Raw genomic sequence first — 72061 nt, forward strand, 5'->3', positions numbered from 1 at the left:
TTTTGGCTGCAGAACTAGGTTTTTCCAGATTTGCTGAGTTCTAGATCGTAGCGAGGCAGCGCTTCTACTGCTTGAGTACGACGCTCCTGTCGAAGAACGTGACTACAACGGACAGACGCCAATAATTTGGATGGTCAATAAAATGCCTAAAATTGTACTTTTTGGATTATTTTATTGTTTCCTAGGCAATTGAAGCATTGGAAAAACTCCATAAAAGGGATAAAAGAAAACGCCGACAGGAATATCGTTTAGACTGCCTTGAAAATATTAAGAGTTAATTTAATATTGACAAAATCTAGACTCCCCAGACGACTTCTCACCACCCAATCTGGTTTGACATTCTTCTCGGAATAAAACTAGCAGAACATAGATCAAGACAATTGTAAATAACGACATTTATGAATTATTTGAATGTCCAATAGTCAGGAAACTTATTCGGGTCAAGTGGCAGAAGTACGGACGGTCAGATTCCATTGTTTCTGTACTCCTATAGTATGATTGCGTGGATGAACATGATCATTACATTATTACTCAATATATTATGGACTGTACTGTTCTTTCTACTGCCTGGAGGAAATGTTTATAAGTATACATATCCAAAAGACTACGGAATTATCTTCATTTGGGTTTGTTCCAATTCAACATCAACAGGTTTTGGGATTGGCTTTTTTGTTTTGGACGTGGTTTAATGAGATACAGGAATACCTCGTTTCCAATAACTACAACAAGGTTTTGTGGCCACCTAAAGTTCTCAGAAATGGGAGGCGTGGCGGGAAAATGAAATAATGAAGGACAGAGAGTTCTGCCACCCACAATACCCAGAAGAGTCAACGTACTGGGACATTGAACTAGAAATTACAAAAGCAGAAAATCCGTCTTACTTTTCTGACAACAAGTTGACAAAAATTGTTAATAATTTAAGAAATATAATCGATTGGATTGTCTTTTTATTACTTTTATCCTGTTTTATTATTCACCTTATTGCCTTGGGTCAAAATGACGCAAATTTGGGATACAATCTGAAAAGAGTGTTTTCATTTGCTTTGATCTGTCTTTGGATGCGATTTCTACTCACTGTTAAATTCTTCCATAGTCTTGGTAATTTAAACAATTTAAAGCATTCAAGGACCTTTTATTGTGATCATGACTCTCACTATCAAAGATATCGTTCGCTTCCTCTTTATATATTTAATCCTCTTTATTCCATTTTGTAAGCATTTTTAAATATCATAATTAGATTGCGGTTTTTGGGTTTTTTTTGGAGGCTCTTCTGGTTATCCTACACACGTGAATAGGTTTTCGACTGGGAACGTCTCGCTTCTCTCCGTCAGTGGTTTTGACAGTGTGAGACAGGGAATATTCACAATGTTCAGAATATCGATGGTGGACGATTATGATTATACTGTATTTGTACATTTTTTACGATATAGAACATGTATGCTATAGATCCGATCATGTCTGACATTCTATTGGGCTGTTGGATTTTTTCTACGAGCATTATTTGCATTAATCTTCTTATCGCGTTGTTATCTGATACTTTCCAACGGTTTAAAAATATGAAACATTGTTTAGAGTTTATGATAATGCAAATTCCAACTCGATCATGCAAAGAGCCAAGTTAATTCTTGCCGCAGAAGAAAGCCGACTTTTCGCAGTTCCAGTCTACAAGTGTTACAAGTATCTAACAGAATACTGTAACCCTGCTGTTGAATTTTTTGACGACGACGATTCAAGTCAAACTAAAGATTTGCAGAAAGTGACGCTTATTATCAGAGTTTGGTTTTCATGTATTCTCTTCTAGGACAAATTGGACGAAATGTATGACTATATGACAAATAACAACAAAACAGAACAGTCGAATGTGAGCTCAGAAACTCTTGAAGAAATTCTTAAAACTGTTAAAAGGTATGCAAATGTGATTATAAATAGAATGGATAACGACATTCAACGGATCAAGAGACATCTACGAGCTTCTCGTTTGGAGAGGCAATCTTAAGTGATTTAAAACTTGTTAACCCTGAATTGTTCAAACTAATAAAATTACATTGAAGTCTGATTTAAATTTTTTGTAATTAGAAAAGGATTTATTCTCAATATATTCCATTGTTTATTTTGTATTAGCACTTCTCATTTGGTTATTAAAAACAAAATTCGGCGTTATTGTCCCTCAAAGGAAACTTTAAATTCATCGGAAATAAAAATTCAAGAAATTCAAGTTTCTCTGAAAAATTATAATTTAAAAATTCTGAACAAACATAGAATTTGAGACTATATAAAAAACAACAACATAATTTATATTTAAATAAACTTTCCAAGTTCGTGAATGTTTAAAAAATGTAAAATTGTTACTATTGCAATTCCATGGTTACCTCAATCTATGAAATAGAAATTCGCGGATTAATTAACTCCGAAAAGTATGCTAAAGTAAAATATACAGCTATGGTACGAGCATTATATAAAATGATAAGGATCTGCATAAATATTTCAGTAAAAATGTGAGGAAACTAGTGACCAGAGATTACTTTGAATTTCAATGGACCGAATTTGTTCAAAAAACAAAATTGGCATTAAATATAAAAAAAATAACCTAATAGGCCCTGGGCGGTGAGGTTTGGGGTTTCAATAGTTCTGTTATGTGCTTTTGTAATGAGAAATACATCGGGGATGAAGTCGATTTTAATTTCTGGGTCGAAAATAACTTTGATTTCAGTGATCCTCGAAATGAACTGGTTTACGAAGCTCTGGCTGACCACGACTATAAACAGGCTATTCAAAGAAATAGCGTTCGTCCCCTAATCAAAGTTTAGAACGAATTTGTTTATCTCGATATTGCAATAGACGAAGAATACGTCGGAAAATTAGTGATTGAGGTTGCAGAACTTTCTACAAATATAGTTGTACGTTAAAAAAGTGCCAAAAACATGCAAAAATTTTAAAAGAATTTGTGTCGGAGAAGAAGAAATGTCGAAAAACGACTTTAAAATAACATACAAAAATTCCCTCATCCACAGAGTGGTTAGGAAGGGTTGGATTCAGGGAGGAGGTTTGGAATGATTGATTTGTTTAAGACTTTTGGTTTCAACAAGGCGATGGCGGAGAGTCCGTTTTTGGGACTACTTTCGAAGATGAAAATTATACTGTCAAACATGACCGACGGGGAGTGCTGGGAATGTGCAACAAAGGGCGACACTCCAACGGATCTCAGTTTTATTTTACTCTCGAACCATGTCCTTGGCTGAATAAAAGACATGTCGCCTTCGGGTGATCACCATTTTTGTTATTTCAGGAATTTGATTGAAGGTTCGGGAGTGTTAGAAATGATTGAAAATCTTGAACTTGAGAACCAAAGACCAATCAAATCTGTGCAGATTATAGATTGTGGAATTTATGTTCCTTAACAAACATAATTTTTCTAACATTTTTAATTTTAAATCAAATTTTTCTATTAATTATTAAGTACGAGTTTGTTTGAAGAATGTTTGTTCACCACACCCCATGCTTTTTTAAAAATTTTAAACTTTGACTTGGGCTTTTGGAATGGAGAAATTATGGAGAAAAATTTTCCTTACCGATAAATTCTAAGATTGGTATTTGAAGGAATAAAGTATTCGACTATAAAAGCACTGATATTGAATATTTTGGTGGTAAGGGACAGAGTAACATAAGAATGGTGAATTTTAAGATTTCCTGGTTATCTCCAAATAATTTATTTAAAGCCAACATAGTCAATAATGTGGACATTGCTCGGGGTCGTTAAAACAGATATTATTTTTAATTCTTATAATAAGGAAGTCATTTGTGTGAATTTCATAGAAACTATCATAAAACATTTCCTATTTAACAAATCATTCCGAAAAATAACATTTTAAACAGTATGAGTTATTAAATCTAAAAGCATTATCAGCAAAAATACTATTGACTGGACTCGGACGTTTCTTCCTTTTAAATTTTATTTAAAATAATTAACTTGGTTGTTGTTTTGCTCTTGTTCGGGTCTATAAATATTAGCTAGAAGAGACTCGTTTTGTTTTTCTTCGTTTGTTGCTTCTTCTTCGATTGATTTCCTAATTTTTGTATTGCCTAAATATATTTCTTTACATTTAACCCATCGATTTTGAACGACGAAATTTAAGCATTGTTAATTTTAACGAAAATTAATTTTTAACTAGTTCTTTACGTTATATTCCAAGAAAATCCGTTTAGATATTAGGAAAATATATAATCACAGGATTTTCCCACAATAATAGACATCAATAAATTTTGCAAGTCATTATTTTCAATAATAAAAATATTATTCTTAAATTCGTCAAATACTCTGATTCCTAAGATGCTTTAGTTTTCAGTTCTGCAGAATGTCAAATCCTGTATCCTGAGTTCCCAATTGCTTAAAAACTGAAAAAGATGGTCGAAAAATTAATTAAAAACACAACTGAGACTCACATTTTTACCATGTTTATCTTCCTGACTGAAAGAATAAGTTGGCTGAAGGTCTTAACTAATACTAAATAAGAACTCTCTGCCCTAGTTTGGAATATCAAAAAAATTATAACAAAAATCCATAAAAATGTAAAAACCAAATAATATCCCAACAAAAACCTTCAAGAACAAGTTTCCTGAGCCATTCTTTTTAGTCTTTTGGCATTCCGTTTCCGCATAGAATTCTTGACATAAATACTGATCCAGGACTTGACAATTTCAGGAAAAAACATATTCTACAAGTAATAATCCACCAAAACATATAAAGCATGACTCCAATAGCCATCCACACTACTCGCACGTCCCACCATCGCCAAGTGGCTCTCAACAAAGGACTCTACGGAAGGCACGTACATCGACGGCTTCATCCTGGTCATAGAAGTAGCCACAAAGGATGGACACACACTTTGAATAATGACTCCACTATTCGCATATTCTTGACAGAGCGCTTCAGAAAAGAACGAAACAAACGCCTTGGAGGCCGAGTAGAGTGCCAAATATGCAGAAGCAGGTTTATTTCCCGACTGAGAACTCATATTGAGGATCACCCCCCTCCTGTTAGCCAGCATGAGCGGGAGCACAATATCAGTCATCTACAGTCTAAAACATTACTTATTGCCATTAGAAGAGAAATATCATTGACAGCAATCATATTCTGACTTATATCGTTATGATAGTGCAACAGTTCGTGGTAGGACAACACAAACGGGTAGGAAATCCCCACGTTATTTACTAAAAGTGTTTAAAAATAGACAAACCGAGGACTCCGATGTCCAGGGAACTCAGGGACTCCTTCAAATGATTTCGGAGGTTGTATCCTTCTGAGAAATCAGCAACCACAGTCATGGTTTGGACGCCAAATGTTTTTTCTGGAATTATTTTTTTAACTACCAATGTGATCGGCCACGTTTTCTAGTTTTTCTTTATTTCGTGCAATAAGGACAATTTTCATTCCGATTTTTGCAAAAAAATTGGCGTATCCGAGACCAAGACCGTCAGTCCCCCCAGTTATCACTTTTGTAGGTTTTATTGAGTTTTTAAACCTGCCCATTCTCCGTGTTTATTAAAATCGACACTCTTCAAACGTGGAGCCATCACATACAGATAAATGAACTGCCAAATACGCCATAAAAGTTGGCAAATCCCACTGAGTGCACACACATAAAACACAAAGGATAATAACATATAAATCATTCCCACAAGACCGTAGACCGAATTATTTATTGTCATAATTAAATTAGAGAAATCGTTTGGCATTAATTAATTTAATTCTATTTTTTTGAAAATTTTTCCCAGAAAAGGATGATGCCAAAATTCGATGCCTTTTTCAAAGCCGCTGATTTAAAAAAATGAATTTGTGGAGATACAAACATGAGATGGTTGGTAGTAAAACTTCCTCCGTCATATTCAAAAAATACTTGTTTAAATTGAGCACTAAGGACTCTATTCAACGGTTCTAAGCAGTGGACGAATAGAAATGGAGATATGCTGTAATATGGCCCTCTTTTGCTTAATTACCCTTATTTTGCATTTGCTGGAGTGCAGATTCCACTTCCAAAAAATTTGAGCGATTCAAAGTATTATATTTGAAATAAACTCTTATCGTCAACTCTGCATAAAATTCGATACATTTTAAAAAAAGAAACTACAAACCTAAACGTCTCAAACTGGTGAAAATTTGCGTGATATAAAGTTAACATTTCCAACTAAGCTGTAATCACTAATTCTAATTTTTATCTTGAAATATTGATGTAATCAACAGATTCCAAAAATTAAGAATGATGTTTATATTAACATGATTCATGAGTCAGATAGGGGAATCTAACAGGGGATCTGAGAATTACAATTCCCATGCTCTGCCGATTGAGGTGAACAAGCTTTTCTCAATTTATCTACAATATTAATGATCTCTAATTTGAAAACAAATTCATTGTATTAGAAATTGGAAATTATGAATTTCTTATATTTATTTTATTAAATTTTTAACTGATTAATAAGTACTTGATTTCACAGAAATGTTCTACATAAATAATAAAATTGTACTTTCTGCGAGTTTTGTGATCAAAAAGCACGATTTGTAAATATTTAGTAGATGGAATGGAAATCCTTTTTGTAATTTCGCTGTTATTAGATCCCTACCAATAATAATAAACCGTCAAAGCCTTTGGATCTGTACATATTAACTTTCTGTCTTTTTTATTCTTAAAAAACAGACCACTGGGGTTATCTGTTATCACATTATAATTGGGAGAAGAATTCGAATAAGAAGCCTGTGTCTCCCAATTATAGAAACTGACATTAGATTTCTAAAAACCTAAGATCAGTCGGCTTGGGAAGTAATTTCTTTTTTCCAGAAAAAATTGGCTCAAAATCTTCATTGGCCAGTCTGTCCTGATAGTCAATGTATCCGCTGATTTCTTGTTTTTTGTTTTTATCCCGAATATATATGATGGTCTGCGTGTCTTAGGGTTACGTAATACGCTGAGTTTCCCACTTCTGTTGGCCTCTTCTCTTGCTGCCAGTTCCTTGAGAAACACGTCGCTTATTTCTTTATTCAAACTCGCAATTTTCCTGAGAAAATGAAAGAAATTGTCAGACTTTGAGTTGAATTTGCTTGTTAGTTTTGCTGCTTCGTTCTCAGCTTTTCGCTGGTCAAATTCTTCTCTTTTGAGCACTTCCCCACTTCCTCGGTACCCCAATTCTACTAGCTGTCTGGCCAACTCGTCGTCCTGGATTAGAGGAGATGGTACTTCTAGGTAATATAGGTCGAGAGGGGTTATTTGGGAGTCGAGGAAGTCCTCGAATGTCTGAAATTGGGCGATTATTGTGTCGTCAATTCGGTTTTGATCTTCCGAGGCCATTTATATGGAAACTATATTTATTTTAGATAATAATGCCAAAATAATCAAAAAATAATAAATTAATTTTTTTGTTCAAAAAATCATTATTATGTTTACGATATATATGTAACCTGGCGGATTGCCAAACTGTTTCCCCGGATAATGGCGATCGAGAACCGTTGCATTAGCCAGTCCACCTCCCGAGGATCGTGAGTGTGCAATAATAAATTACTTTGATAATTTAGCTACTAGATTTTGTTTTCTGTGACTAGTCAAAAATTATAATTCAATAATTTTTATAGCGTTTATAACGAACATGAAACCCCTTATGCTCTTATATGGAGGAAGATATAATAGATATAATGGAATCATGGAGACCAGGGTTTCACGTCCAAGACGGACTTGCATGGATTCACATGAGGATAATTTGGCAAATATGAGCGTGATTTTATTTGTTCCGTTTTTTGTGTTTCATTTGGGGAACAATAAAATAATTAAAAATCGCGTGTTTCAGTTGTCAACCTCTTTTTGGATCTGTTGAATTTGGATTCGACACGATCATGATTTCTAAAATTTTTTAAATAGCTATTTTCTCTCAACAATATTCAATTGTTTCAGGCATTCTACTAATTTAAATCATAGGCCTATCCCATGTGATCACAATTTTGATGATATAGTAATTCCAATGATTTAGGTGGAAAATCATTTTTCCTAGTTTTTTTAATATAGGCTTGTCGTGGTTTTTTGTTAAGTTATTCCTATTTTAATCAATATTTTAATTTTTCTTTTTGTGCTTGAATCTGCACGTATCTATCTCGATATTGAATCGTGATATAGTTTGCTTTTCACATTATCTCCATAGATTATTTTTTTACATTTTATAGTACTTTGGTCCATTGTTTTTATTTCTTAAAGTAAAAGACATTTAGTCTTTTTTCCAAAAAATAGATTCTTTTTTTCCTACCGAGGATTATTATTTTTGACTATCAAATGACAATAATTACTGTCCAGCGCTTTGAAACAAAAACATACACCACAAGAGCACACATGAGGTCGACGTCGAAGGCCTTCTAAATGTCTGGGCTTATCCCGGTCCTGTATTTCCTATTTTAATGGCCTCTTTATCGACAAAGACAGTCTGCACACAACTACCTTCTCTGAAACCTTATTGTACCAATAATCTAGAAAGAATTTGATACGACTAGATTTTTTCAATGATTGACCTTGTGGATATGAAACACCATAAAATCGGATCTCCGCGAAAACCTGTTGGCTTTTAAAAAGCTCCACGAGAGTTCTTTGGCTAATTGCGAATATTGTTTGGCAGCAGTGGCCTCATTGGTTTGCTAATTGCTAATTCTGTTGCTTGTTAATAAACCTTGATTTATCTTATCTGATCGTGAATGCTAAAACAAATTATTCTCAATACGACATGTCAGATGTAATTGTTTTAGTACAACCAAGGTTTATTGGAATTCTTCATTACAAGAAGATTCCTATGCACAATTATGAACTCTCTGTACTATCCAATACGAGTATAGGACTAATAGAAGGTGTTACTGATGTGACGGAGAAAATATTAGACTGTGTTGAATGAGTTTCTGAATAGTCGGTTAATATGAAATTTTTCATGGAAACTGATGTTTGACACCAAAAAATATTCATGGTTTATGGTGCTCTTCGTGTAACATATTTGATTGCAATCTAACTTCCTTTTTTACACCTTTTATATATTGATTATATTGTCCTTGCTGTCAATGACTACTAACCAATCAAAGGGTATGTTTTGTCATCGATATTAACTTCTGACTTTACAAATACCGAGCATAAAACTACAGATTGACTTTACCGATAATTAAAAATCTTCATTCAATTTTTTTCTCCCATAGTTTCAGATGGTCACACAAACATTGGTTGAAATTAAGATGCCTGTTAAGGAATTAAAGAATTAGTAAAAAAATCTGTCTATAGACTCCATTAGTCAGATAAAAATTCATTGAATAAAATTTATTCTAAATAAAAATGTGTTCTATTAACAAATATATGGGTCAATATCAAGGTCATTCATTAAATTAAGTTACTTATGTGGGAAGTTTTGGATTTTCTCATTTATTGTATTGGATAGAGATGATATTTTTACTTAAAATATCAAACGAGAAAGAGTTGCCGAAGGTCAAAGATTCAAGGCCAATATGCCGCTTTTTGTGGAGTATAAATTCGTATTAGCGATGCCTGTACATCTCAGAGATGGTTAAGCCTCCCTGGGACTTTGAGGTAAAACTCAAAATGTATTTTAGTCAAATAACACTCGAAATAACAACACGCACGACAATGCCAGGATAAATTCAACAAATAACACTGACCAGGTTTATTTCTTACTTTAATGTTCAGTTTTCAACTCAGCAAAATGACGAGTTTTTTGGATTTAGTAATTACTTAGGTTTATTCGAATCTGTCTAGTTGATCCACTTGTTTTGTATGACTTAATTTTGTATTTCAGAGCCGAAGCGTTTTGTCCGATTAACATCTCCCCAGATGATCTTCCCCCTCTGTAAGTTATTAATTCGTCCATCTGGCAGACATGAAAATCCTCGTTTTGCGGAATTTATTGCTCGTTCACAAATGAATCGCCATCCTTAGTCATTCTTGCCTTTAATATTCTCATTATAACAACCTGTGTTTTTAGCATTCACTTAATGATTAGTTCCTCCGCAAAACCAAAAAGTTTTAAGGTCATTTCTGCTTTATCTTTTGTACTATTTTTATCAAGGTTGTGGTTTCTCTAATATCTAATTCGGCATTCATATTTAATCGAAGCAATCGTAGCCTAGGAACAGGTTTATAATAAAAATTAAGTTATTTTTGGTTTTTGTTTTAAAAATTTGATGTAGTCTGTTTTAGAAATTTGACCAACCTCATTTTTTTAGTGCCTACGTTCACTGCACGGGTGGCCAGATCCGTGTCGACTCGCAGTTGATTTAGCCCCCCCCCCCCCCCATCAACAGGTATCGATAATCCGTGCCTTCTCTCGGATTACATCCTCTGTAGTCTAGGAATAATGGAATTTATTCTTATTTTTTGCATGAACTTGAATTATTGACGTTATTAAATTTGAAAAATAGGCCAAGGACAGAGTTTAATAAGCTTTTATTTTATTATTGGAAGAAAAATAATGAGTATTCATTTACTGTTAATAAAAATTCAGCAGGGGTTTTTTAAGTAAGTCGAATTTGAGGAACATCGAAATATTATTAAAAAACCCAAATATTTTTTTTAATTAAAAATAACGAAAACAAAAAAAAAACTAGCTATTATGAACTGGCTCGCAGGACCCAAATATTGTAATTAAAATTTTTTTATTAAAAAAATTGATAACTGATTTTGTAATTCATTAAAATATCGGTTAATGAAAGTCTTAAGATTGCAAGAACGCCGACAAAAATTATATCGAATTGCGGCGCATAAGATGGCCTGGCTGTGCCCAGGGACGAAATTTAACTACTTTGGTAATTTCGAAAATAAATTCAATTTAAATTAGTTAGTCCGCGACTCCATTAACGATCATAATTAAATTAAGAACACGATATTTCTCATTTTTATATTGGCAGCTTATTACAATCCAAAACTTGAAATGGTAAAAAATATCCCAAAATATTTACGGTTCTACTATTAAAGACTGACGCCACATTGTCCCAAAATAAATTTTTAATATTCTTTATTTAATTAAATGTGCACAAGAATATAAAACTGGAACAGACTACTGAAATCAGAAGACCACGCGAGAAAGCAACACAGTAAGGTAAATCCAAAATTAGTTATACTTTTTTTGTTCGTATAATTTAAGCAAATTTAAGACAAAAATACACTATTTTAATATCTATAATTATTTAATTAAATATAATTTAATTAATAATAACATTTTAAAAATATTATTCTCACGCGTAGGATTGTTGCCTTGTGGTTAACTTGTGCTAGTTTAATTTTCTTAGTATAAATGAAAAGAAACCCACTAGTAAGCTCTTCAAGAAGAAAATCAAGGAGACGTCACTTTCAAGCGCCAAATCATATTAGACAGAAAATGATGAGCTCCTCCCTTTCTCCAGAAATGCGCCAAAAATTCAAAAGAAGATCCCTCCCCATTCGCAGAGAAGACGAAGTTTCAGTATTTGACCATTTTGTTATAATTAAAAGATTGTCCGTGGCCGTCATCGTGGCACTCAAAACGCCAAGGTGACTCGAGTCTGTCGGAAAAAGTTTGTGGTCTATATCGAGAGGATTCAGCGGAATAAAGTGAATGGAGCCACAGCCAATATTGGAATACACCCCTCCAATGTTGATAATTCTGTGATTAATTGCAGCTTGTGATTACCAGGGCCAAGGTGGATAACTACAGAAAGGCTCTCATTTCTAAGAGGGAGGAAATTCCATCGGATAAGTACACGGCTGCTACTGTCACTGTTTAGTTCATTCTCTATTAATTTTCTGGTTATTTCAGTATTTTAAATCTTTTTTGATTGTTTATTATTTCTCATTCATATTTCTATGAACTTAAGTTAATAGAGAAGCTGCGGGACTTTTGTAGATATTAAATGTAGAGTTTTGATGATACTTTTTATTGATATAAGATTGTCCTAATTTTGGTAAGGTTGAGATAAATATTCAATTCAAAGCTTTTTGCTTGTCAATGACGATCGAGAAAACTTTAGAGAATGTGTTGGTTTAACTCAGCTATGGCCTTATATCAAGTTGACGGAGAAACAACAACGATGCCATTACTTCTCTCAAACTAGGAATGTCCGACAATTATGGCTGACGAGGAAAATAAAACATTTTGTCGAAGCGTGTAGCATTTGTCGATTCGGGTCGGTTCCAATTTTGACGGGAAACCAGCAGAAAACCCTTTTGAACGACGTGGTTAAAAGAATAGTGTCGAGAGATTCTGACAGTATATATATGGTATGAGACACCGTAGATTATTTTGTAAACCAAAACTGGCAAATCAGAACGTTAGCGACGAGGGTGGCAGATATTTATTCCCAACAAACACCAATTTGATCAGGCCGAGAAGATTTTGGAAGATTTAATAAGAATGGCAGAACAATTGGAGTACATTTATGTGCATCGTTTGTACTATAATTGGGGCTTCCTACTTTTCTCATCTAAAACATCTTAGAACATCTGATCGTTAAAAATGGCATGAAAATTGATAATTTTAGTTATAAAAATGTCAGGGAAACAAATCTTCTCATCGCTAGAGGAAATAAACTGCGAGTATCAGTTGACTTGTTAGATGAGTCAGCTTCCTTAATGGAATACGACGCGATAAGATGTCGAGACACGACGGTGTAGTTGCCTCAAAAAAGATATTAATAATGGACGTGGTACTTTGACCACCAAAACAATTCTGTCCAATGAGGACTTTGATGAATTTATGAAAGAATGCGAGCCAAAGATTACCCGCGAAGACATGAGCACAAATTATGTGTAGTCTGTCCTGAATTGCTCGATTACTTTTCCCGATTAAAGAATAAGGAACTGTATGAGGCATATCTCAGACTGAAGAAATTCAAAGGAGTGGTTGAGGAGGATGGTTGTTGTGTGATATGGTTGATGCCAATTGCTGGAAGGAGGCGTTGGAAAAAGTGGGGTCCCTTTCAGAGACGGAGATTGGGTTTAATCCTGACCTCTACCAGGAGTGAGGTGTAAAGGTTGATTGTTGTGTGAGTTCTCAGAGCGAGGCATTGAAGAGCGAAAAAAACTAAACGGAAAATTGTGTGAGTTCATAGTGCTGACTCAAGTCATTCGAAGGTGGACTTATTAGTGAATGAGTGTGAGTTGAGTTCTGTGTAAGTGAATTGGTCAAGAATCAACGTCCGCTATTTGGGGGAGTCCACGTTGTGATTGACCAACTACACGTCAATCGAGTTGTGTTGTTGAGGCAGTTCTGCACTGTCCTGGGAGTGAGGATATTGACTCATATTTATGGTCCCCTCCACATGATGGTGGTGTCTGCAGTGACATTGCTGGGTCGAGTGAACTACATCGTCGGAGAATTTGTGAATGCCTTTGCTTTGGCAATTCAAAATATTGCAAACCAGTCAAATAGAGCAATGTCCAGTCAAATAAAATAAATATTTAATAAAATAACAGTGTTGAGAAATTAAAAAAATATATATAAACAGATTATAGGAATAAACTCAAAAAATACCACATGATGAATTTTCAGATAATGTAGGCATTACAAAAATTACATCACAGATTATTCCTTTTATTAAATCCATTTACATAAAAAATAAAGTGCGAATTAAAAATGAACATGATCAATTCCAACAAATAATTTATAAAAGGATTATTCAAATAAAGGATTATTCAAACTACTCACAAAGATTAGTTCTTTTGGACGGATATCGTTCTCGATATTGCTTGGGAATTGCTTGTGGTTGTTCGAACTTGATCCGTCCATTCTATTTATATTAAAATACTATTACATAATCGTTATTGCCTAATACTGATTACACCTTTTATTATTTCAAAAAACTTTGTCTATTTAGAAAAACCAAGCAAATTTGCCGTCTAATGGACACATCCAGTAACTACCACTGAGGGGTCTTAACTAAGCAATAGAAAGTGTGAGCAAATCCAAATAATGAAATTAGTGATTAATCAAATGTTAATAGTTCAGAGCACATATCATGGCCACTCTCCGCTTTATCCAGTAATCTGACTTTTCCCAACTAATAGATCTATCGAAAAAACAAAGTTAATGGAATGTCCCGTGGTGAACAGAGTTCCTATATATTTCTCCACCACATGACTCACCAGCTCTCGTCAGTGTCTTATAAACTGGACACACGTACAAGGAGTTGTCATAGTTTTTATTTTTTGTCGGAATCAGCCAGATTGGAGGCATTTCCACATACAGTTCCTTCGGTCTCGACTTCACCAGACGTCCCTCGTCCCATCGACCCTCCTCCATAAACAAGCCCATAATGTAACACCCACTCGAATGAGGACTGGATATATCCTCTCCTTCCAACACCTACACTGTGCTTCCGGCCATACTTTAAAGGAGAAACTTATTTTGTCAATTGAAATCACGTGCTTTTGGGCATAGTTTTGGAGAGTTCTCGTCAAGAAAGCCTGCGGAAAAAGAAACCCGAAATCAAAAATAATAAGCATATATCTTTTATGAGACCTTAGGAATCCCGCCATTTATCCAATCGCAGATGAACTTCGTCCGGTCCACCAAGTCCGTCATTCAGGCAAAGAGTGGTTTGAGTGAGGAATATCCTTAAAAACTAAAAAACAAAGAATACATATTTTTCCCACATCAAAGGAACTCTATTGGTGTACAAACTCTGTGCCATGTCCTCCAACTCCTGGGACATGACGACCAGTCCTTTGACGGGCTTGAGTAAGTCCTCCAAACACCTTCTAATGACACCAAGAAGACGAATGTAACTAACATATAATATTCTCCACTATATCTTCTTGGACGAAGACAGTGTTCATTGACTCTTCGTAAAGGACGGGCTACTTTGAGGATATTTCCACTATGTTGAATTCGAGAGGGAGAATGGCGAGGATATCCCTGGCAAGTTTGTCCACAACTTCAATCATAAACTAATAAACAGACATTTTCAGACGAATATCCTTAGAACCAAATTATGGTCATATTTTATAAACAACTAAAAAATTTTTAAAGGGTGAGACCGGCTACATTTGTAATCAAAAGAAGACAGAAACAATTTGATGTTTCTAACCACATATCGTGGTACTAAAATTTCAAGGAATGCCAACATAATCTTGGTAAATAAATTACATCGAAAAAAGACAATGTTTAAAATTAAACAAGGTATTTTATAAGTTTAGTTTCTTTAGCAAAAATGTAGACGAGTAGTCCACTTGTGATAGATAGAGCAAGATACAATAACTATGATCAAAGCAAATTAATTTTACCCAACAGGCGTGGATCATTTTTTGCTTTATAATTGGAGTCAATAAAAACAGAATTATCAAAGTGATTATGTTGGTGATCCACAAAATAAAAAGCACTGCTGTTTTCTGTGATAATTAAATATAAATATAAACAGCATAATCAACAAATTTCTGTACTCTTTCATGAAATATAACGGGCAAAGTAATGTGTAGTATGATTACTACGATCAACTCAATGATGGTATATTATTATGAAATAATTTGGACTTTCTCGCTCCTTGAACAGTATGACAATACAGGGCACAGAACAAATCAGGAAAATCTATGAAAATAGAAAGCGTTTATAGTACATTTTCAACCAACATTATAACACTGATCTTTGATTTCAATTCAGAAAAATCAAACAGCATATGAAACTGGGTTATCTCGGTCAATATATTCTATTTTCACAATAGTTAAAAAAGATATTATTCAAGTAATTAATTAAATGTATATTTATTGGCACTACTATATAGAGTTACATAAATGATCCCAAAAATGATATTTTGGATTTTTGCCGTTATTTGAGACCTTTTAAGCGTATTTCAAACCTTTAAGAACTGGCCACAAAATGTATAAACAGAATGATGTCTGACCACATCACAAGGATAGAACACCAAAGTAGCAAAAGTTAGTAAAACAGAACGTGTATCGAATCGCATGTAGGAAGCCCAAAAACACGCCTAGATCTCCCCTGATTCAATTCACCTATTCGCCAATGAGTCTGCATTTTTCACAACCTTTATATTTTATATAGTTATCATTTCCACTGGAAAAAATATACAAAAAGTACCTGAAACGGATTCAGGCGAGGGAACATAAACTAAAATAATGAATTTAAACATAAAACCGGAAGATCACCAAATCTAGACCATATTTCAATTGAACGAATAAAGTATGCTTCTGAGAACTTGGCATTAATTATTACCAAAATTGTTAATAAAATATTTGAAAGGTTAAATTGTACATAAACTTCCTTTATACATACTAGCAACAGAACTGAGAACTACCTCAAACTTTTTCTTTGGATTACGTGAAATACTATTTGGTTTTTAATCTTTGATATATTCTATTCAGTACATTTAGCACAAAATGACAGAGAATAATTGTTATCAAAATTAAAAAACAAGATAAAAAATAGACTGAGTTTCTATTAGATCATAAAAAGTTCTCTACATAAACTGTAAATGAAGGAAACATACAGAAATGACATTTTCTCACCGTATAATTAAGATATTTGAATATGCTGATATAGTCTAAATCTTTATTGGTATCAAGAGACAGTGTTTGAATAAAGCTCTCGTCAACAATTGTATGAACAGGTCGTATATAAATAAACTTATGAAAAGATAGTCATAATTTTTTTCTGAAATATTGCAAAAATCAGAATATCCTAAATGGATCACAAAGTTTATGATGTTAGGGATTCCAAAATAAAGTCTCGCTTAAACTGGGGGAACTCAATATTAAACAGAAAATATTATACTAAGAATTTTTGTTTTTAAATTGTCTTGAATCAAATAATAACAGGATTATGAAGAATTATGAGAAATTCTCGTGGAATAAAAATATAGGTTTAAATTTAAAATAACTAGCAGAAATATAGGTATCTGAAACAAATTGCGGGGACAGAAATTAGTTTAAATTAAAAAATAATTTTGAATGCCTAGTTTTAGAAGTTAGATTGCTCCCTCGTGGATTACTTGTATTAATTTTTCTGGGATGAATAAAACAAAACCCACTATTCAGATTTTCGAAAAATCAAAGAGACGCCACTGGCCACCAGGTCTAGGCGGTGAGGCTCAGGAGTATTGGAATTGAATTCCATACTTTTAAAAATAGTCGCCCAAAGTGTAGTTGAATCCAAAGAAACGGAAAAATTTTATTATCGAACAGCCAAAAGTAATCAAAATAATTTATCACGTTTAGAGCCGTCAGAGATCAAATAAATGATACCACCGATGATACCGACAATGATAAGGATGACGATCAAAGCAATTGAAAATCCCCGAGTTACTTTATCCTTGGATTTCGTCTCTATCTCACCTACTGTTGACTATACCAGTAATACCTACAAACTCGACATGTGGAACAATCCCATTCCATTCAGATTCAAACTCCCGAGAATCCTTAAATCTATAAAATCACAAAAACTTGTTCAGAATCCAAGTTGAGAATGCGAATTGAAAGCACATCATGATAATCTAAATCATCCCAAACAAATAAGCTACCAGTCAAGTCACCTGTGGCTGCAGTGACTCCAAAGTGAAGATCAGAAGGAAGAAAGACATCCGACACGGAAAAACACTCCACCATCCCTTTATGCGAATAAATACTAGCCTTCGGGTCTCGAATATAAACCTAATCCCAATAAAAAGACAAACTAATACAGAAAGTTTATTATCATCGTATATAACCAAGACTTGGGACATTGATTTCGGATTCCTGAAGTTATTACCACATCCTCCGATGGAAGTCTTACTCCCATCAGTAAGGTGGTCATACGGGTTGGTAGAGTCGTCCACGGAGGCGGACACATACGGATATTCGATCTAATCATTACGAATTGACATACATTGTCCTGTCGGTTGTTGAAAGTATCAAAAAACACGCCCAGACCATAAAAGAGTTCTCCGTTCCCGAAGGCTTTCCCAGTCTGGTTAATGTCCCTGACGTACCAAAAAGCCAATCCATCTCCAAATAAATCAGAGCCTTCGTTATGAACTTTAAATTCAAGTTGTACAGCCCAATAATGAGCTTTATTAGACTAAGATTGTTTTTAGGGTGGTTTACCATTACTGACCAGATTCCGCCACTCTGAGACTTTTCGTTTGTAGTGAGAGATATTTTGTTGCTCAGAAACATTGCATCGCCCGTCAATCTCCACATCCGAAATATTTTCCAAGCTTTATATGTTTAGAGAGAAAAGTACATTCGAAGGGATAGTCGATTCCATAAATGTATTCGTCGTTGCTTTGCATTCGGTCCCAAATCTCGCTAAGAGAAGACTTGCCGAAAGATTTTTGCAATATTAGTAAAACAAATATAAAAATTTTCTAAATGTAAAGAACGACACAATTGCTAACCATAAATTTTCAAACAAGAAAATAAAACTAATTATTACATTTATTTTTAAGCTTATTTTTTTAATCACTAAATATTTAATTTTTTATATAAATCAAGAATATTAACTCTTTACTTAAAATAAAGTGTGTTCCTGCCTATGCAGGCTATAAAATACTATGGCCTTTGTGATAACGCTAATAATATAATTAATCATATATCCTTTATCCGTGACTGTTTAGATCTGACTACTGTATGTAATTTGTTAAAAGCAGACTTAAACTCAGTGGCATTTTTAAAATTCTTATTTCCAAACCTTTCAGAACTTCAACTTTAGAGTATAGTTACACTTTCAGAAAAAAATTGAGAATAATCCATCGATAACATTGAAGGAATTACGAAAATTGGTAATTAATGAAGTTTGTATTGCGACAATATATAACCGACTTGATGGGCCTATTGATTACCTACAAAATGCTGCGAAGAGAACTAATTTCCAGAAATAGTCCGAATATAGAAAGATATTGCATTGGATTATCAACGTAATAAGTAAGTTAAGCCATATTCAACGATTCCGGCCATTGGCGATTCTGTAAGACAAGTCCCTCCACGAAACTCTATCCCCCACCAGCTCTGCTATTTCCGACAAATGATGTCCGGTAGTTTCACACTTCAGATGTCCAGTTTAGTTTCGGTCTACCTGCTTCCTTTTAGCGAACGAGAACAGAATTGATTCAATACCATAATACAATCGAAATATAACAATGAAATTTTGGACAAAACAATTTCAATCTCTTTACATCAAAAAAATTCGGCCGATTCTATATAGGATAACGTGCGATAGTTCCAGTAAGGGCAAGCAAAGGAGTAAATCTTAACGTCATTTTGGCAATTGATGACAATGAAACAATTGTGAGATTTGAATCACACATTGGATCTATAAAATCAAAATTTAGCGATTTTATGACGGCATTATCTGACAGTTTAGCTGGAGAGGAAATTATTATTTATATGGATAATTCTCCAATCCATAAAAACAAGGAAATTTTGAAGGCGTGCGAGTAGAATATACAATATGAAGATTTGATGCACCATATTCTCCGCAACTTACTCCATGCGAAGGCTGTTTTTCGATTCTCAAGGCTAGGATAGACATTTATCCAATCACAACAATCCTCATAACAACGTTTATGCAGCAGGAAATCGTTTTTAAACATTTTAAAATTGATTTTTGTGTCCTTTTTTAGTTTTTTAGAGTTGCGATAATTTTTGAGGAAAATCATATTTATTTATTCAACCTAAAGATCCGATTTTGCAAGAGTACTTGAAATTTATTAACTAAAAATTAAAACTCTCAGCAGTAACGCATGAGAGTATACTAACACATGCTCAATTATAAATTATCCCGACTACCTTCGGCTAATTTTGCCAATTACCTCGAAGTGTTTGAAATATTGTGTTTAATAGGAATTTAATAACTCCTGGATGAAGAGTGGATTAATCACGGTTTTATATTTGTATAAAAAATACCTTTTTTCTAGCTTTCTAAATTTTTTCAAAAATTTCTTAATTTATTAGACAATTAAATAATTTTAACACATGAATAAATTCTGAGTGGTTGCAAAAGAAAATTCACGAATAATAAAGATTTTGACGATGGTTCAACAAAATCAAAATGATTGGAATAGAATCAATACCACTCCAAAGACAAGAAAATACTTTCCATCTTACTTATGTTAGGATTCACACGTATCTTGTTGATTCTATGGAAAAACCCCTCTGTTGCTTTGCCTCAAAACACTTGCAGCAGATAGTATGAGGCCATGCAAATTAAGAAGACATTTTGAAACGATGCATTCTGAACATGTCCATAAGTCTGAAGAATTTTTTAAAAGAAAATTAGAAGAGAGTTGATAACCAAACGAAATCGTTAAAAAAACTGGTTTGTCTCTTCAAATGCTTTACTAGCATCGTACAAAGTTTCTTACAGGATTGCAAAATGCAAGAAACCGCACAATATCGGAGAAACTCTAGTTTGCCAGCAGCTATCGATATGGTTGAAGCAATGTTTGGCGAATCCTATGCAAAACAATTACAGCAAATACCGCTTGCTGATAACACAGTCGCTAGAAGAATTGAGACATATCTGAAGATCTTGTGATCAGTTGGTTTCTCGACTACGAACTGTAAATGTGCTATACAAGTTGATGAGGGAGCTGACATAAATAAAAATGCACATTTAATTGCATATGTCAGATATGCTGAAGAAAGTACAATAATAGAAGATCTATTATTCTGCCAAACCATTTCCTGGAAGGAGCACGGCCAATGAAATTTTAATATAATTGATACTTTTTTTGAGAAAATAACATAGAATGGATCAATGTTGGACTTTGTACAGACGGAGCACAGTCAATGTAGGAAATAAATCTGGTCTTCAAGCTCTTGTAAAAAACAAGAACCAGAAATTATCTGGACGCACTGCATGCTGCACAGATCAGCACTGTCTCAAAGAATATGAGTCCAGAACTGAATGATGAAAAAGAAAAATTGATAGAAATTGTCATGCGAAACATATTGAAACAAATTTGAGAGAGAACCGCTAATTCTTTTGGTTGAATGTAAGAACGGAATATGAAATTTGTCGAATAAAGCAATGCAAAGTTTTGTTGCCATTTGCTACTTCATATTTATGCGAAAACTGGATTTCTGCACTAGCTGCAATTAAATCTAAATATCGAACTCGTTTAGTAGTGACTAATGAGCTAAGAGTAGCACTCTCTGCGATGAACCAAGATTTGAAAAACTTTGCGCCAAGATGGAAAAAAAATTATCTCATTAACTTTTTGTTTTAAAAAATTGTTTTTGATAAAATAATAATTGTATTATATTATGGAATATAAAGGGAGGCGCAAGATTGTACTTTTTCTCTAAGGGAGGGCGAAAAAAAATGGAAACCTCTGCTGTACAGGATGGAAGCGTGGTGCTACTCAAATTAACAGGAAATGCGAAAAAATCCGGCGCTATGCTCTGAAGCTAGCTTACAGGCTTGACCCACGAGGCCCGGTCCCAAGCTGGGCGAAAATCAGGTCCCCAGATATACGGCAGGTCATTGAGAAACCTATCCGGTCTTTCCGGAGACGATCTCACGTGACCGACCTATTTATCAATCGGGACCAGTAACGCCCAGCTTTCTCCAGACAGCAAATAGACGTTTCCTCATAAGAGTTCGACTGCCTAGAGCAGTCGTCTCGTTGTATCAAATGTCAAAAAATTCTGTCCAAGTCTCTTGTTTTTTACAATAAAAATTTCTGTCTGTCTGTTTCTGTAAGAGTGACGTAAATTATTTCCAAATCTCATTATTTTTATTGTTCTTTTATTAATTGTGATTTGCTCCTATTCTCAGATGATTTCAAACTCCGAAAAAAAGAAATGTTAATAATATATTCAGCCAAAAATATTTTCATCGATTGCAAGCAGTTTAGAAACTAACACAAATTGATAAAAAAGTCTCGAGAGAAAAAAATTAAAAACAATGAACCAATAACCTCAGTCAAAGTGGCTAGTAACTGTTTTTAAATTGAATACTTAATATATTTTATTTTTAGATGATTTAATAATCCCACTTGGATGGAGAATTGATTAAATTCAAATTGATTAAATGATAATCTTTTAAGTTTTTATCCAGATTAATTTTAATCGAATTTAATCATAGAACAATAAATTCAATTCCCGTCAACAAAAATCAAAAAAATTAAAAAGAAAATAATTAAAAACAGAATTATAAAACATAACTTGTTACTTTCAAAATGGACAAAATATTGTATAAGAAAAACTAAGTTATGAATATACAAGAAGCTACTTCCTTTATATTCTGATCAGAAAAGCAATTCATCACATGAAGTTCAAAACCAGACACTTGAAATAGAACAAGTGCTCATTCTATCGAATTTTCAACCCTCCTCGATGAAGATCCCTCCAAATTCCAATTGAGTATAGAATACAGCTAAATGAACTGCATGACATATGCGAGATAAAACCGATTCTACATTTTCGGAATAAAAACAATAAACTTATAACTATCCTTAAGTAACCAAAAACTAAAAATTGAATAATATATTCAAATCTATTTTGTTTGAAAAAGAGCAGTATAAAATGTTTCTTCTGTCATCTGAAGCCTCCACTTCTTAATAAATCGGTCGATATGACTAGTCCTGGTCACATGAGGAAGTCGATCCCTCAAAATAAGCATATCCATCATTACTTATCCCGGATTATTCTAATCCGATGTCTATATATTCCGAGGACAGTCTTGCGGACAAGAGTCCCCAAATTATGAGGATTAACGACCATCCCATCACAAAGAGGTGAGGTGGCACTCAATGAAGCAGATCTGCAATTAATCGTCTTTAAACAACCTCACGGAATGAGTTTTGATATACACTCTACACAAACCCGACTTTAGAGGACATAAACATATCCCAACCACGTCTCTAATCTTACAACGACAGTCGTAGGAATCGCATATCATCACTCCCAGGTCACCTGCACTCAAAATAAACAAACTCACTCAAAGGGAATTTGTTCACGTCGTCCGAATTTGTAAACCAGGCTATGATGACTACTGGCTCCATTGGAGTTCCAATCAGAGATGAAACTTCGTTGACTGCTTGTTAAGCACGTAGGCATACGAGGGGCAACAAAATTGGAGAAATAACTCGCAATAGCTTCAGGAGTGTTGTCGAAATATTGGAATTCCCCATCCTCCTCTCCGTGGAAGTCCGTCTTAAATGGATCGTGAGAATATTTTCTGTGTCGACCGGGCACGACGAATGCCAACTCATTGAGAACGTCAGTCCAATGTAAAATTTTTCCTCTTCCGTCAAATTGACTCAACAAATCCGAGTCCGTGGAAGACGAGACAAACCTCTGTTTCCAACACTGATAAAAACAGCCGAGAAACCCCGGCGAATCACGACATTCTTCCAATTTAATGCACGTTCCCAGCGAGAATAAAAAGTCCCCAAAACTGCCGAGTCTGGACAGTGGAAGTGCCTAAACCGTGGAGAAACAAAACCGACCGAATTCCCGACAATGTCATCTGCCCGTGACTGTCCATCAGTTACATAACACACAAATGCAGTGTTGTACAACTTAGATGGCAACAAATCCAACATTTTTAGTTCTTGGAAAAAATCACTTCTTGAAGAGTCGAGGTAAAAAAACGCTTCGCTGGATGACCCTTTCCCGCTCTACAGTAAAGAAGGAGAAATACCCGAATACAGTCATGAGATATCAATCCCAAATTCGACAAGAGTACACGAGTCGAATAGAAATAGTGATTAGTCCCCGCACAGGACGAAACACTTTCCATCGACACTCCATCCTCCACTTTCTTGGGACCAATATCCGAAACTGTGTTTGCCGCCACTCTGTTCTCCAATTTGACCTGAGTATCCACCAATTGAGAAATTGCAAGCGACTTGGCTTTGGCTGCCACTTCGAGCATGGCGGGAATGCTCATTTCACTGCACGTATTATTTATCGAATACCATTCCAGGTTATTCTCCCGAGTGGCTACAAAACAGGCAGGTTTGGGATAGTTTCGGAGAACTGGCAATTTCTCAGGACAGCAAGTCCTGGTTTTGTACGTTTCAGTGAGTCGAGGACTCGGAATTGCAATTTTATATAATTTTCTGGCGAAGGGCGTCCGGACTATGCAAAAAACAGAATCTGGGATTATTTAAAGAAAGAAACCTGTTGTGGTTTGCTGGACGACAGAAATGACCGTAGAATTGTCCATGGCGAAGAATTTGATATTTCCCTGCCTGTCTAAACCAACCACCCGATCCACCGAGCCTTCGTCGAAATCATTTTTATTCTGATCGACCTGAAGATAGAAACAAAAACTCGAACGGGGTACGACATGACCAAATTCACCAGGAGTTCTCCAATATGACATAATCGAGTAATCCGGGGATCCACGACCACCACAGACTTTAACTTTCGAGCTGACGTAGGTGGCTGTTGTCGAGACGTCTTGCGAGGCTCAATCTGAATAAATGGGCGACATTACAGTTTGTGAGTTGGCAATATACTCAACAACTTCCATTATTAGCCTAACGCAGTAAGAATCACTCAAAATGTGCAGAGACGTCGAAAGCCATGCGAGAAGACAGTTATAAATGGCCAGGAGTATCGAGGACATTTCCAACCATCCATTTCCAGAGGACAAATTGTACTGAAATAAACGCAGGTGGATACCCTCATCTTTATAAATCCACATATCCACATGAGAGTTTTCCTTCTTTCATTCCTGTAGGACCAATTGAACTGAATTCTCCCCAACTCGGCCAAAGCATCAATTCCCAGTTGAATTTTGGGATTGGAACCACGCCAACTGTCAGTAATACAGCCAGTCAGTTTATGAGAAAAGAAATCTATTCGGTCAACTGTAGTCCCTGGAAATGTCTGAGGAGATCCACCTTTGTTGTAAAACACAAAATGCTGTCCACGACTGGCCTCACTCAGTGAGATCTCGGTGACGGTGACAATAATCATATCTACCATAATCCACCCACATTTACTCAGAATCTGAGAGAGAGTGTCAATCTCCAATTTCATTGTGAGTGAACTGACAAGAATATCCACGACAAGACTACTAATGTCAATCCATGGCACAGAATTGTTCACATTGGGCCACGAGAGACCTACTATTGATAACACAGCCAACTGAGGAATGACATGTCGTGGTAATAAGTCGGGATAGACACCACCGACAGGAGAATATCAATTATTCCTTCCAGTGCTTTACCCCCATCCAGTGCTCTGCCAAATCAGTCATTTTCCTTACGAGTAGTGGTCGTCATATTTCAATATAAACTCAGAAATGGAAACGAGAAAACGTTCCAAAATTATATTTGTGGCTGGAAAATTCAGAAGAAATAATTTTCCACAATTCGAGAATATTTGAACAAAAACATTGTCAAATTTCTACTGAATTAGCAAATTTGGGCACCTCACAGCCTTCTCCCATGATTCTGAGAAGTGTGCAGTAAAACCTCACCAAATAAACAGGCAGAATGCACTCGGTAGGCTTCTTACTGCAAACCAGTCGACACAAAGTCCCACAAGCGACAGAAATACCATTGACAAGATGTGAGGACAGTTCATTCAACAGCGGCATACTTTGCTCTCCAAATTGTTCCCGATAATTGGAAAATATCTCCGAAATGGACTCCCCGGAGAATAGAGAACTATATGAGGACCCATCAAACAGCCACACTCCAAAAAGGTTAAGAAGAGTGTCACAATTAACCACCACATCACCCCGCGGTGACTCCCTGCAATACAACATGGAATCTGGGATATTAAATCAGATTACTTATAAATAAGTCGACTAACTGAGATACACTCCTCATCGAGGCCTCAAAGTTCTTTGCAATACAATTTATTGTCTTGAGGATGACCGAAGACTCACAACTAGTTTTGGAGGAATTCATAATTTTGTCGGGGGAGGCCAGTCTCACTGGATTTCCCAAAACATGCAGATATCTGAACCAACAGTGGCCCAATACTCCACCAGGCATTGATTTAAAAAGTCTCCTAACAATATCCAATTCATCTCCAAGAGAACGTGCTGAATTGGTAAGAAAAAAGTACCAATTAAGTACCCTTCGGGCAACATGTTATTCCGTCGGAGTAGTTCATATGATGCTTCCATAGAAATAGAGTTCCAGATCTCGACCACAGCACCTCGGTCTATCCACAGCACGCAGAAATCGAAAAGAGTCTTCCACATTTTGGGAGAGGGGAAGTAGTGGAGAGCGACAGGGACCAAAATGTAAACAAATGAGCCAAGAGTGGTCTGTTGGTGACCGCGGCCTCTGAAATTGCTAAAAGACAAATACGGATGTGCCAATCACGGAGTAGTCGGATTTCCGTCGTCTGCAGATAAAATTTGAGTGCAGCCTCCCAAGCTGGACAGTCCAGGTTAAACGAGTTTTCCAAAGCAGAGAACACTTTTGTGAGGACTGTGAAACACAGGCGGTTGTGAGAGGGGTAGAATCTAGCCTGATCTGTCATCATATTCATAAGGGGGTACCCTTATCCTTTCGGTGGTGCATTAAATTAAGGAGATGGGAAAGAAGGAGTTGAAAGTACTGCAGTCTGTTTGTAAGAATGGGCAAAGGGACGAAATGGCCTTTGGTGGTGGTAAGAGAGAGGCCTTCAACCCACCTTAAATAGAGATGGACGACATCGGAGACCAAATTGTTGTCCCCGATGTTTAATGTGAGACAGTAACACATTACTTCGAGCATCCATTGCGATTCTCGTTCATTTGTTAGCATCGATTCTGAGAAGATTATAACAGTTTTGTCACCTTGCTGGGTTTTGGAGGTTTCGAGAAGTTGTCGAATTGAGATTTGAGCAATTTCCTTCGCTGCCACAGGGTTTAGTTTGTCTAGAAAGGAGGGATGTGACAGCGAATCCATCAGTTCATTCGTGCAGGAACACCATTTCCGGTACATCATCAGTCCACAATAACTTAAACAAATTGAATTAAATACGATAACAATTTAATTTCCCACCCAAACTAGTTTATTAAACAAATAAAGAAATGTCGAATTTTATTAGGAGATGACCCCGCCTGAGAAAAGGATTGACTAGGCGAAGGCATGCTACAATTATCAATAATCATGATAAAACAAGTTAAATTAAGTCATAACAAAGAACAGAAATATGAATCAAATAAAGCCAAATGTCTTGACTGAAATAGCGGATAGCAACTTTGATTTGAGCATTGCTTTGGAAGAATAGAGAGGGAGATACAATCTACAAATGCACGTATTGGCAGTGGGGTAGCGACAGTCCTCCACTGGACGTACACTGATTGAAGGAATGGAAGGAAACCCGTCATTCGAGGATGGGAGGAAAGGACTGGAAGTCCAGAAATAAAGCTGCATAAAAAACAACACTCAAACCAAGTCATGTTTGTCAGACGTGTCCATACGCTCGAAAATATTCCAAAACCAGGAAACAAAAGTATCCACGTTGGACGTGCCTGACTCGTTGGCAATAGTGGTGACGGAAATAAGAAAGGAGAGATCCAGTGCACGCACACCCGACAAAATCAGACTCAGATCTTCAGAAGAAAGATGGTCAAACAAATCAGCAGGAACAACCTCCAACACTCCTTGTCGAATTTTCTAAACAAATGACATGAAAACGTGACTTGGAGAGCAGGTTCGCAACAAGTGACCATACAGTACATGGAATACAGACGGACATACTCCCTCACATTCTCGACAGTCACAGGCTCGTCCTCTGATTTGAGTTGTGCGACAAATGAGGTCTACTGAGTAAGTGGGAATGAGTGCCTTATTAATATCAATGCTGGCATTGAATGTTAGACACAACGAATCCATCTCCTCACATGAAAAACCACACATTTTACGAAGTGACTCGTATAAAATGGGATTGTAAAAGGCAAAGTCGTGCCATGATATTTCCCGGTTGATAATATATTTGAGAACATGCCGACACAGATGAATGGGGAGGACTCGACTGAAGAGAAGGCATAGTCCAATAATCCTAAACCCAGTCAATCCAAAGCAAACCTCCCCACGTTAAGGAAGGCATTCAATCTGAGAGTGTCACCCTTACCCAAGAATGGAGCAAACACACCAGCCTTGCCCGGCTGCCAGAACAGAGGAGAATTGTCAAAGTCAGGTTCGGACTGACTACCAAATAGACGCAGATCAATACTAATTATCCGACAACATATTTGCTGCCTCTTCAATGAAGGAATCAAACAATGTCCGCAACATGGACAGACGTTTCAGTTGGACGTCCGGAACTGCAGCAACATTCCAGTAATTTTAGTGGCCAAGGCCTATAACATAATCAGCCCAAAAATGCCGGGTATTTGTGTCGGACACGTCTGTATATCGTTTTAGCCATTTCGACCATTTGTCCCGTGCACCCATCGGGGTCAGGATTATATGGTTCTGCGTTCACATTAAATCTACAAATATCACAACACACTCACATTGAGCGTATTTCCTCCGGACGGACTGAATTCTTTTTTTGATGTGACCGAACCAGTGCCCCTAAACGTGACATACATCGAGCCAACCCAAAGAAACGAGACTGAAGGCAGGGAGAGGCTCATTGGAAGTAAGCGCCTTTGGATAACAAAAAAGGCATACATCAGCCAAAATAGTGAAAAAACTGCGGACTACGCCTTCTCCCCTGCCCGGTTCATTCTTAAAAATGGCGTCGATTTTATTGAGAGTGAACAACTGGGGACGTGAACTGCTGGAGTCACAGAGAGCAATCTCGTTCAGTTTATTGAATATTTCAACCAACATTTTCTTATGGTCTCTCTCAACCTGACAATAAGGCAATGTCGGCCACCTCAAAGGTCACCGAACGGGTGTTCTTGTAAGAAATACAAGACATTCGGGTCCTAAAACGATGATCCTTCGCCCGAAATCGAGAGAACTGGCAGATCGTTGATTGGGGCTGCTTGTCCAATTGGTCCAAATGCAGTTGAGCAAACAAATCAATCGTGTTGTAGAATTTTTTCAGTACCAAAGGAATAGAGACATTCATAGCAGCAGATAAACTGTTTTGTCCCCTAAACATGATGTTTTGAGAAAGACAGACATCAACGGATCACATAAACTAATTCTAAAATCGGTCGGTTTGTCAGAATTCGGCGACAAGTCAGGTCTGGTTCTCTTCGATTCCCCAAACAAAATGTCCTTAGTGGCCAAGGGAGTCAACAAATGAGGCATAACAGCCAGGGGGAGTGCTCGACTAACTTCAGTGTCGAGAATATCATTCTAGCAATACAAACAAATCCAAACGTAGTCATTCGTAAAAGACGACACTGAATTAGACCGCCGGAAGAAGCATCGACGTGAATTAGACTGACACTCCCCTTTAAAAAACTAAAATACAAAAAAGCAATAACCCTGGCATAGGGGGAGTTATCCGAGCAATTCACAGTGCCTTGGAGTACTTGGTAGAAATAGGCAATGGAATCAAAAAAGAAAGCGTAATGGAGATGTGACCCTAAATTGAGTGAGGTGAGCATCTGTCCATATTGCTCGTTCGACTGAGACCTCATCAATTGTAACAGACGAGTCAGACTATCTGGGAGTACATCAGAGGGAACTGACCTTTCAGAGTGACTCCCTCTGAGTTATCCCCCCTGTCTTCAGTTGGGCGCTTTGTACGTTGCCCACTGTCCCACATTTCAATACCAAAACGAATTCTAGCCTCGAGGGATTCAAACACATTGAGAACTCGTGACCAAATTTGCCCAATACTCCCACTCAGAGATTCCTTCGAGTCATAGAATGAAATTACCTTGAGAGCGAGCACTTGGTCCTCGGAGGCCGACATGCCTGCCAACGACATAAGCTGTGCAGCATCCACCACGACAAGACTGTACATGTACGAATAATATATGCATGTGTTGGCTACAATATCATAAATGTGTGATACTCTTCATCTGAGAATCTGACATAATCTCTCGCCCTCCAAAAACTTGATCAGATTCAACTGCCCACATTAAATTGTCAGGGACAAGTCCGTCGAAATTTTGGACCCCCACATCTGTGACATTAAAACATTCAAAGACCAATTCCGATTGAAGAAGACGACGTCCAGTCGGAAATACTTTCTGAGGAGTCTTCAATGAGATGAGAATGCTCGTCCTCGCTGTCTCCTTCCACACCCAACTGCATATCGTCGAACGTGTTGGACATTTCCCCCTCGTTTGGGACTTGTTCATATTCCAAGTCTCGAGATCCATTCTCCTCTGGAATTGTCTCCAATTGAGCTGAATGATGACACAAATCAGAATACAGATCAATTCCTCTATTCTCGTCGGACTGGAATCGTCATCACTGTCATCCTCTATCACGTCCTCGTAGTCATATCTCTCATAACTTGTAAACTTGAAACACGAATGGATACTTTTCGTCAATGGGGCACCGATTATTGCCTCTGGAAGAAGAGTCGTTCTCTTTGTCGGCATCCAATGCCTGCGTATCGAGAGAACCATGTTGTGACCCGCCGAATATATCCTCGAGTGACTGAAAGTAACACAAGCAGAGTACAGTCAGTACATTCTTCTCGTCCTTATAATCATTAATGGCAAAAGCATCCTCGAGTGATATGCCCAGGAGGATGGGGGTTATGATCGATGTCCCTGCATAGACTAATTCATTGGCCGCCACCAATGGGATGTTCCCAAAGACGCCTTGAAGTCTTGTAAATGCAGCCTGACACACATCCCTGCCTATATCACGGAGACCACTACATTTTTGAAGTTGCCTTGAAAATATTGTAAGGGGAGAGAAGCATGTATATCCGCACAAAAGAGCGCATGAATCGACATTGTGAGTCATTATTCAGCTGTTTGATTGCAGCAGCGAAATCGTCAATCTACAAGAGTATTTGCCAACAATACAGATATCTTTGTAATCTTGAATATCAAGTTGTAGCAGAACTTGTCTATACTTCCACATTCTCGTTGCCTGCCCGGACTATACAAGTAAACACAACACACAACCTAACTGAATTACGACAGTCACTCGTCACGAAGGACTCCAATACATGAGGACTGAATATTATATAACTAAACACATTCTCCACAAATTCTTCCACTACACCAACACAGAAAACCTCGGTGGTTATTTCTGAGACGCCGCGCTGTCTCGTCACTTCCCCAATTCTCCTTTCCTGAATTCTTGCGCAATGCGGCAGTGACAGACAGCAGAATATGTTCATTCCTTAAATAAAAGTGGTCGTTCTCACCTGTCGTCCATCATATCCACAACACCCTCGATTTCCAACAGTACCTTAAACACCTCAAAACGAATTGAATGGGATCCCAGATTCATTGCCCGACATTTACAGTGGAAATGGCAGTCACAAAACCCCGAAGTGTATTCCTTACTCAGACTATCGAATTACAAATGTATTCCTAAACATGCAATCATGTCCTCGGTGACAAATCACGGCACAATTCGCACAACAACAAAAGTTCTTAGTAATATTGCATGTTCGGCACTCATAGAGAGTCTACAAGTCACTGACTGATAACACCTGTGAAGCAGTGGCGGAGGAAGTCAGACTATATGTGCAGGAATCATTCTGGCATATCACGTGGAGAGGAGACACAGGAGTGCAATTCAACAACGTATTGAGAACCAAAGAGTGGTCGTTCCTGAAATGACCGAGTATCATGAGAGCAGCCCCATAACAGAATTCGATAAGAGAATATACGAGAGGAGTGAATCCATTCACGTCACTTAAATATAACCCAATAAAAGCAACCGTCTACTCAGCAAGGTTGTCACCGTTGTATTCAGAATCTGAGACGTACATAACATTTCCAGCACACACAGTGAATCCCGTTCTTTGGTATTATTTTTCTCTAATATATAATAAATGGACATGCAACCTTCGTCTAAAAAACTCTTTCCAGAAGCACATCTCTTTGAGGTTTTGGACTCGGTGGCCGAGTTACCTAAAACATCGTCAGTGTGGTGGACATCACCCTCAGTCTCCACTCTGCAGGTAATGACAGCGACGTGCATTGGATTTCTATTACCATCACAAGTCTCAGTGAGGAGAGAGTCGATTAGATTCATTCGTTGGTCGTCTAATGATTATACAAAACTAAAACAGTTATTCTGTGCAGAAATAATGAGTTCTTTTAGTGCTGCATGGTCAGAATTCTGGATTATAGGCATAATTACATGTCTCTAACAAATTATTATGTTCAAATACTTTTTGAATAAATACAATCATGTTGAAAGGATTGCCGTTTACACTGCAGCTTCCGAAACCAACACAGTCAGTGGCAGGGAACTTGAGAAAAGAAGGGAGATAAGCGGACTCCTTATTTGTGATTGGAAATAGTCGAATGCTCCCATCCTGCCTGTCCCTCATAACGATAGGCATATTCTCAGCGCACGCCACCAATTCAATCTCCTTGGGTCGACTTGTCTCCATAAATCTGTGGAGTGGATGTTTAGTGACCACATTCCCCTCACAAGTAACAAAATGAGGTTTGTCGTCGCAAACGGCAATAAGGTTGAGTCCTGGATACACAAATACAAAGTAAACTGTTTTTTGAGTACAGAATGTCATAAATATCCCCACAAGCTGTCAGTTTAAGCATGACTGGACATTTCTGCACGGGATTCAAAATCCTCTTGTATGACCTGCACTATGAACACACCAAACATGCCTCATGCACGGAACGGCCTCAAGATCACTCATTTTGACAATTCTGTCACTTTCTGAAGAGGAGGACGCCCTCCCCAGCCGAATGAGAGCCATGTCATTATCCACCTGCAAATGACTCAACGTATTAACCATTATCACAGTGTAGTAGGATGACACGGGAGAACGTCTGAGTAGATATGTCGACGATACTGGAATGGAGACTTCCCCACTCTCTCCATATTTTGGATTAATGGAATGCCGTTCTATATTATGTTAGTGTGTGCAAACTGTGGGAAATATAATCCGACTCTTCCGAACACAATCTACATTTCACACTGTATTAACTACATTGGCCGGATTGATATATTTCCATCAGATGGACAGAAATTATTGACTACATAACCTGTCTTTGGAGGAGAATTGTACTCTAAACTGGGAGAGAATGCAATGGCCCCTCCAATGTAGATAGACATGTTGTGATAATACACTTTGCTCCCCACACTTATTTTCGAGTCCAAGTCTCGAGAAGCCGGGTCCATTAACCTGTCAATTTTACAAGTCGAGAGTAATTTAATTCCCCTTGTAAATGTGAGAATTAGTTCTAACCACCAAAACACGTGAGAACGGTTTGTAAGGACTAATGTCTGACTGGGAGAACAACACAACTGGACGACCTTTTCCCCGTCGAGTTGAGGGAAGCAGCAGGCAGCATGTTCTGCCTTTACTGCATAGTCCTCAAAACAGTCATCCATCCACGACGCAATCTTCCCACTCTTGGTCAGACACGCAGCACGAGTAGGCGAGGCAGCCAGCATTACAATCTCCTCCTCGTCCAATCCCAACAGAGACGACCGTGGACTTGGCTCACAACGATATTTCGAACAAGACCATTTTATAGTAAATAACTTCCCCGAGGACTTTTCAACAAGCAATAGTTCACTGTACAGTGCGGCAATATGGGAGAAAAATATATCATCTGCCTAAACACTAGTACACTCAACCCTGCCTTATTTTGTTTCACAAATACAATGACGTCACCGAAAATAACTTTAGATGATGTTATTCGAGAAGGTTCTGGAATGTTCGAAATCTCGCGATCGGAATTGCCTCGATCGGACAGGATAGTCGACATTTGTGGAATCGATATGTACTGTTGAGACGCCAGTTCACGGAAAGAAACACCAGCAGGAATCACCGAACTCAGTAAAAAGTTGGGATGAAAGGAATTTCTATCTTCTCCACTTTCCCGACTAAGAATATTATTTATGGCCATGTTTGGGTCCAAATTCTAAAATTGGCACAAAACAGTCACCGTCATGCGAAGTTCTCTTATGATTTCTGTCCGAGGCCTCTGGAGTACGTTATGGACCTAAAATAGCCTGTTTATTCATACCGTGGTGATCAACTCCTCAGGCACCTCCATATCCCGCCTTGAATTCGATCCCGGGATTGTCCGAATAGGCACAGATTGCCTGTACATGAGTCACTGGTGTTACCGAGATCTCAAAAGCGTAGGAAGTGACACTCTGGACAACCTCCTCTTCGGAGTACTGTCCATATAAAGAAATATCACATAACCTGTTATTTGGGGGTGTTTTGGACTCACGATTGTCCTCTGTTGTGTAGTTGAAGAAGCCTACTCGTCCGTTCTGGGGATATATTGGAGGGAATACTTCAAATCGGAGTACTATAGTGGATGGAAGCACCAGGCATTGGACGATTCTGTTTCCCTCGGCACAGGAAGATTTAGTGGACATATAATCGTTGAGAGGTGTGTTGTTATTTTTGATAGCTTCTTCAAAACTATTTAAAATATGTTAAAAAATGATTTATACTTTTTATAAAAAGTGTCCTTCTCTTGAGAAGGGAGGGTAACACAACAAATGCTTTGGTTTAATTCCATTTTTGGTCACAATGACAAGGACCAACGTGACAAATGCAATCAGTTTTAATTCTAATTATATAATTAATATTTTTATTTATAAATTTAAAAAATAATAATTTGATATATCTATTTTGCTGCAAGAATTATTTCTCTTGCTGCAAGAATTAGTCTTTTTTATATACTTTATTATAATTTTCTTAAATGTATTTTCAAAAAATAATATAATAGTTTTTAATATCTGACAAAAAAACTGTTAATTTTTAAAAATAGTGTATAAAAAATAATCGAATTATGTGGATTCATCATCAAGAACAATAAATTTTTGTCTTGAATAATAAATGAAATCACATTTCAAAAAAATTTTAAATTCTTCGAGTACAGTCCACTTTCTGTGGAATGATAACTCTAATGTATGAGGTGTAACCAAATTATATTATTATTAAAGCAATCTCGCGGAATCAAAAAGTTAATTAAGATTCCACTTTTGCCATGCGACTCAGGATACGCTCTGTTAGTCGTATCCACGCTCCCCTGTTACGTGCGAGGCATCTCAGTTCGTCCAGATCATCGACCGATTTCAGTTTCCTTCCAATCGACGTGAGATCATGGTCGAGCGTAGTCGGTAATGTTGCCGTTTTATTTAATGAGCAGAAGTAGGATTCCATGTTCTGATTGGCCGGCCTCATTTCCGAGGCTCTTAGGACATATCCAAAGAGCATCCACTTCGTGAACATCACTTTCTTTGCAATCTCGGATGTATGGGTGATTCTGTAGAGTTCATTATTGGTCATCTTTTTTGGCCAGTGAATTCCCAGGAGTAGTCGTAGTTGTTTTCTGTAAAAAGAGTTGAGCTGCTCCAGTTCTTTAGCGGTTAGGCCCAAGGTCCCCGCGTTGTAAAGTAAGATTGGTTCGACAATACATGCATCAGCTTTTTGCGGTTGATTGTATCAAAAGCACGGGATAGATCAATTCCAAGGATTGAGATTTCTTCTTTGTGTTTCTGGCACATTGCACACAGCCATCTGTGGCTCCATACTACGTCTGCTGTCGACCTTCCAGGTCTGAATCCACTCTGACTCGGGTTTGATTCTCAAGCTTCTTTACTCAAGGGTCGCAAATTTAAAAAAATTACAGGGGCCGCAAATAATTTTTAACAATTATTTTTAACTAAGTAATCAAAATTAGGTTTGATTTTACTAGTTGAAGTACGTAACAAATCACTTAGAAGACTATCATCAGTCAATCTGCTGCAAAACTTTGTTTTAATTCAAACAAGTTTACTAAATATGTTGATCCAAACATCGCTAAATTTTTCTTTGCATTATTGACTAGATTCGGAAATCGTTTCTAAGGAATTATCGATAAAAGTCAATTATTGAAATGTTCCTGAAAAAACTTTGTAGTTCAACATCATTTTGCAAAACAATCAATTCCAGTTGGTAAATGCCGGAAACCTCATCACTTTTCATAATTAATGAAGATGCAAATAATTTCATTGAATTTGCACCTCCTTTAAAGCTCTGTCAGCTTAAATGTTTGTTTTGTTGGATGTTAAGGTCAATAAGAAGAAGAACTGATGGCGATCCTGTTTCCCCTCACTATTGCTTGAAACACGTTCTGGAGGAGCCATCTCTTCTCCAGAGGATTGTGTGTTCTCAAGGTCTTGAGACGTCCAATACACTTGAGGAAGCACAACGACTCCTTCCCAATCGATCCCAGGGTTTCGACAGCAACCGGCCGGAAAACGTAACGATCGGTGAGCCCATCATATTTCTTCTTCTTGATGACCTCTGCTTTATCCGCAGCTGTGCCAGCATTGCAGGCACTTTCCAACATGTTTGTCTTGGACAAGAAGTCGAAACATGTTGAATCCCATACGAGAGGCTTTCCTTCCAAGAACGGAAAGATAGTCATCCCGTCTGGGCGTTTTCCATCTCCTCGGTTTAATCCAGGTGGTTCCGACACTGATGGGAATCCGATTGAATCGAGAGCTCTTCTTATAACGTCGTTGAGAGCTGAATGCCTCGGGAATCTACCAGAGCTTTTTCGATATGAAAGAGGGTGGAGTCCAAATTCCAGCCTTGATCGTCGAATTTGATGTTTATGATGCGTCTGTGTGTCAGCTTAAATTAAATATAAAAATCCTATTTTTCTTGGAAATTTTTCGAAAAGGTTTAAAATCCGATATCACAACAACAAATAATAAACGTGACAATATTTTATTCATAAAATTTAAAAATAGAAAATCTCCAAATAAAATATTTATAGAAAAATAAGCCCCTCAATTAAATTCTGAGGGCCGCACATGAGAATCACTGGTCGTCCAGATCCTGGTTTTCGATGAATCGTGCCTGTCTTCTTGTATCGTTGGATAAAATTAGACAATGTTGCCTCATGTACCCCGACTTTTGAAGAAATTGCCAGAAATGGCCTTTTGGTTTCATATAAGGCAATAATTTTTACTTTCGTGAAGTCATCCATATGATTTTTCCTAAAATAAAGATATTAAAATCTTATAAAGAGATATTTGTTTAGATAATTTTTTTGAATCATTTTTTTTGTCACTGACATATACTAACATATTGTGTGTTATGCTTTTAATTTTTCCAAATTAATGTAATTAACAAATATTTTATTAAAATTAAATAATAATAATTACAACTAATCTATTAAGTTTTTTGAAATTAGAATATTTATAAGATTTTTAAGAAAAAACTAAATATGAATTTTGAATCATTTTTTTTGTCGAGGAGTGTATATACCAATTTTATTAAAAAATTTCAGATTCGCAGAACCGAAGCAATTATTTTATACGATCAAATGTCAACTCGATTTACAGCAATAATAAAATGGTTAGCGGTTTTCATTATTCCAAAATTGTCGCTAGCTATATATTCCAATCCGAAGTATAAAAATACGAATGTTTACTTTCATCTTTTTTTTGTTTATTAATGAGAACTGGAGTAATTTTGAGAATTGTTTATTATAGTTATTTCATATGACTACATAAGGATTGAAAATGTCACATGGTTTGAATACATGAATTTATGGAGTACAAATTACAAACCGATAACAATATATGGAGAATATTATTGGATGATTGAACATATAAAAATGGGTGATGGTAATTTTATTCACATTTTTTTAGATCTAGGATGGGTTGGATTTGACAGTTTTTCTGCTTGGAGTTTGGGATATGTCTATGGGACTAAGTTTTGCAATTTGGACGGAAAGTCTAATGGATAATTCAATTTTAGATGTATAAAAGATTTGATTTTTTGCTTATGGGGGTTACATTGGTATAAGGACTGTCATGAGAAATATTTCGGGTATTTAGTTCAAAATAACCACCATCAATATACAATTTCAAACTGCGAAAAAATTCACGATTATTGTCCTAACATAGATTCTATTTCAAAAGGTGACATTAAAGAATGTAAAAATGGAAATGGTAATAATAAAATTATTGTTTGTAAAGAATCAAGAACTGTAACATGCAATTACGACATCTTTAGGAACCTTCAGATAATCCAAGTCGAAAGCACAAATAAGGTGAACCGGAAAATAATTAATAGGACGTAAAAAACATTAACCAGTTTTTGAATTATGCAAATGCAAAAAATAACTTGACGGAAAAAGAAAGTCAGGTATTTTTTTACAGTAGAGAACAATTGCAACCACATTATTATTGCATTTAGGCAATTCTTTCTAAAATCAGCAATCAATTGTCTTATTCCAAATCCACAGTTTCTGATGAAATGGTGAAATCAACAAACATCAAGTCATACATCATTTTTAATTTAATTAGAATTATGAAGACCATAACAAATACAATAATTTCTACTGATGCCAAACCAGGCACAACCAGATTTAGTTTAGAAAATTTTGATGCAAATTTGTTGACTTTGAACAGAACAAACATAAATTCGCCGATTCTAGATAATACTGAATCCGCAATTAAAATAAAATTTGACAAAAAACATCTTCAGGATTTAGTAGAAGGTAAAATAAAATATCTTACCTGTAAGAATCTGCAAAACTAAAAATAGCATTTGTTTTTTGGAAGAACGATGAACTTTTTAACATTTTTAATAAATCAAAGCTTCAGACATCTGTTGTGGGAATATTGGTGAATACTAACAAACCGATTCACAATTTGAAAATAAAACTTGAGTTTCCAGGAAGTATGTTTGTATAAAAATAAATAAGATTTCACTATAAAATCAGTTTGTGTATATCTGAATGTGTCCACACAAGACTGGAAGTCAAATGGATGCACCAGTAAGATTACAAAAAATGGGATACAATGTACGTGTACTCATCTGACTAATTTTGCAGTCATTTTTGTATTTTTTGTGAAATAATTATTGCATATAGGACCCGTCTATAGTAAAAGAATATAAATGGCTGAGCATTCTTACAAATGTTGGTCTTGCAATATCAATAATAACAGAGATTGTCGTCATTGTTTACTCGATTGTGTCTTGGAGGTCATGTGATTACTTTACATTTCAGAAATGGACATAAATCTTATTCATTTCATTTATTTTTAAATTTATGCATTGCAATGCTTCTGATGAACCTTGTTTTTGTTTTTGGGATGGAGTTCGGTAAAAATAGGAGTTGTGGGGCAGTTGGATTCCTACTGCATTATTTACTGCTGTCTGTGTTTGCCTGGATGACAGTAGAAGGGGCCTTTTTCTACTATTTATTTGTCCGAGTTTTTGGAAATATTCCAGTCGATTTTTTAAAAATTGCATTTTGCACTGCTTGGGGTCAGTTTCTAATAATAAAATCAACTAGGCGTTCCCATCATTCCACCGATCATCATATCTGCTATTAATTGGAAAATGTATATGCAAAAACAAATGTTTTTGTTTAACTTCATTTTTAGATGCTGGCTTAATGGACTTGCATTATATTTGAGCCTATACTTCCCTATTGCTATTTGCTTAGCTATTAATGTCATTATTTTCATACTCATCCTTATTAATCTCGATAAGAATAGAACACAAAAAAAATCATTTTCAAAAAACACCTCTTCAAAATTTAAAGAATTCTTTTTGCTATTCGGATTAATATTCTTTTTTGGTAAATTATTTTTATTTTTTAAGGTATAACTTGGGTTTTTGGTTTTTTCATAAAGTATCACCATTCAGTTTTTCTGCAATTTATCTTCGTTTTCTTAAATTCGTTTCAAGGTTTTTATCTGGCTGCTTTGAGATTTTCCGCATATAAATATCAATCAAAACTTTAATCCCATTATGTAACTTAATACATTTAAAATTTTTTCGATTTAAACTCATTAAGTAATTTGATTTATTCTATGAAATAGTTATAAACATTCATCAAAAATCAATTTCGCAGATTCCAATTGATAGTCAATGTTATTTTAATTTATACACTATTATTATGTGCTGAAAATACCTAAACAATTTTAATTCATTTTTATCGATCTTAATTAATTTAATATAGTCAATTCATTTTCATTACTTCCTTTTTCAAAAATAACTAAGAAAATACAAAGAACTGAGTGTGTAACTGAATAGCCCTGTGATAAACTAGTTATTTTAAAAAATATTAATTTTTTGTATCATAGGGTCATTGATATAGGTACATTTTTTTATATTTGATAAAGCAGTAATAAAAAACCAAAGAATTGTTTTAAAAAATGTAACTTTCTTACTTTGTTCGACGTCTTTTCGATCTGAGGTCTAAAATAAGAGAGAAACAAATCACTCGGGGAGTCAGTAACTTGTCCGTCCTCAGCAAAATATTTACTCCGAACACGACGCAAAATAAGCGGGGATTGCTCCAATAACACATTGCTGGTATTGGCAGTCTTCATTGGACTGGCAAATTTACAAATATTGTAATCTCTCAGTCTCCAAATACTCCCAGGATTAGCCTAACAGTCAATCAGCTCATCACAACAGAAATTTCAGCCATCAAAAACGCATCACTGACAAGCTTCCCTGTCTTTGTATCGACATTACCCATCGCGACACTCAGTGCATATTCCTCGTCCAATATACTTCCAAATAAACACAAATAGAAAAGACCACTGATCCATGCCTTTGACGGATAGGGGAATCATGTTTAGTGAATGGACTAATCCTTTCTTCACATCAAACACAGGCTGGTAACGAAATGCTTTAAACACCTCCGAAAAGTTGGATGAATACTCTCTGAGTTGTTCGGAAGAGTAGTTCGTAGGAAAAGCCGCTTTGACTCTCAACGAGACATTCTGGACTGAAATGGAAAACTTACTTCTTCAATATCCCACTCCTCCTCCCAGGTGTAGTCCCCTTCAGAATAAATTATGGACTTGGCTCGGACAATTCCAATTCCGGGAAGTGAGGGGAGATAGTCACACCCTGCCAAAATACACATTCTGAGGAATTTTAGATCGTTGAGTTTATCGTTGATTATTCTCCCAATATTTTCCATATCGACGAAATCCCCTTTCCCCGAATCGTCCAGTTTATACAAGACCTGACCAAATAATCCCAACCAGAGACCTTATGACAGCCAAAAGCTAACAAATCAGAGTCCTCAGAAATAGCAAAATCGACTAATCCTGTTTTAAATAAATGGGCGATTTGAGAATCAGCCTCGTAGGGGGCGACTATAAAATCGACGTCCATTTCTATGCAAAGCCTCATCAAGGATCGAGCCATCCTGAAATCCACTCCGACAGCTCTCCGCATGTACTCGTAGGCCTCGCTCTTCTTGCCTCGAGATAATAGTTTAAGCGCTGTTTCTCGATTTTGTTTACGATTGCTTTAAAATGTGATTTAATTAAATAAACTCTGATCGTTTTTTGTTTGTTTCTGACTTGAGGGGGAAAGGGAGTCCGTCAAATACTAGAATTGGCACGATTTTATAAGATATCAATAAATTTATCATTTTTTGGCAAAATTTTAGATATCTGTGGATGATTATGATGTGAATACGCAGTTGTTGGTCTTTCGTGAAATAAATCGGATATGCAGCAAAATGTTCCCCGATGTAACCAACAATATGCGTCAACTGCTACGCGACAGCCAGAAAAGTGACTAAGTTTTTTGTGGGTTGTGATTGGAGCTAAGAATTTGTGCAAAGATTTAATTCCCATATTTATGACCCACCACACGTTAATCAAGCGGTCCTGTATTATATTATTTAATTGAACATGGTTTTAAATATTATTTAACAATTTTATAGCAATTATAATTATTATAATAAATTATATTTCTTTAATTTATTTTTATTTAGATAATTTTTGTCATTAAGTTTAGCCAGTATAGTTCAATTACAATTAAAAAAAATTAAAATTATTAAGATTTTAATTAATTTATAATAAAAATAAAATACTTCCTATAATCAGATTATCGTTTTATTGTTCTTGTTGGTCATTAATTGTATTCCTAGAAATGCAGGATTGGAAACAGGATACCGAATGGAATGATGCTCTCAGAAAGTTAGGAATAATTCCAGAATTACCCAAAGAACCAGAACCCGAAGAACCAATCCATGACGGTATGTCTAACAATACTTATAAATGTTATCAGATGGCATCCACCCAGAAAAAATGAGTTTAAAGCAGCTTGAGAAAGCAGAGGATTTATTCGACGAGGAAGATGAAATTTTTTTCCAGTTCTACAAGCAACAGAAATTAAATCAACTTCGATTAAACCAACAAAGACCGTCATTTGGCTCAGTTGTAGAAATAACCCGACAAGATTGGACTGATCAGGTAAATAAAGCAGGAAATAATATATTTGTCCTCGTCCACGTTTATAACGATGGGTTTGTATGTGGAATAATTAGTAGTGACGAGCTCTGTTCACTAATCAACAATTGTATGTCCCGTTTGGCCCCCCTTCACCCATTCTCCAAGTTTATCAGGGGACGGGCTTCCACCTGTGTGGAGAACTATCCCCATAAATATTGTCCGTCGTTGTTTGTGTATAAAAGTGGGGATTTGATTGCTCAGTATGTTCGTTCTCAACTGCCTTCTATCTCTTGTTTGAAAGGTTGAGTGGATGTGAGACGAATTTTAGACTTTGAGGAATTTCTGTATAAATTGAAAGTTATTGAGAGACCGTCCGAGTCGAGCGATTCTGATTACTAGTTAATTAATTATTTACTAATATATTTTTTGAACTTGTTTTTAGTTGGTACTAGTTGTGTTCATTCCTAAAATCATATTTGATTACTATTTATAGCTTGTTGTGATTTACCTGGCAGTCGACTTTTGTTTTATGACTGCGCTGATAATCTTCATGGGATGTGTAAGGTAGGGTTGGCTTGGGTCTCAAATTTGCACAAATGAACAAAATTCATTCAGAAATTGACTAAATGAAATTTCCATACACATAAATCGCTTATTTCATTTTTTCAGTACTGATCTTTTATGTGCCATAATATACACATCATACTCTCTTAGCGTTCTTGAGATTTTCAAAGTTATTGAAGGGGCATTTCTCTTTACACTAACTGATTTACAACCCCGGAGACATTACCAAATGCTCTTAAATTTTTTAGTTCTAATTTTAATGAAACGTAATGACACTTACTTTCGGAAGGTTTCCCTATTTTCTAGAACTGTGTATTCAATTCAGAAATTCCCTTTAAATTGAATTATTTAGAGTCATTCCTAAAAAATTAAACTACTCAAAAAAATGTGAGTTTAACGATGAGAAAATAGTTTTTATTCAAAACTGAGGTTATCTAGAGAAAATAAGGTCATTCTTAGGAAATATAAGACTAATCGACTGAATCACATCAATTATGCCCATTAATAATTAATTTATAATAAAAATTGAATACGATTTAAATTAGTGATATTTACTGCACAGTAATGTCAAAGTTAGAAAAGTTGTTTTGATTTATTTTTGAGACATCCTTTTTATTTACAGCCGTGAGCCGGGCCCGACGTGAAGTGAAATTGATATCAAAGTTGTCAACGTAGGGACCCTGAAAGTGTTCGAAGAAAGTTTACCTTCTTAAAATCTATCGGTGACTGTATTTTCTTTTCTTTCAGATCGTTCCACGTTAAGTTAAGAGTAAAAAACTCAAGTTTGTAAATGTCTTGTTCGTCTCCTTTACATCCCATACGTTTCTCTGGATTTCTGACCATGAACTAAGAAATAACAAATTAAGAACGCCTTGACGAGAATTTCTTTGGTCTGCGCGCTTAGACTTGCTGGAATTATGATTTTTTGTCGCATAATATTGGTAAATAGCTCATCCTCACTTTCACCGTCAAAGGGGGGTTGTCCGACAACCATTTCATAAAGAATGATCCCGAATGCCCACCAGTCGACAGTCATCCCGTAAGGTCGGTCGACAAGCATCTGAGTTCTATAAAAATCGGTACCTCTGGAGCTATATAGTCAGGAGTCCCACAAAAAGTTGTTGTCAGAGTTTCTGGTCCTGCATTGGCCTTGCACATTCCAAAGTCGACTAGTTTTATGTATCCATCCCCGTCGATCATCACATTATCCAATTTAAGGTCCCTGCACTAAACCACAGCTAACCAACCTATATATAATCCGCTTCTCATGCAGAAAACTAAGCGCGAGGAGTATTTGTCCTGCAATGAAAGAACAGGTCTTTTCAGAAAGGACTCCCTTCTCCTGCATAAGGAACATGAGGTCACCCCCCACGTATAGTTCAGCAACTAGGAAGACATATGTCTAACTGACAATAGACTACTAACTTGTTGTTGGAATGAGCAAACAAGTTTGGCAAGAAAGGAACACTCCCTTCCCAACAGGAGAGTATCTCGTTCAACAAATAAACATTCGAGGTCCTCATTCTCCTCGATGACATGTTTCTTGATTGCCTTGATGGCCACTTGTTGTCCAGTGGCTTTAATACGTGCAGAAAAAACTTTACCGAAACTGCCTTTGCCAATGACCTATCACTCATAGAAATGTTCTCACATGCAATATCTCAAAGTCTTCCCACGTGACTAGCTGAACATGCTCTGAATCACTGGAAATGCTCTAAGAAATAAATATCCGACCCTCACTAGATTGCGAATGGTCTTTACATTAGTGGAAAGACCGACTTGTTTAAGGACATGAGCCAATTCATTGATATTAACTCCACAGTGGTTGGGAATGTATTGTTGACAGCGTTTGTGGACGTCCATACGACAGTCTATCATTGAAGGACAAGGAATACTCCTGCACCGCAGGCCTTGTTTGAGGAGCCCGTACAACAAAGATCCGCAATGTCCACACATAGTAGGTCTCATGTAGTTAAAAACTTCAAAATCGTGACTGACGTCAATCTTGAATCCCGCCGTAGAATTTTTCTATGAGTCAAAAAATGGTCTCGACTGAAGAGCTCGTGGCACAAGGACAGTCGACAACTGCAAGCTCGTAGCACTTTCGGTGGGCGACCATTCCACATACTATTGATTAAACATAAACCCTACACTGGCATTGATATCCCTGCTTCTTCGTTACCCCCCTAAAAGTCACTCCCGACTGTCTTACCAAATAAATTTCTGACAAATCGCGCAGAAAGTGGGCTGTCTAAAATATGCCAACATAAATCGGTGGTCGTTCACAATCACCACCTTCCGTTTAAAGGCAGCCCCCATCTCCTGATTTGATCTTTTTACCTGCACTTTTGGATTCACGTCGTTTATTTCTACATCCTTATTTGCCTACCCAGAACCCGTATCCGACATTTCAGCATTTGGATCATAGTGCACTCCGATGAACAGACTTCCTAACGGGTTGAGTGCAATCTAAATTGAGTGCGATAATTGAAACCCACTCCTTCTCCACCGCCTTGCCAATATCGAGAGTCAAATCTGCAATGTAAGTGTCATTCTGAATTCCCTTGTCGAACAAAATGAAGCGCAATGCGTTCCCGTGCAATATCATGAACGTACAAGTCTCATTCCAGGCTGGATTGTTCGATTTTTGACAAACTTGTGTCTTGAATACAACAATTCCGTCCACGTCCACGGTTACATAGGCGCTCACCACAGAATTCTTTTTCGATACAATGCTATGTCTCTTTGAAAAGTCTGTTTTCTGCAAGTCCGCTGCACAAAAGATTTCTATAGTCGCCAGCCCGTTGAACATTTTACGAACTGATGCGCTCAATCATTTATTTAACGGCTTTACCTCAACTATTTAATCGTTTCCGCCACATTATTCGCACTTTCCTGTCATAATCTGATTGCCCCAATTTGTCTAATCTCATTATACTTGTTGATAAGGACATACTCACTTTTAGACTTGGGACTATCCAAATCACACTTTCCGTATGTTCTCAATAGTTTTATGTTGAGGGTCATATAACCCAACTCCATTTTGGGATAGATTCCGATCTCAGTTACTGGATATTTTTGACATTATAGAAATGCAGTTTTCATTGGCTAATTAAACATATCACGCCCTAGTTATGGGAACTTTTAATAATGAAAAGATTTTTAAAGTTTTAATTAAGAAAAATTATTATCCAGTTTTTTTAATTAGTTTTTAAATATTTGGTTCAGAATAAATTATCACAAATTTATCAATAGGAAAGTTATTCTGTTTATTGAAATATTTAAGGATATTGTGTCCAAAATAAATCTTATTTTATCCAATTTTAATTAATTTCCAAAAAATTCTTGGAATTAATTTATCAATGCATAATTACACAAACTAAATCAAGTTTGATTAACCAGTTGATAAATTTTGTTAATCTTAATGATGACAGTTGTACTATTGATACTTAAAGTCGACTTATTTTCTCAGCATTTGATTGAATAAAACTCAAAAAGTGATTGATTTTTAAGCATATTAAAAAGAACATTTACGCCCAACGTCTTGAATTAAATGATATATATTAATTTCACTTATTAAGATTCCAGTTTTGAAAACGCTTCTTATTTCTATTAAATAAAAATGGCAGGTGGAGTTTCTTGCTTTCCAGTAAGGCAACACTAAGATGATCAGTTTCCACTTTTTGATGACGTTAAATTTATTTGGTATTATCTCACTGACTACCATTATAAACTTGGTTAGATTTTTTGCCAGTTTGTAGCTCTTACGTTGTCAGCAAATCTATGTAGCAATCCACATTCAAACTACTTTATAATGTCATTTTTTATTAGGTACAACCAAGACACCTGGCTTAGTAATTTTGGTAATGTACTTTACACCATTTTTTGTAAATTTTGTTCGTCAAATATTTATTCTGCAGAATCAAGATTGTTTTTAAGCGTTTTTTGATGATTTGAGTCAGTAAATGGTCTTTGGATCGTTAAATTTTCCTAAAACAACATACAGTCAACCCTCTCTATAGTGAACAGACCACATTAATAATTTAATATTTGTACATCTTTAAAATAAATAAACTACAGTTGGTAGCATGGTGGAAAATCGAAAACGCCTGTCATTTTTACAAAAGAAGGATATAATCAAATTTTATCATCAAAAACGGCCTGCCGCCCGGTGCAATCTTGTGTGGGCTCGTGGAAAGATCAACGAGCAAAGATGAGGTCCCTGGTCGAGTGCATCGAGATTACGTGACTTTTGTTTGACTCTTATCGTGGTCTTGGCGGTTAAATAAATCATAAAAATAGACATTACACACAGAATGATTTATTCCTTTATTTCAATGTTTCTCTAGACTGCATAAACAAAATTCTGAAAAATAATGAGGAAATACTTATTTTTAAAGATTACCAAAAAAAGAAACTTTACTTGCCATCGAAGTTACAACCCTTTGATCAAGGAATAATAAAATCCTTCAAAGACAGGTATAGACAACTCCTATGTGCATACTTGATTAAATTTTATACTAATGATGGCAATGTAGATCACGAAAAAGTTACGGAAAAATTGAAGAAATTCACTCTATTGAATTGCTTGATATTCATAAATCAACTTGGTTAGAAGTATCGGAATTGACAATTACAAATTGTTTCAAGAAAGCATATGGAAATGCATTAATACAGAACCTGACAAAAATAAAATAGATTATGAAAATTGTTTGATTTATGAAAATGATATTGACGACGAAAACTTTATACAGAACTTTGCGAGAAAACTAAAACTGCAAGACTAAGTTGAAGAGGAAGATAAAAAAAATTCATGTTCCAACACAAAAATTTTAAGAAATTATCAAACTAATCATTCTCAAACTAAAAAATCATCGATTACATGATTAAAATATCTAAATTATACTTATTTATTGCTATTCCTGTTTTGATTCCTTGTTCTATTTTTTTGTTCACCATAGACCAGGTCTGCGGGCCAGATAATATTTTTACTTATTTAAGGCTAATATTAATTAATTGAATAAAACTTTATTTAACCAAACAAAGAGTAAATTTTAATTAAATTTGCTGTTTAATTTTTCATACACTGTCGTTTATTGTTCGAGAGTTCATCGATATTAGGTGCATAGGTCGTGGGCAATAAAATTGAAACATAATTATCCGTAATTCTTGTTCTATGATTGTTTTTCATTTTTGAAAATAACTGTTCGCAAACAAAGGTATTTCCAAATAAAGATATTATTTTTGTGGAATGGTTTACTAACAGCGGATATTTTCCACACGGTTGAACATATTTCTCATAAAATTCCACAATGTTACAAGGATTTGAATAAAAAATCGTTTTAAGAACATGATCAGACTGCAAAGCTATAAGTTCCAATTGATAGATTTCATTTGTTGAATTGATTTCTACATCGAAAGGTATAGAAAACATCTCAAATTCGTCCGAATGAGCTTTAAAGTCAAAAATCAAGATGAAAATTGGGATTTCAATTCGTTAAGGACATCTAAAAATGAATAAATCATTTGATTTTGTTTCTTTTAAATTTGGGAGATGAATGAAGTTTCGATTTTTGAATTGACAAATCCACAAATTAATCTTATTTTAAAATGCAATAATGTGAGAATATAAGCAGTTTTTTTCCTTGTAAATTCAAATTCAGATCATTAAGATGAGAAGTAATGTCAACCAAAAATGCAAATTTTGCAAGCCATTCAGGATCACGAAAGTATGAAGCATCAAAATTTTTACTTTCAGTAAATAATCGTACTTTATTATGCAATGAAAACAATCGTTTCAACATAAATCCCCTGCTTAGCCATCTAACATTTGAAAAACACGTTAGATCTCCGTATTCTGATTTTATGCCCAGCAAAAACTGCTGAAACTGACGATGATACATTATTATTAAAACCAAGATCACCGTCCAAAACATAAAACTAATTAATCAGGTGATCCCGGCTTCTCTGAGGAGGGTCCTCATCTTTGCCCGGTGCTTCTCCCTAGTCCCGGCACAATTTCTGTGAGGGCGCGGTGGTGGAGTTTTAGGGCCTGTAGCCCCGATGTTTCTTCCCAAGATTTCATTAAATGGGGCGATGAATAGATGTTCATTCGGTCCTTTTAGTGCTTTTCGAAAGCTTTCTTGAGTTTTTTCGATTTTAACGCGGTTCGTTTCACTGATAAACCCTCCCCACGCCTCACAAGCATAACTAAGGGAGGGTTCGATAAATTGCCGGTATATTGATTGGCGTGCGGGGAAGCTGATCCATTGGTTTGCATTTTCGGAGGAACACTTTTAAGATGTTCAGTTTCTTCATGCAGCTAGTAGTAACATTTTCAACTTGTTGGGAGAAACACATATGACTATCGTAAGTCACGCCGAGGATTTTCTGGGATTTTTTAAACGGAATTTTCATGTTGTTTAGATACATGTTCACCACCATTTTCCCAAGCTTCCTTGCTGAAGTCATAAGCGTAGTGATCGATTTTTCAGGACTCGTTGATAGTCGATTTAACGAGAGCCAACTTTCGAGATTGTGGAGGTAGTTCTGCAGTTTTGTACTTGCCGTGTTCACCTCACGGCTCCGGGTAACAATTACAATATCTGAAACTGACGATGATACAAGGCTCGTGATAATATTACGTTAACAGTATTAGCGTGAATCAAATGTTAATTCATTAAGCATAAGTACAAATTAAATATTTTATCTAAATAATTTATTTTGTCGGTAATATATACAAATCTATACTCGGGCCGTATTTTGCCGACCCCTGCTATAGACAATAGTGAACATGATGTTTTGACGTGGACATTTTATTCACTATGACTGTATCTGACATCGTTCAAGGCGATATAATCTGCTCCTAACAAGAACATCATTATTCGGATAGTCGACGATGCACTTCGAAATAATTTGGTTCAAAGGGAAAATTTCCTTTTGTTATTTACGGATGCTGCAAATTATATGAAATTAGGTTACATTTTATGTTTTAGCTGAAAAATACTTAAAAATCTTTACCCCAAGTTATTTCATGTCACATGTGCCGTTCATCTATTACACAATTGTTGTGAGAAAATATGAGACTCTTATCCTGAAATTGATTTAATGATAGCTACTGTACAAGCTGCCATTAACAAAAACAATAGAAGAAAACAAATATTCAAAGATAGAAACATCCCCATTCCACTTCGTGTGCATTTGGAAAGATGAGGTCCTGGCTTAAGACCGCTACATAATATTCAGAAAATCTTATTAGAGTTCAAAATATTTTCGAATCATTCGCGGATGATGGATAATTCGAACAGCTAAAGAAAGTCTCAAAAACCATGTGTTAGTTAGCAGTCTATGTGACTCTATCCGATGCTATTTGAACATTCCAGGTTTCCAAATAATGTCGTTATTGTAGATATTCCTAAGAAATTTGAAAGTACACGTTGCACAATTGAAGAAGCATATGATAGTTTAGAATCGTTGAAATTTGGAAATGACAACAAATTTATTAAAGAATACATAAATAAAAGGCTTCAAAAAAGATATTTCAAACATAAATAAAATAACTAATTTACACACATCGCCTGCCGAGTATTCATTACTTCTGAATTGTCAGCCAACTTTGTGCTCGGTTGAAAGATGTTTCTCTGAGATAAAGTCCAGCCGAAATTTTCTGATAAAAAATTTCGGAAATTATGTAATTTGTATATGTATCAAAAAGTTTTAGTGTTTTTATTCTTTAGTTATTGAGTGCCGGCAGGATCCCCAGACACGCCTCATTGAATGACGTTGTGAAGCGCGAGCTTAACGCCGCTGGATTCCCCTCAATGTTAGAACCGGTAGGACTAGACAGTGGGGATGGAAAACGCCCTGATGGGTCGACTTTATTCCCGTTCAGGGAGGGAATGGCACTCGTGTGGGATGTTACCTGCGTAGACTCATTTTCCTCACATCGTTGGTTGACTCCGCTTCTCGTCCTGGATCTGCATCTGTCTTTGCCGAATCTAGGAAAACTGCAAAATATGGCTCTTTGACCGATACCTGCTGCTTCATTCCTCTGGCTTTCGAGACCAGTGGGATAATTGCACTCAAAGCCCTCAAACTCCTCTCAGAGATGTCGCATACTATAGGCGAGTTGTCGCATAGCCTTTTTTTTAGTTTTTAGGTTTATAAAGTTAATTTTTTTAGATTAAATTTTTATTTTTACGTAAAAAAATCGCCCTAATAATCACTAGTCGACCTCGTTGATGATAGCTGACAATGAGTGGAGGTTTGTTGGCATCTTCCTGAGTCCATCCACAGGACTATCCACCCAATTTTTCGTGCTTTCGTATACCCAGACAGACAAATTCCCTGCTTCCTCGAGAACTAACAAACCGCAACAAGGTTATGACTCAATTAATTATATAAACATCAAAAATCCCACAAAACCACAGACTTGGTAAATTCTACGAACAAATAGTTGCTGAGTACGTCTCTATTAAATAAACAGGACTAATTCGATTAAAAGCATATAAGAATTCTATTAGAAAATATTTTAGTTAATTAAATTAGTCGAAATTTATAAGAAACTGATCAGTCTCCTCTTCCAACAACTCGCCTCCTTTTGGCATCGTAGTATTAGCCTGAGATGTCTAAAATTAAAATAAATAATAAAATTTTAAACTGGCATTGAAGGGAAACTATATAAATTTGGTTGGGGAGACCGCAGTCCAGCAGCAGGGTGTAAATACTGATCCACTCTTGGATGTTCCTGAGATTCCGATAAATAATTTGACTGTGGATAATAGTAAGGCTGGAATGAAGGATTAAATACCTCCCCCATTAGCGGACTGCAAAAATATAAATAAACTACTTTGTCTGTGCTGTTCTAATGTTCAACTGCTGCATTTGCATCTCCAACTGATATTGCTGGTATTCCTACAATAAATATACACTCATACGGTTTTGGACTGTCGAAGGTAATTCACTTTATTCTGCAGAGCTCGATTCCTTTCCGCCTCCAATAGTTCTGCTTCCTGCCTCAGTCGATTCTGGTGATCCTCCCGAAGTGCAGACAGAGCATCCCTTGCCTCGTTAACCATGGTCATTGTGTCCTGAAGTCTCTCAAAGTACTCTGTAATTGTCAGTCCATCGACCACCTCTCCGGGCATATATATGTCCCACAATATCCCTAATCTGTCCATATTTCCCACACAGTGTTGTAAATAAGTTATATAAAGCCACGTCTGCACTCAGTGGCCTCCCTCGCTGTAGGGAACTCTTCATTCGAACTGCAAAGACGCCTGTGTACTCCCTAAAGGACTCCACCAACGATTCCGGTGCCAACTTCTCAGTGATCTACCAATCAAAAATAAATCTCCACCAAAGGTCCCGGAATGTACTCTTTGGCCTGATTTGAGGAATCCTGCACAGTGGCCTCTCCATAGGACATTGTGGCATTGAGTGGCTGGTGGTATTCCGTGGTCACCATCACGGGGACTGAACACACGATAGGCTCACATTCCCCCGTCTAAACTAAATGGGAGACACTACATTCTCTTGCTTGTTATTTCCAAAATTCTTGTATCGCTCAATTATTTCATTTTGCTTCTAATTTTTAATTAAGGTGTTTTTTACGAGTCGTTTCTTTTCCATTTCCGCACTCTCCAACATGGCCTGTTCAAGTTGTTGTTGAAACTCCAAGTCCTCCTCACTCCTCTCCTCCCGCTGAACTGTCTTTTCCTCACTACAAATAAACCCAATCTGAACAAACTTTCCCAATGAGTTGTAACAAGCAGTACACACTCTCACAGGAGTTATGTGGCCAAATTTGGGGATTGGAATCGTGTTGGGAGAACATTTATTACACACAAGTGCTCCACAGGCACGACAGTGGTGCTGAGTGTAAATACCCAATAAAAGTACTTTTCTGTTAACAAATGTAAAATCCTGTTCACATACTGTACAGGCTCCCCCTTCTTTCCACTGAGGTGGCAATTCGGACGTCACCATTGCCTGGGATTCCTCCAAATCTGCCATTTTGTACCCTACTCGTAAACAGGGTATTTCCACCGTTTTCCGTGGCGACGGTGACAGCCCGTTCAATGTTGGAATATCCCTCTATATTCCGCAGATGGAGTCTCCATAAGTTGAGAACCCCGATTATGTGCTCAGTGACCACTGGTTGGTGATTCTTCTCGATCAAGTCGACTATGAAATTGCAGAAGCCTTCCGAGGCTATTTCTTTGTGGAGAGCCCAGCCGCAGTTCTTTGAAGCCGAGTCCAAAATCTAATGGTTTGTGAGGAGTCCTACTTTAATAGCATTGAGGGCTTTTCTCTGAATGCCTGACTTGATGTGTGTCTTGATGATGTTGAGGAATTTGTTATGTCTGTTTTCTGAGTGGAATATTACTTGATTTTGTTTTCTATGAGCAGGTCGCATATTTCCAGGACGGTCTCCCAGTCATCCTCGTTTGTGATTGCTTTGTCTATTAAAAAATATTATATTATATTTTTGCCAAGTAGGTCGTTTATTTGGGTTGTTTCTTTCGACTTAAAAAGAGCCGTCATAACCACAAGAATATATAAATGTATTACATTTGTTTAAACATTTTCAAAATTAAATTCATAACTAATTAGAATTCATATTTTTTAATGGTTAAAAAATCTTTTATTGATTATTTTATAACAAAAATTGTACAATTTTCATTTTATCGATGCTAAAAACAGTATAAATAAACGTTCAGCTGTTTTATCTGCTTTAGACAACAAAATGTTTTTTTTATTTGCTTGGATGGACTTGATTGCTTTTGTAGGCGTTTGAATGTCTTTTGCTATGTTTGGCCTATTTTCCAGACTTAGTGTGATTTTCTACAATCTGTATTCACAAGTTTGCCATTTGATGATTTTCTGGTCCAATACTTTATTCGACAAAGGGTTAACCGCTTTTAATTTTGCTATGTTTAACCTGTTTTTCAGACTTAATGTGATTTTCTACAATCTCTACTACACATGTTTATCCTTTGATGGTTTTCTGGTCAAATACTGTATTTAACTGCGTTTAATTTAGGCATGAACTTACTGCCAAAGTCGTAAATTGTCTGAATATATTTTTAAATTATACTTTTTATATAAGAATGGATGTTCTGTTGTCTGGATAAAATAAATGAAGTTTGCACAAATATTTCCAAGTAGCGACTGTCTATTATAAAAAAAACTTTGATATTTATTAATAATGTGTAGTTCTATACCAATAGAACCCATCGAATATTTATCATCACTTTTTATAATGAGACTTTCACTTTCAGACAAATATATATTACTTTGGTCAAATAAATAATTGTTGTTTCTATAACTACGCACAACTATCTATATGATTAGAAATTATTACGCTTTATTGGGAACAATCTCACAACAAAATGCAGTTTTTTGCATCAATTCTTCCTACACTATGGCTCCCTACTTGTCCACGATTATCGAGAATTTGGCAGAGTTTTTACACGATTCTTTATTTGAAAAAAGAAAAAAACACATTTCGTTGTCAAAATTCGATTGTCAGTGTAAGGTTTTTAGTGATTGCATACAAAAATGTACAGAAAAAACGGTTTTTAACATCTATTAATCAGTAGGTGTCAAAAATGGATAAATGGCTAAGAAATGTGAAGCCTCAATATAAAGCCGACTTATCCAATGCATTGGTCGTATCCAACAGAATAGAAAATTGTCAAAATTTATTCATCATTACAAATAATATTGACCAAACCAACCCGCATGAATTACTTCGCTATGCATTCATGACAATGAAAAATAGAATTAAACTGCATTTTATTTATATAATCGACAAAAACTACGACAAAAATGTGCACCAGTTATTTGATGAATTGGCGGAGATCACAGAAGGGTCTGTCCGGATTGTCGACGTCTCACAAGCCCCCTGTCACAACAAAGTGACCTTTGTAGACTATCATGACTACTCGTGGGTATCTACCGAAAGAAAAATCACCGACAGTGTCGGATATTACTGTGATCATTGTCCGTGCAGCCAAGAGCAATTTTTTGAAAAACAGGTGGAAAAAGGAATTTATTTTAGTCTAAAATTCCTCCTTCCTTAAACGCGTTGTCGTACATGCTGAATACCGTTGTGGTGGCCCGTCGTATCAAGGACGGATTTTTTTATAGAGGAATAGTCCGTGAAATTGTTTTGCATTGATTTCATAATTAAAGGGAGAGAATAATAATTTAATTGTGTGTTTTACTACCACATGCCATCGCTTAATTGAACATGAAAATGTTCTAATTGATGATATGTTGTCTTATTATGACACATTGCGTCTTCCAGTCAGGAATAACGGAACTGTATTGGCTCTGTTGTATCCTGAGTCTGGAGCATATGCCCCTGGAGTTGTGACTGAAGGATCACTGGAAAGGCCGAGAGAACGTATTATATATTTTAATCTAACAGAAATTAGATCCTTTTACTGAAGAGGAAGTAAGAATTTTATTTTGGAATGGAATGAGTGAAATCTTACCGTCGGATAAAGTTTTTCGGATATCTTCAAAAATGTACGACCGTGTATGTCGTAATATTGATCTCCCGAATCCAGTAAGTTAGAATTCTTTAGTATTTTTTATAGATTCGACGCTCAGAACAAGAGTACATAAACTACAGTAGAACTCCAGTTCACAATCGAAGACCTAATGATTTTAGAAATAAAGAATATCAGAATGACAGACATGTAAATCAAACTAAAAATATATTTAGGCTAAGTTTCATTTTGAAAACGAAGACAGTGAAAGTTCTTCCGAAGAATCAGTGTTTTGTAGAAATCACATTAATAAATTAAAAATCGCACCAAAAACTAAAAATTTGAAAAAAATAAAAGTCAGGTAAATCAAGTTTTATCAGTTTAAAGCAATGCTGTGAGTCAAAGACCCCCTTGGAAAAAATATATAAAGGCAAATGGAATACCTCCGTTGGAACAAAAACATGACAAGACCCAATACACGGAAGGAGCCTGCGCTGCACCGTTTGATTCAAAGCAACATCAAAGTTTTTTAGCTTTTAAAACACATTAGGTGAATGGAAATCTTCTGCTTTCAAAGTGGTGGATTATTTGGCTAAAGCGGATCGAACAAATACAGTAAAAGAGGCATTAAACTATTACTAATTAGTATTATTTATTTATAGGAAATTTTTCAGTTTGTTTTTATTATATTGGCTGACATATTAATTATAAATAAATAGCGTTTATGCATTGTGTTTCAAAGGTTGATATGGTGTCCCGCCTTCCTAATATAATTTTCTTTCTTGGCCCACCCGGATCAGGCAAAGGAACCCAGTGTTCGATGCTAGCAGAAGTATTCTCTTTGATAGTTATATTCTCAAGTATTTCAAATGCGAACACTTGTCAGCGGGGAATCTACTTCGCCAAGAGCAAAGTCGCCCCAATTCTGAATTTTATTCAATTATCAAGTACAACATCGACAACGGCCTGATAGTCCCAGTAAAAATAACCTGCTCTCTGATCGAAAAAGTATGTCAAAATATTTATTTCAAGGCCATAAAAAACTCCCCTTGCAATAATTTCATAATCGACGGATTTCCACGGAATCAGGATAACTACGACGGGTGGAGTCTTGCCATGGCTGATAAAGTGAACTTGAGGGGAGTCATATGTCTGGATTGTCCTTTCGACGTTAAAAATAAGAAAAGATTTTTAGATTTGCGAAGAACGGTGTGTCGGACGCAACAGAAGTGATGATAATTTAACCACGTTTAAAAAACGGTAAAAATTCAGATTTCAGAATTTCAGGTTGGATATCTTTGAAACCGACACTTCGATGATTTTGGACATTTTTAAAGAGCGCGGGCTGTTGTTTAGAGTGCAGGGATCGGGTACACCCCAAGAGGTGTTTTTTGTGTTTATGCTTTCTTAGATTTTTGAGGAAATTAGGCCTTATTTTGAATCCATTTGTGCCCCTCTCGATGAAGATGGGGTCGACTAAATTAGAATTGATTTTCATTTTTTAGTACTTAATTTAATTGGTACTGTCTGTTGTTATGGATAATTATTGATGGTAGGGGATTAGGATTAATTATTAAATATTGTTGATTTGACGTAATTTTGGTTTTATTCATTAATTCAATGCAGTGGGAATCAGATAGATTGACTTTTTGCGACAATGCTAGCAAGACTGTTAGCAACTCCGCCAGTCCTCAGGTTGAAGAGTCAAAGAGGAAGAAATACCTGTATTTCGAATTTAATTTAGTAATTATTAAATGGTACTATAATTTCACGTGTTTATTTTTATTCTTGCGTGATTCGAATAATCAATCTTTTGCACAAGGTAAATCGTCTACACTATACCTTTCCAAGTTCAATATGGGAATTTCGAAATTCAATATCGGGATTTCCAAATTAAATATGGGATTTTCAAGTTCAAGGATTTTCAAGTCGGTTATTGAATTCATTTATTAATTTAAAATCGCCTTACATTACAAAATGTACGTTATAAAAAGAAAGAATTAGCTGAAAAAAGAAAAAATTTGTTGACCGTTTACGAAAATGATGGGGATTGGAATCAAGTTGCATGTTCAGAATTTCGGAAACAGAGATTGGAGGATTTAATTAAACAATCTATGGACGAAGTTACTCCAAAGATTTGTGCTAAGTTAATAGCCAGAATCCAAGGACTATTGCCTTCCTTATTAAATTACAAGGACGTAACATTTTAATTTTTTCGTTTGATATAAATGAGTCATGATTTTTTTTTCAAATATTTTAAAATTAACTTGGAAAATCCCACTTTGAACTTGAAAATCCCATATTGAATTTGGAAAATCCGACTTTGAACTTGGAAGTCCCATATTGAATTTGGAAAATCCGACTTTGAACTTGGAAATCCCATATTGAATTTGGAAAATCCGACTTTGAACTTGGAAGTCCCATATTGAATTTGGAAAATCCGACTTTGAACTTGGAAATCCCATATTGAATTTGGAAAATCCGACTTTGAACTTGGAAATCCCATATTGAATTTGGAAAATTCCACTTTGAACTTGGAAATTCCATATTGAATTTGGAAATTCCCATATTGAACTTGGAAAGGTATAGATTGATTAGTTTTTGAGAGGTGAATTTCTTCCAATTTCTGAAACCATATTGAAACTGGTTGCAAAAAAAATTTTTACAAAAATAAATTACGAATCACTCAAAGCATCAAATGGATGGCTCAACCGGTTCAAGAAAAGGCAAGATTTGCTATTTAAAAACTATAAGTGGAGAAAAGAATTCGTCTGACCTTTTTTCGTTGTCCAATTTTATCTCTGATTATGACAACTGTTTAGAATATGTGTGAAATAAAAATATTTTTAACTGTGACGAAACTGCTTTATACATAAATGGTTATGGAAAGTAAATCAAGATATGATCAATGAAAACAGAAAAATTGTTTTAATACTGGATAATGCGAGCTGTCACAGAAATGCAGAATATTCCACTGTTCATTTATTTTTTTTCCAAAAAAACGACCACTTCAATTCAACCCTTAGATATGGAAATAATAAGATCCTTCAAGTTCCTCTACTTCAATAAACTGATTGATTTTACCATTATATTTGAAAAAGAACAGCTCTCAGATTTGAAATCTGAATAATATCAATCTTCTACAACTCATTGCAGTTGTCGGGAAGGCATGGAGAATTATGCCGAAAACAACGATAATTAATTGTTGGCAGAAAATTAACGAACACAGATTAGAAATTTCGGAAAATGTACAGTTGGACGAAGAATTAATAAATGAATTGATAGCAGATGTTGTAATAATGGATTCGACAATATTATTCAGCAAAAAATCACTTATGATGGAAATGAATCCAAAAAATCATCAATTAAGGAAATCATGAACATAATGAATTCTCTAGAAGATAATCTTTTAGTACATGCCTACAAGGTTTAAAATTCTACTACGAATTTCTTTACGTTGTGAATTGGGTTCAGAGATTTAATTTTAGAGGATTAATATCAAGAATGATTCGTGGCAAAATCGAGGTCACAATATAGATCAAAGTGTAACATGATATTTGTTTGAGATCTGCTTTGGCTGGAATATTCTTAGGATGTACATGAGTTCAGCTGTATTCTATGAAATGAGTTCAGATTTTTTATTTCATACATTGTGTCTAGGTAGAGAAGTTGTACAGCATGACCGGTTTTACGAACATGTTGTATAATTTGATTATTAAAGAGTCAGAAATTTGTTTACCTCTTAGCCATATATTGTTTAGTCTTTTAAGACCAATAATTGCTAGTGATTTTCTGCGTAGTATGCTCTTTTTATCTCCTAAAAGAGTACCAAGTTTCTTTCTATGTCTTCATTTTTTTGTGTCGTTGTTTGCATCGTCTAACTATTGTATATTCTGTTTTCTTAGGGTTAATTTGTAGGAATGATTTTTCAAATGTGTTTGCCAATTTATCGACAATTTCTCCTAATTGGTGGTCTGTTTTCGTGAGATCTGTGTCATCTGATAGATGACTTCTGTTATATGCCTGGGGATATTGTTCTTGGCTTTTCGTAGAGTTGCCTCTAAGTATGCTATAAACAAAACCGGTGATACGGCGTCTCGTTTAGGGGTAATCTTTTTTGTTCCAAATACTCTGGATTTCTGTTTTCCCAACTGAATAAATTGTTGAGTGGAGGATAGATGGTAACGAATTATTCGAATGCAATCTTCCTTGAGTAGTAGTGTTAATATTTGTGACATCTTGACTCTGCTGATTGAGTCAAATGCTTTAGATAGGTTGATTCCCATTATGTGAACACAGATACGGTGTGGAGGTAAACAATAAAGAGTACGTCTCTGCTGCTAATTAACTTGCGGAGCTGGCATGTCGCGAGGACACTTAATGAAAAATTACTTTAAAGCAAAAATAGAAAATGAAGGGAAGTTTGTGGCAAACTCTTCTTCAAAACAAAGAAGAAAAATTACTGACTATCGGGATTCTTAGTTAAATAATTTAAAAATTAAAATTCAAAATTTAGTAGAAATTAGAGGGCTAAAAAACAAGATTGCCGGAAAAAATTGAGGGTTTATAAATTAAGGAAAGAATAATAGGAATAAATCAAGAATAAAAACAAATATGTCAAAAATAATTTGACATTTATTAATTTTGAAAAATAAATTCACTTTGACCAATGATTTCCATTATCCTAAATTTGAGAAAATATTGTTACATGTAATTCAATTGGCAAATGAATAATATAAAAATATAGTAAAAGCAATTAATAAAAAATGTTTCGTTTTTTGCTATTTAAATAAAAAAGGGTACTTGTAGATTTCATGCTGCACGAAATAAGGCTCTGGAATCATACCAATGGAAAAGACATGCGAAAAAATACATTTCATGGCCCTTCAGCGGGATAATACCACATGGGTGTGCAATAAAAGCGAGTGCCGAACTTATAGTTCTGTCAGAAACGGTATAATAAGAGAGAACTTTATTTTTAGGTACGTGGCTCGAAGGCACGACAGTGCCCTTAGCATCATGTATTCGTTTTATATATATGTGGAGCTTTGACAGACACACAATTTCATGGTGTCAGCGTCAATTGGAGTGGAGTAGCCAAACTATTTGTAATTGGTCTCACTCCCTGCGGGAGGTATGTGCTGATTATTTAGTTAATCGTCCGAACACATTGATTGGTATATTACTATATTTGATTGTATAGGTGGAATTGGAAAAAGTGTTGAAGTAGACGAATGCATGTTTTCAAAAAGAAAGAATAATGCAGGACGGATTCTCCCTCAATAACTTTTTTACTTTGTCGGTATAGTCTTAACACCATTAAGACGTTAAGAATTCAAAATTTTATTTAAAAAAATTTATAATAATATTTACAAATTCGGCATTGTTCATTTTTTTTAATTTTTCATATTTTTAATCAAAAAAATTTTCCAAAATTAAGTTAGAGCCTTATTTCGTGCAGCATGAAATCTACAAGTACCTAAAAAAGTTACGTAGCTTCCTTCACAATCACAAGCTAGAAAATTGTGCCAAATATATTCTAATGATTCTTCCAGGATCAAATTCAAGTATTCCATCAAATTTTATTTTTTAGACAACAAAAAATTTTTTTGATAACCGATGAGACTCAAATCCGAAACCAACGATATGTTGCGGTTTTGGTGGGGTCAATCAAACTCCCTAGAATTAATTTGGTTTCATTCGAGCAAATTGATTCTGCACCTACAAAAAATATTATAGACCAGATTGTTTATGATACGATCCGAAATCTTATTTCGAAAGGGATAATTTTATGCTTTTTATTTCTGATGCTGCAAGGTATATGATGGCCGGTATTGTTTTAATTCATTTACGATTTAGCCGGGAAAGTTTTAAAAAATCTATATCCTAATCTTTTCTATGTCAATGCCACGATTGGAGGGCCGTGGGGAAAAGTTTTTGACGTTCTGTCACAAGCCGTGCCTGTACTACGAAAACTCGGACTTGATATAAATATAAAGAAATCGGAGCTGATAAATATCACATACTCGGAAAGTGATTTTATCAACGTGGTCAAGTCTTTCAAATCGATATTACCTGGGATTACTGTCTTACCTCGGGAGAGGGCATACTTTCTTGGGTGCCCACTTGGCGAAAAGGAACTGCGGTGCCATCTGCTGGAAAAAAACAAGGGTCTTTCTAGAGTTACGGAGAAACTCTCCTTACTCAATGCTCATACTGCATTCTTCCTTTTGAAAAATAGCATTGGCTTGCCTAAACTCCAATACGCTCTCCGTTGTTCTCCCTGCTTGGAACATCGAGACATTCTACAGACACTGGATAGGACTTTGAGAAGTTCAGCTGAATCGCTCCTGAACATCCACTTCGACGAACCTGGTTGGAATCAATGCAAGCTTCCTACACGCATCGGAGGAACGGGTCTCAGGTCGGCGCTGGATTTCGCATTCCCGGCATATCTGTCATCGCTTTCAAGCTGCAGTCATCTCGTCCAGGAAATCCTACGTAACACTACTGGACTCTCCTTGGACACAGTATTTGACAAGGCTTGCTTGCAGTGGAAGGAAGCCGGACTTTCAATCCCAGATGATGTCTCGAGACAGAATTGTTGGGACGCAATATCATGCAAGGCTGTCGTTGATGACCTGAAGCGGGAGTTGAACCAACACCGGCTCGTCTGTTTGCTATCCGGGGCACAGCACGGGAGTGGTGCATGGCTCCACGCATTTCCATGCAGTTCATTCGGTACGCTTATGGACGACGATTGTGTGAGAATCGGTGTTGCACAACGCTTGGGTCTTGACGTCTGTCAGGAACACAGATGCCGGTGTGGAGGAATAGTCGATTCCAAAGGACTACACCCTTTGTCTTGCAAGAGGAGTGCAGGTCGCGCTCCCCGCCATGCCGCACTCAACGACATAATACGACGGGCCCTCGAGAGCGCAGGATTTCCAGCACACCTGGAACCCATCGGGCTTGACCGGGGAGATGGCAGAAGGCCCGATGGGATAACTCTTTTCCCGTACTCCCAGGGAAAATCACTCGCATGGGATGCGACGTGCGTAGACACGTTCTCCCAGTCCATGATTCTTCGGAATATTCATTCGCCCGGTTGGGCTGCTAATGCAGCAGAAAAGGCGAAGATATCTAAGTATTTGGAGATCGGAAAACTTTTCCGTTTTGTTCCTATCTCGATAGAGACGTCTGGTGTAGTGGGATCCAAAACCGCGGAATTTCTCAAGGAAATTGGGGCGATGCTGGCTAAACGAAGGAGGGACAGTCGCGAGGGGTATTGGCTTCGCCAACGTATCGGAATTGCAGTTCTTCGTGGCAACACGCACGCGATACTGGCTGCCGGAGCGTGACGATTTATAATATAAAACTAATCTAGCTTCAAAAAAAAAAAAAAAAAAATTAACTAATTAATAATATCAATTTAATATAAAATTGCGTTTTTCATATTTTACATAATTGTTCAATGGAGGTCAGAAAATCTTATCCAGAAGTCGATGATGTGATAGCTAGCGTACATGCTATTAGAAAGAATCAAAAGCGACAATTGTTGTTTTCAAAATTGAAATTCCACCAAAAGTCGTATTGACTAGATGGGGTACCTGGTTAAAAGCTGCATCTTATTATTCAAAAAATTTAATCTCAGTGATTAATATTTTCGAGTTAATTGAGAACAAGGGAATTTTAGTAACTTCTACGAAGAGTGCATTGAAAAATGACAGATTAGTACAAGTTTATGTGCAATTTCGCATTGCCATTCACACATTTCAGGTTGTTTATAGAAAAAATATTAAAATTTGAGAGTAACGAATGCACAATAGGCTACGCATATTTGACTCCTAGTTTAATGGAATTTGGGAAAGATGAAATAGAGGTTAAAAAATATTTGGAGAAGAGAATTTCGGAAAGCGATCTAACGAAAATTATTAATATGGAATACAAAAATATCTCTTTTGAAGATTATTCATTCCTTCAAAACTGTCAGCCATCCTCAGCATCTGTCGAACGATGCTTTTCGCAATTCAGGAGTTTCTTGAGGTTAAATAGAAACTTTAGTACTCAAAATCTGGAAAATTACGTTATGTCAATTTTCAATAAATTTTCCTTAAAATAAGTTTTGTCTTCTATTATCTCGTATAAAAGTTTAAACTAAGAACTTTACACGTTTAAGTTAAGAAAAAATAATTATTTTTTTAATTTTAAAGTTAAAAATTTTGGTTTATAGGTTAATAAAGTTAACTTTTTAAGGTTAATTTTTTTCAATTTTTCTGGCTTGCTTATTGGCCGCCCCGCAACCATATTCTGGTGCATGGCTTACAGCAATCCCTATGGCGTCAATCGGCACCTTAATGGACAACGACTGTGTAAGGATTTCCGTCTCTCTCCGCCTCGGACTTCCCATTTGCAGAACACACCAGTGCCGCTGCGGTTTAAGAGTGGACTCATTTGGCCATCATCCCCTCTCCTGCTCACGTAGTGCCGGACGTTTCCCACGACACGCCGCCATCAACGACACCGTGAGCCGTGCCCTAACGACGGCGGGGTTTCCTAATGAGCTCGAACCAGTCGGGTTCGACAGAGGCGACGGTAAGCGTCCGAATGGCATGTCAATCTTCCCGTTTGAAAAGGGGAAATGCCTTATCTGGGACGCCACCTGTTCCGACACTTTCTCCGCCAAGAATCTAATTGTCTCCGCTACGGAACCGGGCTCAGTTGCAAAGCAGGCGGAACTAACAAAACAGAAGAAGTACCGGATCCTGGCAAAGAATCACCAATTCACTGCAGTCGCGGTGGAAACCTCTGGAGTCATCGGCCCGCAGACGCTATCGTTTCTCCGCCGCCTTGGATCTAAGCTCGTGGTTACCACGAAAGATCCCAACGAGTCGATCAGACTCTTTCAAAGGATCTCATTGGCCATCATGCGCGGGAATTGCCAGTCGATCCGCTGCGCATTTTAACTCTTTTTGTTTGATATATTTAATTTCAATTTAAAAAAAATTTTTTATGGTTTAAAAATATTCGTCCTAGTTATAATATTTTTCCTACAATTTCAAATACTACACATAGGAGCAATAAAAAGCATTAAAATTTCATTCCAACAATTCACGTTGAAATTTATTTTTTTATATTATTGAGTTTTGTTTTTGCTTTTAATTGAACAAAAAAACTATCTTATCGTTCGTGAATATTATTTTTTTAAATCATTTAAAAGCATCACTTGCAGTTGCATTGGTTTTTTCAATATATAATATTGTTTAATTGAATATAGTCAGCTGGCCTTGAAATAACAAAAGATAAATCTGTCCATACGGATTTTCGAAAAAATTCCTAATTAAAAAATATACCTAATTAGATTAGGGAAGTCTTTATAAGATAAAAATATGATTCTAAGCCTTTATATAAATGGAGAATCCATATTTTATGCTTTTTTGATGATAAGTGAGCCTTTATATTAGAGCAACCTCCATGAAAAATTGAGAAACGCAAATAGCATAGCATGCATTCAGGGGTATGATCGTTTCCATATTTTTAAGAAATGGATAATAATAGTTTGGTTAAAAATATACGTTCTCTTTGATCGAAATGCATCACAAACAATTTTTAAAGAACGTGCTATATTAACAAACGTTTGCTTAGCCGCTGCTTTTATTTTTTACGAGTTTATTCTATAAAGTTCCTGCAGATAGATTGAGATTAATCGGTTTTATGGTTTGTGATATTTTTGTGGAATAGTTCGTTCTGTAGATAAAATTGTTTCTTAAGAGTTTGACTGCATATAACTTCTCTGTTTTTAATTCTGTTAATCAAAATCTTCTTTTAAGAAAGAGTTTGATGACCAATAGTTTATGGTCACTCGATGTTAGCGTTCCTCCATATGTTGGGGCATCAATGAGTAAAGCTTTCTGTGATTGTCGACACAGAAAGTAATCAATTTGGTTATATATTTTGATTACTTGTCTTTCTGAGTCCCGACGTTCTCCCGTCCAGGTCGTGATATGTTACGCAGCGTGCTGGAAAGCCGTGTTGCAATTGAATAATTTTTATTGTTGGTGAAGTTGGCCATGGCTGCTTTAGAAATGTTCCTCCGACCTCTCTAATAGATACCCATGAAGCTTAGTTCTCGGCTCCTTTTACAATCTTTGCATTCCAATCTCCGCCTATGTAAAATAGATAGCTCGTTGATATTTCTATAAAGGTTGTGGATAGTGAACTGTAAAAGTCATCCAGTTCCGTTGAGTTTTTAGACGTTTTTTGAGATGTAGGTGCATATACATTTATAATTGTAATTTTAAAGTTAGATCTAATATTCAGTTGAATTACAAAAACACAAACACAGTGGCTTCTGGCTTGAAGCTTTCCCGTCGGCATTAACGGGCTCGTTGTTGGTTGAAGAGAATCTCCGAATTGGAGTTGCTCTCCGGTTGGGTCTTGACATCTGCATTCCCTACCGGTGTCGATGTGGAGGAATAGTGGATGCAAAAGGTCTGCACCCCCATTCACGTGCCGCCATAGCGCAGGCCGCTCTCCTCGTCATGGGGCACTCAACGACGTCATCTTGAGAGTACTTAATGCAGCTGGTTTTCCAAATGTACCTGAACCAGTGGTCTGAACGGAGAGGACGGCAAGCGGCCGGATGGGATGACAACCTTTCCATTCCAAAGTGGAAAATGCCTCATCTGGGACGCAATTTACACAGAAACTTGGTCCCCATCCGCATCTTCTTCTGGATCCGCGGCTTTGGCGGAAGCCCAAAAAATAGAAAAGAACAGAAAACTCGCCGCCCTACATTCATATGTCTTTCTTGCATTCGGAACCTCCAAAGCATTTGGCCCCCAAGCATCGAAATTCCTGCAAGACGTCGGCCTCCTTATCGCTTGGAGGAAAATGGATGCACGTGAATCCTCTTGGCTGAAATAAAGGATCTCTACTTGGCCCGGAGTTAATACTCGAACTCTTTAAATTGTTTTTTATTAAAAAACACAAATTACGGAAATTCTGTGATTTACTTTCCATATTCTTTTGATATTTTCTTAGTCTGATATCTACCGCAAAACCCATCCCGTAGTGGTGGCAGTCCGATGGAAGCAGGATAAGGTCTTGGTCAACATTTGTTTAAAAACCTTTGATTTTGATCTCTTGCAGGCAGCAGATAATGTTGTATCGTTTCTGGCAGAGTGATAAAAGAGTAATCAATAATCTAGTATAAATTTTATTAATAGAAAATGCTTCCCTTTTCTTCTCATGTAGTTCAATTTTTGTTATTAATTTTCTTTTGCACCGGGAAAACTCGAGGAATGGTTCCTAACCATGAACATGATCAAGACTGAAGTTGTTGACATATCACGTTCGGACACTTATGGAAACATGGAGACTGTCAAAAAAGCTTGGTTCAGTTCTTGGAGGCGGGAGAACATCATTCACAGAAAGACTCTCGCCCCTGCTGCTCTATAAGCAGTCATGAAGGATTGGTTACGACATTATCCTGTGCACCCATCACTACGTTCTAGAATCTAGAATGTTTTTGTTAAACCCGTCTTACTGTAATATTCATCTACATAGGGTATCTCCGACACCGAACTAAAGAATCTATTTTTTCACAAAAATCAGCTCTGTGTCTTAAATGGCCTACATTAGCCTAAGAAAATCAACAACTAATCACTCTACAGACTCAGTAACTCGATACCAACTAGCCGAGACATCATAGACGGCCGCTGGAGGCTATTCTGGCACATCATGAGAATAGATTCAACTGCACTTGCTTACCAGGCCATGGAAGAATACTTTCTGACTTGGAGGATTCCGAACAACATCGCCTGCTGTTTTGCAACATGATTTAATCCGCGTGGAGAAAACCCTAAACAACTGTAATAGCCAGGATAAACTCCACAGGTAAGCTAGAAACCGCAGAAGTTGGATAATTATGGTTAAAAAATCATATCGTGTGTGGGACGTGTGGGAATGCACCTCTTTCTGTTCATGTCCATACGGGATGTGCTATAATAATAAATTGCCTGAAATATAACTTTATTAGATAAAAATTAATAGAAAAAATATGATAATGGATCTAAGTGGTGTTTTTAAAACGTTGAAATTTGTTCGTGTCTTAAGACAAGATAAAACATCAAACACAATATTTTGTCTATTCAAACACAATCAACACGACGCGATTGTAATCATGCAGCACTCAAATCTAAACGTCACCAAAATCAATCAAATTGTCGACTTTGAAGCAAACAAATTTTCAAATCAAATTTCTAACGACATCTATCATCGATGCCATTTGAAAACGTGTTCTGATTTCCTGGGAAAGAATTATTTATATGCTTATTTTTAGAATTAAACACAACTCTAATTTGTCCAGCCACCCCTCTCCACATTGAGAAATACAGCGAGCCATCTTCTTTTGTCATGTTAAGAGAAACTGGCGAAGAATACATCAATGCAGTCCTCCCTTACCTAAAAACGTGCCAATTTAATACCACAGTACTTTGTCTACTTTATTTTTAGTGGATTCAAAACCTCTTGGCCAGTGATTGTGAAAAAGTGATTTTTCGAGATTCCGATCCTTCAACAGGATTCGTGATGGTCCCGGATCTAAAGTGGAATCAAAATGCGCTGGATGAACTCTACACTCTAGCTATCTGCAATCGAGGCGACATTATGAGCATTCGAGATCTCCGACAAAGTCATATTCCCCTCCTCAGAAACATTTTGGAGAGCGGAATGGTTAGATTCTGTGATTAATCATACTTAGAGAGAAATTGAGCGAGAGTATGCTTTTCCGAGAGCTTCCTTGCGAGTGTTTGTTCATTACCAACCCACATTTTATCATTTTCATGTTCATTTTGTGAGTTTGAAAAGTGGACTGACTGGTTATGGTGTGGGGAAAGCACACTTATTGGAGGATATTATCGAAAATTTGAACTGGGATTCCGATTATTATGTAAAAAGGACAATTTCGTGTGTTCTACCTGGAGATAGTCCTTTGCTCTCCCAAATCAACCACTACAGAGATTCCAATAAATGAATTAGTTTTGTAAACTGGACTTTTTCCTTTCTTTGTTGACTTTCTTTGTCTTTGTAAATTTTTTTGATTTTTGCAATATTCCTCTTTATTTTAACTGATATTCTCTTAATTCAAAATGTCATAAACATTAAAGTTCATATCATAAACAACCAAATGCAGAATTCCATCAAGCACATAACATAAGGATACATTATTGACAAAATTAAATACTTTCATTAGACCAGGTGCTGTAAAATTTTTCAGTCCTTTTATTTAATGATGGGAAGCTAAGTGCGATAATATTGAATGTGTTGCGAAAATAACATCAGTCTTTATCATACCATGCAGAACTTTCTCGGTAAGTCTTAATATTTTTTTTAGATTTACATGTTTAAAACTCGAATTTTAAAACAATGCTCAAATCAACTTATTTTTATCAATCAAAAAAGTAATTTAAAAACGAAAAATCAAAGAAAAAGTAAATTATTTAAGAGGAATAAATCTAGATGAATGCGTGGCACCATGTCCTGGTCTCCCGTGTTGTACGGGCTTGTAAGTCATTGAAAATTCTCCCAAATAACGTCCAACCATCTCAGGCTGACAAATAACCCAGTAATAATCAAACCTTAATTTCTACTTTATTGTATATCTTTCCACTATATACTCCAATAACGGAACCAATCATGACTGGATCCACAATCACGTTCCTTAAGTGGGTTTTTACTGTCTTAAAAATATTTGTGATAAAGATACTTTGGGCTTCTCATACTCGGCTGCCTCCTTCTTTGCCTTTGCAAGTTTTGACAAAAGTTTGATTTCTCCACGTTTTCCTGCACATCGCCTCATATGTCGTCGAGCTCGGGAAGTCGTCAACTCAGCAAACTCGGTCCTGTTGGATGCGTCAATAGGATTTTAACCTCGACAGCTGAAGCAGTTTTTCTACATTATATCCTCTGTATGTAAATCGTTGAAATGTTCTACGTTTTTGTACTGGTTTATCAGCCTAAAAATATATTAATAAATATGAGAAAACACCATCACAGCACACTTAACAATAAGACACGTTTATTTAAATAATTTAATAGTTTCAATTATATATAAAAAAAATATTATAATTATTTTAATATTTCCTTATATCAACTTAGGACAAATTTTTACAACTGTGATGTCAGAATGTCAAGAAAAGAAATCAAGTCTAAGCAAAAATAGAGAGGCTTTTTGGATCGTTTAGACTTGCTTACAAGCCTCAGTAAAATTAGGTGGAAAATTTGCTACCTCAGAGCACTTGGTGTAAATTCAAATTAATTAACCAGCTTGTATTTTCGTTATTTATATGAACTTGGTTTATTGGTGGCCTAAACTTGATGCCCACAATATCGAAACTGATATAAAGAATTATGACAAAACGCTTTAAATCAAACGCAAGGAATTTAGTATACGGGTTGGTCGATGCTCACATTATTAATTAGGCAGTAAATTACTCACCATTAATTCACGTTTTTCAGAATTTCCCTTAACTCTGATATCCTTTGGTCAAGATCTATTTGTTATTTGTGATTTGGGGAAACCCAGGTAATCCACCACTTTAGGAGTCGGCAAAAGCTGGCTTGCTAGGCATTGGTGGCTTTTTAAATCTTAACTAGGCTCTTCTTGAAAAAAGCCACTAGAAAGAGACGAGCTGGCTTTTTCAGAAAATCTCGGTCGCCGTGCTCCGCGGAAACTGTCATTCAACACACAATGCGGCGTCGTTGGGGTGACCATTAAATCTCTATTTTAAATTTATATATGCCTAGAAATACAAAAATTGATAATACGCGACATTTTCAATCAAATTAGACTGAATCTTTTGCATTCACATCTAATTTAAAACAACCACGAGAATGCCTTATTTGTCAGAAAATTTTAAATCGAAACAAAAAATCAAATTTAGAGAACCATTTTAACACAAAGCACGCGAATTTTGCAAAAATATTTAGTGGGTTACTCGCAAAAGAAAACTGGAAAAACTTAATTTTTTAATAAATTCATAATTATTATTGAATTTTTGTACAAGAATGTCAAAAATTAAATCTTCTCTAAAAATTTTTGCCGACCCCTGCACTACACATCACAAAGATAGAAAAACCATAGCAGCCTTCCTCTTCCAATCAAAATCATACCTAAAATTGACCCAGGTGAGAGATTATATATTCAGTTCGATAATCTTATTCTGGTTAATCATTTGTATTTTTCTTTGAACATGTTTTACCACCTTTTATTGCTCTTGTATTATTTTTTTGACCTCAATACAAAAATAAACACATCCTAACCAATCATAAAGAAAATAGTCGGACTATTTGCGTTTTGTATCACAAGTGGTTGTTTTTTAAAAATATTTCAATTTTATTCTCAATACTGTGTCGCAGCGACAACACGTGACAAAGAGTATTCTTGCACATGATTTTTGTTGCGTATTTTCTACTTGGGACGCAAAAGACCATAAAATGTATGCTCAAGCAATTGATCTTCTCAAAGATAGTGATTTAATCTTTCTCGTCTGGCTGTTTGCCGATTGTTAACAAGGCTGTTGCAGAACAGTAATCTTTTATGCATGATCACGTTTAACGTAGTTATGGGAGTTAATGTGTATTCCGGTTTGATAAAATTCTAAAAACTCATGCGAATTCCTAGAATTTAAGCTAACCACAATAATTCTAATTCATATTGGTAATGACAATGTGTATTTTATACAATAATCAAATCGAAATAACATTAAATGCTTTCTTCAAAATAAACATTCGAACTGATACGATCATTCAACAATTTCTCAATAAATAAATTAAACAAATATATACCAATTTTATTAAAAAATTTCAGATTCGCAGAACCGAAGCAATTATTTTATACGATCAAATGTCAACTCGATGTACAGCAATAAAAAAATGGTTAGCGGTTGTCATTATTCTAAAATTGTCGCTAGCTATATATTCCAATCCGAAGTATAAAAATACGAATGTTTACTTTCATTTTATTTTTGTTTATTTATGAAAACTGGAGTAATTTTGAGAATTGTTTATTATAGTTATTTCATATGACTACATAAGGATTGAAAATGTCACATGGTTTGAATACATGAGTTTATGGAGTACAAATTACAAACCGATAACAATGAATGGAGAATATTATAGGATGGTTGAATATATAAACATTGGTGATGGTAATTATATTCACATTTTTTTCGATCTAGGATGGATTGGAATGGAAATATTTTCTTATTGGAATATTGGATATGTTTATGGGACTAAGGTTTGGAATTTGGACGGAAAGTCTAATTGATAATTCAATTTTAGATGTATTAAAGATTTGATTTCCTGCCAATGGGGGTTATCTCAGTTAAAGGACTGTCAGGAGAGATATTTCGGGTATTTAGTTCAAAATAACCACGATCAATATAAAATTTCAAACTGCGAAAAAATCCACTATTATTGTCCTAACATAGATTCTATTTCAAAAGGTGACATTAAAGAATGTAAAAATGGAAATGGTAATAATAAAATTATTGTTTGTAAAAGAATCAAGAACTGTAACATGCAATTACGACATCTTTAGGCAACTTCAGATAATCCAAGTCGAAAGCACAAATGAGGTAAACCGGAAAATAATTAATAGGATGTAAAAAACATTAACCAGTTTTTGAATTATGCAAATGCAAAAAATAACTTGACAGGAAAGGAAAGTGAGGTATTTTTTTACAGTAGAAAACAATTGCAACCACATTATATTGCATTTAGG

At 36.0% G+C, this 72061-nt stretch overlaps 3 protein-coding genes, 1 long non-coding RNA gene and 1 pseudogene across 4 annotated transcripts; 2 read left to right on the plus strand and 3 right to left on the minus strand.

Annotated features, from left to right (window-relative positions):
* Positions 1–1801, plus strand: part of LOC115228719 — a 2247-nt pseudogene extending 446 nt beyond the window's left edge.
* Positions 1802–4339: 2538 nt separating this feature from the next.
* Positions 4340–7337, minus strand: LOC115228720 (cilia- and flagella-associated protein 299-like). Its single transcript, XM_036499002.1, has 2 exons — positions 6950–7337; positions 4340–4392 (listed from the first exon to the last, which is right to left on the minus strand). Exons 1-2 carry the CDS (start codon positions 7335–7337, stop codon positions 4340–4342), a joined length of 441 nt encoding a protein of 146 aa, XP_036354895.1.
* A 24502-nt stretch (positions 7338–31839) lies between these two features.
* On the minus strand, positions 31840–32451 carry LOC115228760. Its single transcript, XR_003883248.2, has 2 exons — positions 31936–32451; positions 31840–31905 (listed from the first exon to the last, which is right to left on the minus strand). It is a non-coding gene; the product is annotated as an uncharacterized LOC115228760 (long non-coding RNA).
* Positions 32452–41903: 9452 nt separating this feature from the next.
* On the plus strand, positions 41904–42517 carry LOC115228721 (phosducin-like protein 3). Its single transcript, XM_036499003.1, has 2 exons — positions 41904–42015; positions 42048–42517. The coding sequence occupies exons 1-2, from the start codon at positions 41910–41912 to the stop codon at positions 42515–42517; spliced, it is 576 nt and encodes a 191-aa protein (XP_036354896.1). The 5' UTR covers positions 41904–41909.
* Positions 42518–45197: 2680 nt separating this feature from the next.
* Positions 45198–45587, minus strand: LOC115228722 (protein kinase C-like 1B). Its single transcript, XM_029799243.1, has one exon. The coding sequence runs from the start codon at positions 45585–45587 to the stop codon at positions 45198–45200; it is 390 nt and encodes a 129-aa protein (XP_029655103.1).
* Between the last annotated feature and the right edge of the window lie 26474 nt (positions 45588–72061).

Source organism: Octopus sinensis, unplaced genomic scaffold (genome assembly GCF_006345805.1).
Source record: "Octopus sinensis unplaced genomic scaffold, ASM634580v1 Contig10964, whole genome shotgun sequence".
Taxonomy (NCBI): Eukaryota; Metazoa; Mollusca; class Cephalopoda; order Octopoda; family Octopodidae; genus Octopus; species Octopus sinensis.

Coding starts and splice junctions, on each gene's coding strand:
- LOC115228720 (XM_036499002.1), bottom strand. CDS start 7,337: ATGGCCTCGGAAGATCAAAACCGAATTGACGACACAATAATCGCCCAA. Junction 4,393..6,949: donor TGGGAAACTCAGCGTATTAC/GTAACCCTAAGA, acceptor CATCTTTTTCAG/TTTTTAAGCAATTGGGAACT.
- LOC115228721 (XM_036499003.1), top strand. CDS start 41,910: ATGCAGGATTGGAAACAGGATACCGAATGGAATGATGCTCTCAGAAAG. Junction 42,016..42,047: donor CGAAGAACCAATCCATGACG/GTATGTCTAACA, acceptor AAATGTTATCAG/ATGGCATCCACCCAGAAAAA.
- LOC115228722 (XM_029799243.1), bottom strand. CDS start 45,587: ATGTTCAACGGGCTGGCGACTATAGAAATCTTTTGTGCAGCGGACTTG.